General features: G+C 36.4%; 1 protein-coding gene and 1 pseudogene across 1 annotated transcript; both read right to left on the bottom strand.

Annotated features, from left to right (window-relative positions):
* Positions 1–17,709: 17,709 nt before the first annotated feature.
* LOC149188533 (endochitinase 2-like) lies at positions 17,710–18,087 on the bottom strand (annotated as a pseudogene).
* Positions 18,088–36,585: 18,498 nt separating this feature from the next.
* LOC149188532 (putative inactive chitinase-like protein LaCIC) lies at positions 36,586–38,648 on the bottom strand. Its single transcript, XM_089411671.1, has 3 exons — positions 38,097–38,648; positions 37,837–37,993; positions 36,586–37,739 (listed from the first exon to the last, which is right to left on the bottom strand). The coding sequence occupies exons 1-3, from the start codon at positions 38,602–38,604 to the stop codon at positions 37,367–37,369; spliced, it is 1,038 nt and encodes a 345-aa protein (XP_089267797.1). The 5' UTR covers positions 38,605–38,648; the 3' UTR covers positions 36,586–37,366.
* Between the last annotated feature and the right edge of the window lie 33,441 nt (positions 38,649–72,089).

Here is a 72,089-nt window from a genome sequence, read left to right as displayed (position 1 = left end):
GTACAGAGTGCCAATGAGAACTCCCCACATCAATACCAGTGCTCCCTGAACCATCTTGCAAGTATCTTTCTCGAACATTGTTTTTACACCTGCATCATCCATCTTGCTTATAGAAATCAGATTTATGGCTAATGCATGAATATGCAGAACACCTAAAAGTGTTCTAATCCTTCCACCTTGCAACTTCAGCTTGAATTTTCCATGTCCAATGATTCTAGCCTTCCTGTCATTCCCTAAAAAGACATCACCACCATCATATTTCTCATACTCGCAGAACCACTCCCTATGGGGAGTGAAGTGAAAGGATGTGCCTGAGTAAATCAACCATGCCTCATGATCTACATGTGTATTTGAAGAAGAATCAAAGTACACATACCCACCTTCTTCTGAGGTGGTTTTTGCTCTACAGAAGGAGCATCATTAGATCCCTTTCCATTCGCAAGACCTTTAGATCTACACTCCTTTTAGAAGTGCCCTTCCTTTTTGCATTTCCAACACACCTTTACAAGTTTTCTTGGAGATTTAGAACTCCCTATAGATTTATATCTCCCTATATATTTAGATCTCCCACTCGTAACTTATTTTTGTTTATGTTTTGGGATCGTCCTCGTATAGACAGGGCATATCCATTACGACCCTCCATATTTTTTCATCTCATCTCCTCTGACAGCAAGGATGAGACTATTTCATCAAAATTCAAGGTGGCTATATTAGTACCTATTGCAACAACCATACAATGCCATGAATCGCGTAGAGAACACAACAAGATGATGCACTTATCTTCATCTGAAATTTTAATATCAACAGATAACAATTAGGTTACCACAATATTAAAGGCGTTCATATGCTCTATCACCAAGTTTTCATCCTTCATCCTCAGGTTATACATATTTTTCCATAGGAATAGTTTTTTCACTAGAGACTTTGATTGGTACAAAGTCCCTAACTTGTCCCACAAAGCCTTCGTCATAGCTTCCCCTGATAAATGCAACAATACTGAATCTGAGATACACAACTAGATTGTGCTCTTTTCTTTGCTATCCAACTTCGCCCAGTATTCATTTGACATTGTTGTTGGTTTAGTACCCGGAACTACCGTGATCCACTTATCTTTATCCACTAGAGGATCCTCGATCTTGAGTTTCCACAACTCAAAACTCTGACCATTAAATTTCTCGATCTCTATCTTTCCACTTCTCACCATATTCTTTCAACGCAATAATCGATCCCATAGATCTCCCACTCAACAGGGTCTACCACAGGCCTGCAAAAAACCACTCAGTAGTAAAGGTGTCCCCTTGAAGATAAAACAACTCTGATACCAATTGTAGGTTTTAACCCTGTACAAAAATTACCTACAGACGAATTATAAAAATAGAAAATAAATAATAATGAGAATATAAAATAAATACACCTAAATTTCCCCTGGATCCCAAAACCGGGACTACCAGATTGATTTTTCATTATGTTCCTTTCAATGTTACAATACATATATACACATGTCAAAGCATTCATAAACCCCAATCCATTAACCCTGGATTAGAACATAAATTTAGTTCCCTCGACCAGATCTACAAAATACCATGGGTAGAAAACCATCATGCGCAAAACCATGTGAAAAACCCATGAAAAAAAGCATAGGTAGGTCTGCCCACCTAATATACGGTCCAAAAAAAAAAATCCCGGGGCAATGCCCCAGACCCTGTGTAGGGGGGTTACTACCCACCTGAAACCTCCCAACAAGGAGGGATGTGCTCCCTCTATGACCCCCTGTTGCACCCGACACAACAAACAGAGGGGGTTATCGACCCCTCCCCCCCCCTCCCATGCATGCAACTAGTGGGGGAAAGAATATAACACATACCCAACAACATGAAAAACATTATGAAATTTAATGTGACTCAGTAACTCTAATTGTGAGGCTCCAAGTCATTTCCAATCCAAAATTTCAACGGTCAACAAAACTGTGGTGCCAATTTTGGATAGGTTCCCATTCTTAATGTACTTTACCTTGGTTTCGCCCTCAAATAAACATGATCTCCAACTTTGAATTCTATGTATGCTATTTTTCTATCAGCGTATTTTACTTTTTTTTCCATTCCCTACAAAATGTTTGGTCCCAGTGTTAGTATATCTTCTGGTTGGCTCCAACTGAGAGGTGTATCGCATTTTCTTTCATACATGGCTTCAAAAGGACTCATTCTGATGGATGTTTGGTAACTGTTGTTATAAGAAAACTCAACTAAGTGCAAAAAATCCTCCCATTTAGCGGGTCTGTCCATGACATACATTATCAACATGTCCTCTAAAATCCGGTTGGTTCTTTCAATTTTTCCATTAGTTTGAGGATGATATGTTGTGCTGAAATTTAGTTGTGTTCCCATACCCCCAAATAATGCCAACCAGAAATTTCAGGTGAATTGGGCATCCCTGTCCGACACTGTCATCTTAGGCACTCCGTGTAATCGGAAAATCTCCTTCATGAAGATATTAGCGATATGTGTCATACCATAAGTGGATTGTACTGGTATGAAATGAGTTGCCATACTTAGTGTTTCTACCACTATCATGATGGAGTCGTGTTGTCATTTGGTTCTCAGTAATCTAGTAATAAAATATAAAGAGATTATTTCCCACTTCCATTCAAGAATAGGTAGTGGATTCAACAACCCAGCAAGGTGTTGATGTTCAACCTTTACTTGTTAACAATCTAAGAACTTTGATAAATATTCAACCAGCTCTTTCTTCATACCTATCCAAAAGAAATTTTTTCTCAATGTTGTGATCATCTTTTGGTACCCAAGATGTCATCCATATCGTTTCTTATGATAGTAATCAAGTATCATCTATTTCAAGGCATGTACATTAGGGACATACAATCCTTTCCTGTAAATCAACAACTTTACAGAATTTTCTGCATAACCAAGAATATTAATTTGTTGTAATTTTTGTTGAATTTCCAAGTATTTTGGGTCACTAGTTATGGAGTTTCTAATCTCCTGTATGAAATATGTATTAGTGCCACTAACAACCACTTCCATTAGATTATAAGCATGTCTGCTTAAAGAGTATGCTATCTTATTTTCTATCCCTTTTATGTGTTTTATGTCAAACTCAAATTCACTAAGAAATGCCATCCACCTAGCTTGTCTAGCATTAAGATTAGGTTGACTAAAAATATATTTTAGGCTGATATGATCGGTTACCAAAGTGAATTTATTTCCCAACAAATAATTCCTCCACATCTTTAAGGCATTTATGACAACAACTAGCTCTAATTCATACACAGCATAGTTTCATTCATGGATTTTGAACTTCCTAGACTCATAAGCTATTACTTAATTATCTTGCAGTAAAAATATCCATAGTCCTTCCATACAAGCATCTATGAAAACTGTAAATTATTTATTTGGATGTGCAAATTTTAATATGGGAGCCATTGTGAGTAGATGTTTTAGCTTATCAAAACTCTTCTGACATTTAGAAATCCATTCAAATTCTACTCCTTTTTTTTGTAAAGAGGTGATAGGATATGCTAATCTTGAAAATCCCTCTATAAATCTACGGTAATATCTAGAAAGTCCCATAAATGATCAAACAAAAGTCACATCCTTTGGCATGGGCCAATTAACCATGGTTTTAACCTTTTCGGGATCAACTGCTAATCCTTCCTTAGAAATGACATGGCCCAAGTATTGTATTCTGGTTTTTTAGAACTCACTTTTGCTGAATTTGGAGTACAATTGATTTTCTCTTAAAGTTTACAGCACCAATTTTAGGTGTTCCTTATGTTCTTCTTCATCTCTGGAATATACTAGAATGTTGTCAATAAATACCAACACAAATTTATCTAAATATTTGTTAAGTATATTGTTCATCAATCACATAAAGGTGGCAAGGGAATTTGTAAGACCGAATGGAAACATTACAAAATTGTAGTGACCATATTTGGTTCTAAGGATTTTCTTATAAATATCTTCACTTTTGATCCTTAATTGATGATATCCAGTCCTAAGTCAATTTTGGAAAAAAATGGTTGCCCCCCTCACTTTATGAAATAGATCATCAATGTGCGGCAATGGATATTTGCCTTTAATCGTTAATTTGTTTAATTGATAGTAGTCGATACACATTATGAATGGACTATATTTTTTCTTGACAAATAACAAGTGAGCTCCCCACGGTGACACACTCGACCTAATATATTCCTTGTGCAATAGTTCATATTCATCTCCAATAGTTCAGATGGACTCATTCAATAAGGGGCCCTAGAAACTAGGGTCGCATCGCGCACCAAATCAATGGAAAAGTCTATATCTTTCTAAGACATCCCAAAATTCCTTAATAACTACCAAGGTATATAAGTTTATCTCTTCACCTTGTTGGTTATCTACTTCTACATGAACCAATAACAATTGACACCCATTCCATGCACTCTTTTTCATTTGTAAGGTTGAAATTTGTCTAACTGATATGGGTTTTGGTATGCCCTAATTTTTTTGAGTTTATCCTTGATGATCCACACAACTCACCGTTTTTGCTAAACAATTTGTAATGGTCCCCTGACCTTCCAACCATTCCATACCTATCAGTATATCATAGGGTCATAGGGGAAGTACACTTAGGTTCACTGTTGTGGAATAACCATTTAGATTCAGATGTCATTGTGTTACTTGGCTGGTTACCCTTCTCTTGGTGCCAGTTGCTAACTATACTAGCCTGGAAGTTTTATAATTTTCAGCTTTAAGTTCACATCTTTCTACCAACTGTGGTCCAAATGTAACTTAAACTAGCCCCTGGATCAATTAAAACATAAATAGGTTGGTTGGAAATGGTACCTTCAATTTCAATCATCATTGATTGATCCTCCACTTGTCTTTCTTTCAAGGTTGCACTTATCCTGGGAATATTTTGGGCAATATAATTCACCGTAGTGGCTTCCCAAACAACTTGGATGTTTTGAACATATATGGGATTATGTGGAAAATCCCTCAGCAAATGAGGTTCACCACATCCCCAACACTTAAGTGGCTCTCCTTCTTTACCCCCACTGATCTTCTTCCCATTCAGATCCATAGGTTTTGATCAATAGGAAAATAGTTCACAAATTGTTGTACCCTCGCTTTTTCTTCTTTAATGTAAGGCATGTACCATAGAAAATTTGTAAACTTTGCCACAAATTCGTCCATGGTTAATTGTCCTAACTTTAACTCATGGTACTATTTTTCACAATCATCATAATAACGTTCACTTAAACAATGGTTCTTGAACTACTTTTGGAATTCCTCCTAGGTTACTGTCTTTCCCTCTAGCAAATCCACACTTTTGGCTTCCTCCCACAAGATGGGAACTTTACCTTGCAACTTGTAGATGGCCAATATGACCTTTTATTCATATTTAGTAACCATGCTTCTGCATCCTCCTCCTTCTCCCCATCAAAAGTAGGGGTTTATTTTTCCTAAATTCCCCTTGTAGTTCTACTTTCTTCTCTCTTCTATGTTCTCGGGTATGTCCTATCAGCCCCCCCCCCCCCCCCCCCCCCCCCCCCCCCAATCCCCCCAAACTTTCAAATTTCTCTGATTATGTGTCCATTTTATTTCACATATATATCTCAGGTTCCACTATCTTATGGATAGAATTTTTCATCAATCCCCCCATCATATTCTCATGTTCCTTGCTGGCCTTTAGCAGGCGCTCATTACTGCTTCACAGGCATGCCAAATTTTTCTAAAGATCCCTAATGACATTCATAAATTGAGTAGTTATTGGGGTAGATCTATTTCCTAATACATCATACAAGTCTTCTCCTCCAGCAATATCTAGAGGCTCCTCTGCCATCTTCTTTGTAATTTATTAACTTGCTTACCTTCAGATTTAATCGAAACAATTATTAGTTTTTTTTCTTTAAACTGTATTTTTTTTTTTAATTTACAAGGTATTGTTCATTATTTTATGTAGTGGTCCCTTTTCCCAGTGGTGAACATGGCCTCTAATACCATCTGTCACATCTCCACAGTTTACTACAAGTCAATTTTATTTTTTTAAATTAATCCTTCTACATACAACCATGCTTAAGTAATTCAAAGCACCACCATACCCTTTTCTATTAAGCGGAAGGATAAATCATATTCTAACCATACCTCCCTTATCAATTTATTGACACCAATATACATTAGTGACCTCACCAAGAAGTCATCTCCTACGTAATCCGAACTATTTCTGAATATATTTATTATGATTCATTTATCATGGTCGTCTTGTTGTGGGTTTATGGTTCCTTGTCACATTTGTTGATCCATGTTTGGACCGTTATTCGATATATATGAATATATATGGGTGCATTATTAAGGTTTGTCATGGTAAGTGTTATTTAGGCGCTAAAATTATCCCCTATATCAAAATTTCATATATCAAAATTCATGTTCATTTTATGGTTTCCAATGCTATTAATTAGCACTATTTGACTGGGCTGTGTTGGAAACCTCATGTCCCATACCCATCTTCCACATAGTTCTTCATCACATGGGCACCTATGGCCTTCCCCACAACATTTAATCACTTGGAAACACGCATTATCTACTTGAGGGTATCATCATGTACAAAACACTAATGCGGCTGTTAATTTTTTGTTTTTTCATCTCTCTGTCGCTCCTATTCTTGGTGGCTTTGCCCAAACACTCGCTCCTCAACATTGTTTCATCTCCTTTTTCCAGAATGGTGACAGTTTCCCAACTCTAGGGGTTTTCCTTGCCACATTACACATGAACACAGCCATGGCTGAAATGTTTCTCAGGATTTATATTCAACTAGAGATTCAAGACACATTGCGACCTTATCCCTTACTCGCTTCAGCGACTTCGACAAGCTATTCTCTTTGCACATTGTGGTATGATTTAATTGGGATGGTTTTAGTTTCCTTTTTTTATTTGAGCTCAAGGTTACAAAGATAGAAACTTGTTTACTATGTTGAAATTTGGATCTTTTATTCTCTTTCGCCAGCCAAGTACAAGAATACAAGGCTCCTCTACATGGCTTACCTCTTGGACTATTTTTTTTTTTCCACAGGTAAATTATCTTCTCTTATTGACAAGGGTTTTGGTTGCATTTAGTTAAATTATTTTCCAAAGTAACCCTTCACAAGCTTCTCCATTTGTGCAGGCATTCGTGATTGCACTCTGGTGCCATGAAAGAGTTATTTTCTCACTTTTTTCCATGTGCAACGAAGAAACCCTGACTAACTGACCACAAGGGTATGTTCCTGGATGAATCCCTAATTATGTATGAGACTTGTGTTACCTAATTCACCACACTTATTTTTTTAAAGTTATTTCTTCCTTTCATTTTCACCTTAACAGCGTTTAACTTCCAGCCATTATTGTTCTCTAGGGTTTACGCCAGGTTATTGATTCTAACAAGTATATGAATGCCTAAATCTTTGCCTTTCCTTTTTTTTTTTCTGGATATTGTTATAGTCGGGCTTTAGGTCGACTCTTCATTTATTTTTCAAATACAGTTTAATGTGTTACATTTATGCAACACAACTTCCCTGCCAATAATTTGATAATGAATGATCTTGCTCAACATCAACTCGCTCACACTGTAACCCTAACCTTTATGTATGTTTCGAGGTCGGTGGAACCCATTTCACTAGAATTTATGTTGTCAGTGTTATAGGAATGCATGTGGCCTATATCATTTTCTATGGAGATAGTAGTGTTGGTTGGCTAAATTGATGAATATCTCCCTCTATTTTATGCAAGCCTTCTTGTTGAAGTATCACTTAATAATATTCACTGTATCAAAGTTTTGTTAAGTCCAAGCGTCCTTCCCTGTGAATTTGGGGTATTATTTATCAAATGTACTCTAATAACTTATGTGGGATTTCAGAATCCATGCATAGGAATTGAACTTGGAACATATGGAATGTGCATTACTCTTTTTTTTTAAATATTTATATGTTTCTAATTCATAGCTATGTTCTAGCCTCTATAAGTTTTTACTTTATGGTCACATTTTCACTACCATAAGGACCCTATTTAATGCATATGAAAACATATGTTTGCTAGATATATGATTGTTATAGCAAAATTTCTCTTGTGAATGGGTTAAGTTTGTAATCATTTCCACCAGAGATGTCTTAATTGCATTTGATAGTTAGTATTCTTAACTCTTGCTATGTTTATGCCATGATTTCTTGAGTTTTCCTCACGATAATACAATTGTGAAGGACTATATAGGTCCCTATTTTGATTATCCCTATGAAGTACCTCTTTAAATGCTTTTATGAGAGGAACATGAATGCATTTTGCGACATGAATTGTTATTGTATGTTAATTCTGTTGGCATTATGATTCTGGTATGGCTCTATGTTACAGATGTTGTACTTGATGGCAACACCCTCAAGTGGCAATGCTCTGATCAGGCTCTCAAAATGTTGGAAATTAAGAGATACGCAGGTGAATGGTTCAAAAGGTGCGTACCCGCAGGTACGCCGGCCAGGAAGTGCGTTCATACCCGCAGGTTACCCGTTCATGAGGTGCGTACCCCCAGTTCACTCACTTCAAGGTAGAGAAGCGCGCTCACGTGGGGTTTCTTATGTTTGGCCCGTGGTATTTAGCCCGCCATTCTTGATTCTATGGTTTTGGCCTGTGGTATAGGATCTAATTTTGCCCCGGTTTGGATCCCTTGTATTGGTTATTGATGGTTTTGTCCCATGGTGTGAATAAGGGCTTGACTATAAATAGGGAAGGAGATCACTTGGCTAAGTCATCTTTTGCAAATTGAATATCTTAAGATCTGAAATATTGGGTTATCAGTTTAAAAGCTTGATCTATATAAAAGTGAAGTTGAAAGTGAATCTATGAAGTGTGATCTCTCGAGCGCATGATCAGATCTGGGCATCTGACTATCTGTGGCACACTGGGGGACTGCCAATTCGGCCCTAATCAGAGGTACGCAGGTGATTAACAGTGCAAGTGCGTGGGTACGCACAGCAGAAGAAGGCGCAGTGCGTGGGTACGCAGAGCAGAAGAAGGCGCAGTGCGTGGGTACGCAGCGCGACAGAGGTTCAGGTGCGTAGGCACAGTGAAAGTACGCGGCGCTACAGAAGCCGCAGGTGCGTAGATACGCAGCACGATAGCATCTGAGAGTGCGTGGCCACAGTAGTAGTACGCGGCGCGATAGAAGTAGTGGGTGCATGGGCACAGTGAAGGTACGCGGCACGTTTAAAGGAATAATGCGTGGATACGCAGTGCAGCTCAAGGCTCTCTGCGGGGATACGCAGAGGTGCAGAAGGTGAAGTGCGTAGCAACGCATGCCAGATAAAGAAAAATTGCGTATCTGTCTTAAGGCATTTATTTGACTGACTTTTCTCTGTTGATAAGGTGTTCTGAGTTTAGTTTACTGTTACTATTGATCTGGTTACGGTAGTTGACTGGGTGATTTTCTTGTACTTGATGATCATTTGATGTTCGTGGATCCAGTTTGAAAATTTATGAAAAGTGGTCCTTGAAAGAAAAGAAGTAGGGGGTTGTAGCTCCCTTCCAGGAGAGACTGGAAAACGAGAGAGAGTTGTAGCTCTCTGCGGGTTGCAGCCTGCGTACTGGTAAAGGACTGCACCAGTACAAAATCATTGTAAAAGGAGTTTCTAATTGAAAGAAGATAGAGACATATTGCAGCAGGTGGTTTTCACCCACATTGGGTTTCCACCTTACATCTGGTGTTCTTTGGTGTGACTATCTATTTTTCTTGTTCATGCTCATTGTTTTATGGTACTGACATACAAGAATAATTCAAAGTATAAATAAGGAAGATTTATTAAAAAGAACTAGATAATACTGATTCACACCCCCATCTCAGTATTATTTCCAACAAATTCTCAATTTTATTATTATTTTCTTTTCATCGCATTCTAAATTACGAACCTATTACCTCTCGTTTTGTCTTCATTTTTTCTATTCATATCATTATGTAATATAATGTCTACGAAATTCAATTTACTTTTGGTTTCCAAAATTTAAACCTATCACGCTTCGGATTCCCATTACCCTCAAGCTAATGGCTATTGTTTTCACTACAATGCATGCTTACTACCTATGATAATTAAAATTATCTGGGTTGGGAATCAATAAGGGTAAAAACATAATTACATCCTATGCCATCATAATGACCTTTCATTCTGGTTTCCGTCTCATCTAGTAAAACTTTCTAGACTTTTAACAATATCATCCCCGTGTTAATCTATGTAGGTTGGTCATGCACTCGACCCTTCTATTCTTGAATTCTTTCTTTTTGAGTTGGGATTCTATTTTGAATCTTAAGTCCATAATTCTTTCTTTATTTTTATTTTTTTTGAATAATTATAGATCTTAAGAGAATTAGTTACATAATTATTTTTTTATTAAAGGCCCAAGTGAAAATCGACTCAAGATTTCCCCCCTAAAAACTCCACCCAGCTATTCCACCAACCCCTAGGATAGGGTAAATCAATTTACTCTAACCAATATTTAGCTTCTCTAACCAACAAGTTTCCCTTCTTGATTTAACTGATTCTACCATAATTTTCCCTACTCTTTTTAATTACATCTAACTATAGTGTAGGTTACAATAGATGTTACCAAATTTTGACCCTTTTCACTACTAAATCTCGACACTGAAGACTTAAGGGAACAATGCAAGCTCTTTAAAGCTTTGAAATAATTATGAAAGCAAAATACTAATTACAATATACTTTTCTCAATTTTTGTACCATGTGAATAGAGAATTACAGAACGTATTAAGTTGTTATAGAAATATTCATTCTCTTTAATTACTCGTAATACCATAAAGTCTATGTTACATTATTCCTTGCTCAATAACAAATACTGAACTCTTTATAATCGAAGGAAGAAGAAGCGAATAGTTAGCCACCTACAATACTGCTTTTGAAAATTATATGCATCTACCCTTATGAATTCAAGTAAATAAAGAGTTTGATAACCACATGCTTCAGAATTAATAACAAGCTTCATACACATTGAAATAGTCTCATCATTCATAGGCATAAAAACTAGTGACAGAAGTCCTATGCATCGAATTAATTGCAAAATTTATCTCAGAGTTAAATATACACAAATTTCCTAACCAGAATCGGAATAGAAACTCGTACTTAATGAGAACACTTCCCACCCAACCATGAACTGTACCTCCATTTCCCCCCGAGCTAAGAACACTTTCCAAGGAAATAAACAACCTCTGTTGATCCCTTCCTACATATTTTATACCTTTTTTTGCATGATGGATGTTTCCCTTAGTAGAGTCTCGCTTTTGTGGACCTTTTTATCCACCTTCCTAGGATTTTCCATAAAATCCCACCTTTCTCTCCCATGACACTTTTATGCTTATCCAAGCTTAGCATCTTTCCCCAACTAAGCTATTTAATGGATCTCCTATCCATTAAATCTTGTCTAGAACCTTATCTAAAATATTTATGATGGAAAAATTATCATAGGCAAGAATCTCATCTTCAAATATATCATTTTCAAGTACTTAAATCCATTTATTTAGCAATAAAAATATTTATTTACATATCTGTTTCAATGTACTTCATGGCTTTTCTTCCATAATTTTAGTCTAAATAAAACAATGTTACAACAATATAGCGATATTACACTCCAGATACCAAGTCTATAGAGAAGTAAATGTCCCATTTAGGTGGTAATTTTGGAATTTAAGCAAATACATCTTTGAATTCCTTAAGTACCAGGTGGTCTTTGATGCTTGGGTCCTAATCATTGATTGTCTCTTCCATGTGGGCTACATAAATTTGGCATTCATTTTTTAATTTTTCTTTAGTTGCATGGCTAATATCCCTTTGACATAAATTGGCCTTGGAAATACTTGTACTTGTCTTTGCTACCCTTCTTCATTGAAGCAACCAATCCATACCAGTTAGGAAATCATATGATCATAATGGTATGATGTTCAAATTTTCAATTTTTCTCAACCCATTCATATTAATTTGGCATTCTTTTACGATTTTAATTACTCTTTGTTTAGATCATGTAGCTAATTGAACTAACCAAGTCATTCCATTCTTGGTTTTCCTTAAGTTAATTCTTTCAACAAGTTTAGGATAAAGATAAATATGACTAGCTTTGGAAAAAATTAAAATTACAATGGGTTAGTTATTTATCTTAACTTAAACATTAGTCAAATGTGATTGATGGTTAGCCTTCTTGTTTTCCAATGCTGCATAGATCTTGGGCATGCTTCTAACCATTCCCCCCATCACATCAACTCCTAGAATGTGATGCGTAATGTTGATTTTGTCTCCTTTGTAAGGGTATTTTTTGTACATGTGATCTCCTCCACAACCTCAACACCTAATGGGATAAAATATTGGTCTATTACATAATGAATCAACCCCCTTTGGTTTATTATTGGTTAGTTGAGTTTGATGATTTACCTAAGAACTTTTATTAAAAAGTGAAGGTTTAAACACCTTCCTTTGTTCCACCTTGGTTCTTTTCTTGCCATCCCAAGTTTCTTGGAAGGTTGGTTTGTTTTTTTCCTACCTATAGAGATACTTTTCCTTCCTCATATCTTCATCCAAATTTCTTAGTTCATTGAATTTTATTATGTCACATAAATGGTAGAAACCCACTCACAAATATTTGTATTCTTATCTTTCAATCCTTTATAAAATAAGCATACCTAAACAATTCAATGAATTTATAGGATACTCTTCCATTTTCATGTTTCCTAACTTGAGTTAGAATAGCTATTGCATTTTCCCTTCATAGTAGTTCCAAGACAAGTATTTCATTTTGAAGTAATCTTTAAATTTCCGCTATGAGATATTTTTTTCATATAAGTATTTTACTCCTCTAAGTTGGCCTGGCTAAAATTTCACTCCCCCCTCCAAGTGGTAGATTACAATTCAAGCTCCAACAAGTGCAAAAGTTGAAATGAAGATGGAAAATACCCAATAAAGTGAAAATGGGACTTTATCCTTTCCTAGTGGCTTATAATTTATCATATCCTAATAGACGTCAAGGGTTAGGGTTGGGGATTTTTCATGTTGTAACCCCAAATTAGTGTTATTTTTGTGGACCTTCTAATTTTTTTTGAAAGTACACACATGAATTTATCCACATGTATGAGTATGGGAAGATGACATGGCATCCACAGAGTCCCATGTTGGTCAACAAAATAGGTTAACTTGTCAAAGAGATAAATTAGATGCACAAACTCTATTAGAGGTGATATTCACACAATTAGAATCATAGAAAAAAATTAAGAGACTATGATATGATACCACAACTTTTTGACCCAAAAGTATAACTTAAACCCTCAATGCACCCCTAAAGGTCTTGCAACCCAAATCATCAATGTCGGTCTTGCTCATGAAATGGTCCTTACAAGCCAACAGCTCTAATTTTTCCAGCCCAAAAGTACCAAAATGAATCATTAAATATACAAATGGACTCTAATAAAATATAGTTTCAATTATGAGGAATTTCTTAGAGCATAGAATCAATAAGAATACTTTTTCACTATAAGAACAAATAGACTAGAAACCAAAAAAAGATCCATAAATAGAGTGAGGAACTAAAGCCATAAGCTAGAGCTACAATTAAAGATGGAGCTATATAGCTAGGAAACAAATCCAATGCTATGACCAAGAGCTAGAGTTAATCAAAGAGCTTTCATTGGGAAGGTGTGATCCCAAATGGAAATAAAAAATAAATGGTTGTAATACTTAGTGCCCACAATGAATTCAATAATTAAAGAGGTTTAGAAGAAGAAAAATGGCAATGCAAGCATTAAAAAAATAAAATAATAGAAAATGAAACTAATAAATGAGAAACAATGGGAGTGGTAAATGGATGGATAAGGATGTTTGGCCTTCACATTAATCTCATCTCTACTTATATATCTTCTTTGAATTGGACTTATGAAAGTTTTTTCTGCTAAGAGGTGAGGATGTATATGAAATTTGGTTGTGTAAACTTTTGAATGGCTCGTGAACCTTTACTCTGCATTACAACATGAAATTTCCTAAATAAAGTTTAAGTAACCATTTGGAGCTAGTTTTCCCATTTGTGTTTCCCAGGTAATATCTCTTTGTGGATTATGAGTTTTTTTATTAGCATGTGATGGAATTATAACTAGAATTACACTTTAATGAATTCTTATGGACAATTTAGTTGTGATTAGATAATTGTCATGATAAATTTAGATATCTCTTACTCAAAAGTCATTATCAAATTAATATGAAATTTCCTTTATTAAATTCAATCCTATCTCAATGTAAACTCAACATTAACAGAAAAATCACTCAAGAAAATTATTTAGTAGTGCAGACAAGGTCAATGAGCATGATTTTATGGTTATCACAATCCCTGATATAGTTTCTACTCTCATGATTTCATAAATAAACACCAATCTTGTTCTAGGAGGTGATTTTCCATTCAATGGGCCATACACTATGTTCAAACCATGCCAAGAAAATTGTTTTGACTCAATCTTAGCATCCAATGTGCAATCTCAGCATGCATAACCTCTTTCCATTTTAATAAATCTTTAGAAGTGATATTTGCATTATCTCATTAGCTAAAAATTCTAAGTCATGACTCTTACACCACAACCCTTTCATAAATAACTATCCATTGGAGTGTTTTCTTTATGGAGAAAAGTGTTTGAGTTTATAATATTTTACAACTAAACATTATAGTGTATATCCGAAATTCAATGTTTGCCATCAACCTAAATTGAATAAGGACAATGCTCTTTTTATCCATTTATAAGTCTATCTTTTACAAACTATGAGTTAGCTCTACTTTGATTTTAAAATACAAAAAAGATATACAAAGGCTTAGAGATTCAACGATTAAAGATTAGGAATGTATACTAATGGAGATGCTTCTTTTAGCAAATTTAGAAATGCATTGAGTGCAAATTGTTATGTATTAATAAATTAAATTTGAAAGAAACTTTTTACTTCCCATAAATATTAAGAAATTAATTCCTCTTTTGTTCCATATATTGTCAAAAATAAAATGTTGTTTCAATTATAACAAAAAAAATTGAGAAAATTGTTGCTTCAATTATAAAAAAAAAAAAAATTTGAGAAAATTGTTACTTCAATTATTTATATATATATATATATATATATAAAATTAGAAAATTGTTGCTTCAATATAAAAAAAAAAAAAAAAAAAAAAAAAAATTGAGACAAGTGGTTTCAAGTGTCCAAGCAATGTTAAGAATATTTCCATTTGTATTGCTCAATGCACAGATCCTGTTTATTTGGAAGGGAAAAACACTAAATTTTCACATTAACATCTATAGGCTAAGGACATTGACTAATTCATCATACAACTAACTTTTTATATATATATATATATATATATATGAGAGATATTTATAATGTTATCATACACATAATAACATTATTTTTATTTTAAATAATTTACATTAATAAATATTTTAAACATTTTAATAAAAAATATTATAAAAAATTTAAAAATATAATAAAATAATTTAAAATAAAAAATAAATTAAAGTGTCACCTCAATCTTAATTTTGTATCTAGAGAACAACAGACTACTCTCCAAAAGAAGCTGCTACTTTCAAAATTAGCTTAAAAACAAAAGTCTCTCCATCCTTTCTAAAATAAAGTTCAAATATGACTTTGTCATAAAATCTATATATTGGTTACACCAATAAATTGAAAATAATAATTGTCAAAATAGTTGAAGAGGTTTTTGGAACATATCTCTAGTATAATAACAAGTTTAAAATGAAGTGAATAAAATTGATAAGTTTATAATAAGTTTTAAGAAAATTTAAAGATTAAATAAAATAAAATTATATATATAAAAGATTATGGCTAAGTCAGACACCACATTGGTGTATGAGACTCCCTTGGTTGGGGGATAAGGGACCTACTTTCACGCAGTGAACTCCCTTGGTTGGGGGATAAGGGACCTACTTTCACGCAGTGATTTCTTTTATAAGTCTATCGAGGCATACATACTCAGCCCCCTCTCGTTTTGAACTTGTCACCTCTTAGTAGGAAACACATGCTCTTAATCATTAGGCCCACTCAAGATATATATATTTAATATTTTTAATTAATTAAAAAATTAAATTAAGAATAAATAAATTTGGTAAATAATTCTCTATTTATATTTAATAGTTTTTGTATAGATTTAAATATTTTTTTATTATGTTAAATTACTTAAAAACAAAGTTAATAATTAAAATTATTAATTAAAACATTTTGACTCCATTAAATTACAGAAATAAAATTTTATTAAACAAATAAAATTATTAATTATTAATTATTAAATGAGTTTAAATTCATCTTAATTTTAAATTTATGAATTAATAATTATTGTATGATTTTATAATTTGATTAATATTCAAAATTTCTTAATTTATAAAAACTATTAATATTATATTATTAAATGATCATGAAGATGGTTAACATCCTTTTAGATCAATATGATAAATTGCACCTTATAAAAGTAAGATATAAATTAGACTCTTTAAAAATTTATTTCTATGATATAAAAAAAAGGAGAGAAGCATCTCTATATCACTAGCGTTTTGTTGACTTAACAAGTCGTTGGTAGTGTGCCAAATACTTTGGAAACCCTCTTAGAATTTAAAAAGTCATAGACTCTTTTGTCCCAAGGTGTTTTCGAAATAGACCAACACCTAGTTTCACTTCTAAGCTCATGGGAATTAGTTCTTCTTAACAGTGGAGAAGACAAATATAAATTTTACTAGCAAGAATGGATTGATCACCTCCTTATAATCCATTGACTTCCTTTTTACCTCTTGCTTCTTATCTTCCACAACTTATAGTTAAATTTGGAAGTAATAGGTTTTTAATATTATCCCTATTCTCCAAGATGATATCCTATTTTATCCCCTAAGAGTGGGTAGCTTAGAGTTAGAAACAATTTTGGGGAACCTTATGGGTTCCATGTTGCAAAGCTTCACTTTTGGGGAACCTCTTGGGTTCCATGTTGTAGAGCTTCCCTTTTGGGTAACCCCTTGGTTTCCATATTGTAAAGCTTCTTATACATCAGATACCTAAACATAACGATACTTTCAATAAAGAAAAACTAACTTCAATTAAAAAGAAATAGTAAAAAGTATTTCCTTTAATCTTAAAATTGTAACTTATAAATTGATTTTAATTATAACAAATATATTACATTATCAAAAAAGGATATATATATTTTTTTTATAAATTTACTCAAATTTAAATTTTTAATTACGTAGCTTACATATTATAAAGTATAATAATCATCAATTAGACGATTATCATATATATATATTACATAATATATATGAAAAAAATACTATTACATTAAAATTTATCATTTTATTTGTGAAAACTAAATAGAAATAGAAAAGATCTTATCATTATTCTCAACTATTAAAAAATATTTTGTTGTAATTAAATATAAATTAATTATAATGGAATTACTTATGTTATCTTTGTGTAAGGCCATAAACTTGATAAGGTGATAAAATTGTCATGTATTCCATGTATTATTTAATTTATAATATAATATTCGAAAGCATATTCACATAATGAAGGTTTCACGTTATTCTTAATCATGTTTAATACCAAATCCCCATTATCCTCAGCCTGTAGAAAAGCACGCCACGCAGGTCCAATGCCACAGTTATTTAGTATGGAATTTATTATACTTTAATATGGCAAAGCACACAGATGGAGATCGACCTGGTGCTAATCCCAAATCTCAGATTTATGAGAAGTGTTCAAACAACGTTTTTGATAAGACGAGCTTCAGATTGAACCGCAGCGCCGAAAGGCCCCTGGTTGTTGCAATCCAGGTTTGATCCGTAGCTCACCCCAAGAGTGTCACTGTATCTTTTGTAGAAGCCGATGCGATCCTGCTGCCTCGAGTCACTGCCTTTCCCGCACTCCAGCCCGCCGTTGATGATGTTGGTAACTGCTCCATATCCCGCCGCTCTCCCATCGGCGCTGTCGCTGCCGGACGAACTCCATCTCCCGGTCATGACGTCGTGGCAGGAAGGTTCTGGACACTGGGCGGTCATCCAGAACCACACCGCCTGTTGGGTATTTTTGATGGGGAAAATACCAAAAACCAAATATTCAAACACACAGAGGCAATGCTCTGTTTCTTTTGCTCCAGGATCTTTTGTGCACACAGAAGACTTAAAAAAAATTTCACTGAGGAACAGAGGATTTCACCATAAAATATTTCTATTCATTAAAACAAAAAAAACATTCACTGTGTCTCCATATGAGAATTTACACTGCTGGAAAAATTCCCATTAACATTTACTGCTGTAAAACCTCCATTCACATTTACTGGTGTAAAACAATTTTACATACTGCTGTAAAAGCAAAACTTACACAGGGTTACAAAATTCGCTGCAACATTTTCTTTATGCACTTCTGTGCAAAAACCACACATGGTTTTTCTTACACCTGTGTTTTTCCAAAATGCACCTCAAAACATTACCACTCTGTTCTTCCTATATTTTCTCGCACTGCTGTGCGTTCCATACATACCACACATTGTTTTTCTTTTTGGCCTCACGAGCTCTCTCTATTACAAAAAAGTCAACTACAAAAATATATAAAAATTACCAAGTACCAATACCCCATACGAAATTTACTTAATGAGCATATGCGCCCATACCTCCGATTAAAAAAAACTTACGTGCAATATATGAAAACTTCAATATACTACCTACCACTATGACATTTCATTAATTAAACGTATGGTCAACAGAACTTAGATTTACTCCACGCCATGTATTTAATTTGATTTGATGCTAGTCGTATGCAGGTTCAATCGATCAACGGCGGAGAACACGGGAGCAAATCCAACGGTGGAGAACAATATCGGAAGGCCAACATGTGCTGAACATTAACTCCCGAGATTCTTACGTTGCGTTACGTCAGGGCTGAACCACGTGTCAGCTCCAAATTGTATCGGAGCTCCTTGCCGGACTATTCCTTCTGCCTGAAATCAACCCGAGAGCTTTCCGGCGAGGTTTATTGACCGGTTTCTGGCAGCTGCGTTGAAATTACATTTTCAACACTCCCCTTTAATTTCAACAGCTGGGCATTCGGTCATACCCAGACACTTTCTCAAAAATTCAAAGCTTTTCTGATCCAATGGCTTTGTCAAGATGTCTGCTACCTGTTCCTGAGTCCTGCAATGTTCTAGGACAATTTCTCCATTGTTCACCAATTCTCTGATGTAATGAAACTTGGTATCAATGTGTTTCGTTCTCTTATGAAACACTGAATTCTTTGACAATGCAATAGCTGAGCTATTGTCACAAAAGATCACTGTCGCTTTTGCCTGCTCTTGGCCTAAGCTTCTCAACATTCTTCTCATCCACACTGCTTGACATGCTGCTGCTGTAGCTGCCACATATTCAGCCTCTGCTGTAGACAATGCTACAATGGACTGCTTCTTAGAAGCCCATGAAATGGCTCCTGAGCCCATATTAAAAACATAACCGGAAGTGCTCTTCCGATCATCTACACTTCCAGCCCAATCGCTGTCTGTGTATCCAACCAAATCTGAATGTTCTGAGGCATGATATAAAATTCCAAACATTTTGGTGCCTTTGACATACCTCAAAATTCTCTTTGCTGCCTGCCAATGTGCCTCCTTTGGCCTCTCCATAAATCTGGAAATCAAACTAACAGCATACATCAAATCAGGCCTAGTTGCTGTTAAATACATAAGACTGCCCACAATGCTTTTATACAAACTAGGATCAAAATCCTTGCTGTTGTCCTCTCTGCTGAGCTTTAATCCCATCACTGTGGGAGTGATTGCTGCCTTGCATTCTTCCATCTTAAATTTGCTCAAAATTTGATTTACATATCTTGCTTGAGATATAAAAATTCATTTTTCATTTTGATCTACTTCTATGCCTAAGAAGTATCTCAACAAACCCATGTCAGTCATTTCAAATTCATCCTTCATGACTGATTTAAAATTCTCAATGAGCTGATCATCATTACCTGTGAAAATCACATCATCAACATATAAGACAACAATTAAAATCTTACCATCCTTTTCCTTGATGTAGAATGTGGGTTCTCCTTCACATTTGTCAAATTCATTATCCAATAGATATGAATCTATCCTGCTGTACCATGCTCTTGGCGCTTGCTTCAGCCCATAAAGAGCTTTTTTCAATTTGCACACTTTGTGCTCTTCACCTTTCTTCTCATAGCCGAGAGGCTGTTCAACATAAACCTCTTCTTTTAACACTCCATTTAGGAATGCTGATTTCACGTCCATTTGGTAGACTTTCCATTTATTTTGAGCTGCTATGGACAGCACTGCTCTCACGGTTTCCATTCTTGCAACCGGGGCGAAAGTCTCCTCATAATCTGTTCCATACTGCTGCTTGTAGCCTTTGACAACCAGCCTTGCCTTGTGCCTTTCTATCTTGCCTTCAGCATTGCTCTTGGTCTTGTAGACCCATTTCACACCAATAACTTCTTTGCCTTTTGGTAACTCAACCAAATCCCATGTTTTGTTTCTCTCTATGGCATTCATCTCCTCATCCATAGCTTCTATCCATTTCCTATCTTTAATTGCTACTTCAAAATGAATAGGATCATCAACATGACAATACAAGGCAAATAAGGAATTCATTCCTTCTTCATAAATTTCACTTAGATTTCTAAACTTCTTACCTCTTTCACTTGGTGTGCAAGTGCTTGAAGATGCACTTGAATTTCCTCCTTGTGGTGTGCTTGGAGAAGCACTCTCATTAATCCTTAATGGTGTACCTTGCTGTCCTTGTGTTGTCCTCAATGGTGTCCCTTGCTGTCCTTGTGTTGGCGCTGCTGTTTGGGGATGTATTTCAGCCACCTCCTCATCATCTTCATCATGAGACAAACAGTTTTTAACATTCACTGTTTTCTCTATGCTTCCATCCCAAGCTTCCTCTTCAATGAATTGAACATCCCTGCTGACAAAAAACTTCTTGGTAGATGGAATGTACAGCCTGTAGGCTTTGGATTCATCACTGTATCCAATGAAGATGCATTTCTCCCCTTTGCTGTCCAACTTCCTCCTTAGCTGATCCGGTATGTGTGCATAGGCCACACACCCAAAAACTCTCATGTGGGTGACTCCTTGCTTTCTCCCACTCCATGCCTCTTCTGGCACTTTGTTCATGACTGCCTTTGTAGGACACCTGTTCAAAATATAAACTGCACAATGTACAGCTTCAGCCCAATACTCATTCGGCAAATGCTTTGCCTTTAGCATGCTCCTCGCCATGTCCATGATGGTCCTGTTCTTCCTTTCAGCAACTCCATTTTGCTGTGGAGTGTACATAGTTGTAAACTGTTTATGAATTCCATTTTCTCTACAAAATCTTAGGAATTCCTTGGAGATATATTCACCTCCTCTATCAGTTCTCAATACTTTTATGTGCAGTCCGCTTTGGTTCTCCACAAGTGCTTTGAAATTTTGGAATTTCTCAAAGACTTCACTTTTGTTTTTAAGGAAATATATCCAAGTCTTTCTTGTAAAATCATCAATGAATGTCAAGAAATATAGGCTGCCTGCTAATGATGGAGCTTGCATTGGTCCACACAAATCTGAGTGAATAATCTCTAAGGGTGTCTTTGCCCTTATGCTCTTCCCTGATGGAAAACTTTCTCTATGTTGTTTTCCCAAAATGCAGCCTTCACATAGGCTGTCCGGTTTCTCTATCAATGGTAATCCTCTTACCATTCCTTTTCTGCTCAATAAGTTTAGACCTCCAAAATTTAGATGCCCAAATCTCAAGTGCCATACCCAGTTCTCATCCTTTGGCACGCTTTGGAAGGCCTCTTCGGTGACTGCTGCCATTTCCCTTTTGTTCTTCATGTCTGCCCTGATCCGGAGAGGGAACATCCTGTTCCTTGTCATCTTCACTTCAGCAATGCATCTTTTGCTGTGTGGTATATCCATGATGGTGCACACATCATTTTTAAAGTAAACATTGTAACCCTTTTGGATAAGCTGTCCAACACTCAATAGGTTACATCTCATTCCGGGGACATAGTAGACATCTGCTATGGTTTTCCTTTCTCCTTGTTTTGTAAATATTTTTATCTCCCCTTTTCCCATAACAGACACTTTACTATCAGTTCCTAGTGTGACCTCTGATTTCAAATTCTGATTTAAGGCTGAAAAGAGGGCTATATTCCCTGTCATATGGTTGCTGCAACCTGAGTCTAAAAACCATATGTCCTCACTATGTGTTTCAGCCATGTTACAAGCTAACAGGACATTTTCTTGACTGCTGTTTTCTCTTGTAACATTTGCATTTTGTCTGTTGTTCATATCATGTTGTTTCTTTCTACAATCACTAGCATAATGTCCATACTTTTTGCAATAATAGCATTGAACATTAGATTTATCATACCTTTGTCCTTGAGCATGATATTGTCCTCCTTGTTGGCTGCTGCCTTGGCCTTGGTTCTGATTTGGATTGTTGCCTCTTCCTTGTGCATTTGATGAGTTGTTCCTTCCACCTCTATTCTGGCTTCTGCCTCTTCCTCTTTTGTTTCCTCTGCCTTGACCTCTTCCTCTTCCAAAGGACATCTGGGTCTTGAAGGCTTGCTCAAGAGATGAGTTTTCATTCCTACTCAACCTCTGCTCATGTGTTATCAGTGATGCATGTAGCTCATCAACTGAATAGCTTGAGAGATCCTTTGTCTCTTCAATGGTGGTGACTATGGCATCAAACCTTGAGGGTAAGACCCTCAATATTTTCTCCACAATTCTTCTGTCTTCAATGGTTTCTCCATGAGTTCTCATTTGTGTGATTACACCAATCACATGAGTGAAGAATGAGTCAATGTTATCTGACTCCTTCATGTTCAAGTTCTCAAAATCCTTTCTCAGCAATTGTAGTTTTGCTGTCTTCACTCTCTCCATGCCTTGATAGGCTGTCTTGAGGGTTTGCCATGCTTCATTTGCTGTCTTAGCTGCTGCTAACCTTGGAAACACACTCTGGTCTACTGCTAGATACAACAACATACGGGCTTTCGAATCCTTCTTCCTATTGCTCTTCAGCTGATCTCTCTCTCCCTGAGTTAGTGCATTGAACTCAGTTTCATCTGCTGGTTCTTCAAAACCTTCTTCAACTATTTCCCATAAATCTTGAGAGGCAAACAGGGCTGTCATGGTTATTGCCCAGTAGTCATAGTTTTTCCCATTAAACTGTGGGAGCTGGGTGTTAAACAAACCCATACCAGTGCTTGTGCTGGCCATTCCTTGACTGTGTATTTAAAACAAATCACTGCTTCTTCAGCAACACAAAAAAAACTTTTTGGAATACCTGAATCCTTTGATGTCTGAGTCTTCTGTCTGCCTGAGAAGTTTTGCTGCAGCTACAAACCTTCTCCCTTCAGCTTCTTTGTCACCTTCAAAGAGCCTAAGCCTGCTCTGATACCACTGTTGGGTATTTTTGATGGGGAAAATACCAAAAACCAAATATTCAAACACACAGAGGCAATGCTCTGTTTCTTTTGCTCCAGGATCTTTTGTGCACACAGAAGACTTAAAAAAAATTTCACTGAGGAACAAAGGATTTCACCATAAAATATTTCTATTCATTAAAACAAAAAAAACATTCACTGTGTCTCCATATGAGAATTTACACTGCTGGAAAAATTCCCATTAACATTTACTGCTGTAAAACCTCCATTCACATTTACTGGTGTAAAACAATTTTACATACTGCTGTAAAAGCAAAACTTACACAGGCTTACAAAATTCGCTGCAACATTTTCTTTATGCACTTCTGTGCAAAAACCACACATGGCTTTTCTTACACCTGTGTTTTTCCAAAATGCACCTCAAAACATTACCACTCTGTTCTTCCTATATTTTCTCGCACTGCTGTGCGTTCCATACATACCACACATTGTTTTTCTTTTTGGCCTCACGAGCTCTCTCTATTACAAAAAAGTCAACTACAAAAATATAAAAAAATTACCAAGTACCAATACCCCATACGAAATTTACTTAATGAGCATATGCGCCCATACCTCCGATTAAAAAAAACTTACGTGCAATATATGAAAACTTCAATATACTACCTACCACTATGACATTTCATTAATTAAACGTATGGTCAACAAAACTTAGATTTACTCCACGCCATGAATTTAATTTGATTTGATGCTAGTCGTATGCAGGTTCAATCGATCAACGACGGAGAACACGGGAGCAAATCCAACGGTGGAGAACAATATCGGAAGGCCAACATGTGCTGAACATTAACTCCCGAGATTCTTACGTTGCGTTACGTCAGGGCTGAACCACGTGTCAGCTCCAAATTGTATCGGAGCTCCTTGCCGGATTATTCCTTCTGCCTGAAATCAACCCGAGAGCTTTCCGGCGAGGTTTATTGACCGGTTTCTGGCAGCTGCGTTGAAATTACATTTTCAACACCGCCGTCTTAAAAGAGACCGTGGCATCGCTAGCAACAATGTCCGGGTTGTTTATGCCGTCGAATCCGATTCCCTTGCCGGCCGGTCCATAGTTGTAGTTCCTCAATATTACAAATCAAATTGAGTACACTGAGCATTAGGCTTAAATTTCATGCAGATATTTCTTCTTGGGTGTGTCTTTGTGGATATTTCTTCTTGGTTGCGAAACACAAACTAAGTATGTTAATGTGGAAAGGCGTAGTCTATGTGCACGAGTATTGTTAAAAAGAAAGTGTACGGTGGTGCCGCACCTCGCCGGACACGGTTGGAAGACTATCGTAGGCCTGGGGCGTGACAGGTGGTATCAGAGCTCGGTCGGAGCTAATGAGCTGGGATGCTCATGACAGTGGACAGCAAGGCATGGCGAGTTTGGGTGAAGGGAGAAAGAAGCTCTTGCTTACCTTGGACGAGTTGAAGAAGTTGAAGGAAGAGAGGCCCTGAATCCGTGAAGAACTTAAAGCCTTGAGAAAGAATATCGAAGGACTTCTCCAACTTAGTTGGACAATGAAGCAAGCTTTGTTTGAGGCCAGCAAGGAAGAGGAAGTCCGACATGGTGATCTTGGTCTTCAAGAGCTCTTTGATAAAAGAGCCCGGTTGAGGAAGGAAAGTGACCAAGTGGAAGCCGAAATCAAGAGGAAACTTCTTAGTAAGGAGGTTGTCGTAATTGAACAAGGAGAGCTTGACTACATTGACAGGTTGGGAACTCACTACCGAGAACATCCAGAGGACTTTCGGAAGTTTAGTTCTATGAACTTGGTCAATGGGCGCTTGGTTGGTGCACTTGAGCTGAACATAGAGGAAGATGTTGCAGACATAACTACGATGGAGGATGGACTTGAGGCTAATCAAGTTGAACCAGGATCGTGCAGTTTGTCAACATGGATGAATGAGGAGGAACCTCATGATGATGAAGTAAGTATTGATACTTGTGTTTCATTTGGGCATTTGGTAGATGGACCGTGTGCAGTGAAGGGCAAAGTCAGTTTGCCAAGGCAAGGAGACATCTTACCATGGATGACTACAATGGAACCTTGTATGGAGAAGCAAGGATTGTCAACTATTGCAGGACTTATTGGGGCTACTTGTGACCTCATGGTTGAAGGTGCAGAGGCCCTTGACAAGGGTGGAACTTGATGATCATTGTGGGTGATTGAGTCATGCTTTAGCCACATGGCTAAGTGCCCGGCATGACTCATGGGCAGATTGAAGGGCACACCCTTGGGTGGACTTCTCATGGCCGAAACCAAGGAATAGTCTTGGTGGACACTTTGGTGGAGGAGCTATGATGGAAGGGACTCGTGATAATGATGATATGGTTGGGTGACCGAGTTCACTAAACCAAAGATTGCAGCTTGGATGAGGATGGCCGATGGTTGTGATGAGTCTACTTGGTTGGGCTACATGGGCAGCTAAGTCGTGGACATCAGGTTGGAGACATGAAGGCATAAAGCATGGCAGATCTATGCAGGGACATTATGTGAGAGCACTTGTAGAGGTGTCATTTATGGGCATCCAGTGAGGAGTGCCAAGGCAAGAATGTTGTGCAGGTGGGCTTGCTAATGTGACATGGAGACTTACTACTTATGAGTCGATGGAGAGGTTGTGCACTCTTGTACAACAAGACCATGGACTTGGATGGAATTATGAGCAGACTATGGAGCATTCCTACTACATGGAGAGCTGAGGCATCCTGCAGGGACCTTTTGGCCGAGACTTGTATGCTTGCTAGGATGTTGGTTGGGGATGGTTTATGGAGCTCATGATGACATGAGATTGTTGTGACTTTTGGGGACTTCATATATGGTGGACTTAGAGGATTGATGCATTGAGGAGCTGAGGTCAGGGACTTTGATGCAGGTGCATACTTTCGAGTACATGCATAGGTGTGACTTGAAAGAGTGACTCAATGTGGAGGATCGTTATGAGACACTTTGGAGCGATGGAGTTACGATGATGATGATGCCTTGGCGGCAACACTTGGGGCATGAGTTGAGCCGAGACTCAACTACCTTTTCACATGAGAGCTGATTGAGCTATGATCATGGGCAGCACATGGATAGATGAGGCAGGTGTATACTTGTTTCTATGGAGACTTGAGGGGTGACACATTGCAGATATGACGGGGGTAACTTCATAGATATGGATGTGGCATACCGAAAGTTGGAGATTGAGGAGATGGTCTGTTCACATGGAGAAGACACACATATGATGTTGGGATAGATGTGGCTAGTTTCATGTAGCACATTGACACCAAACATCATGGATGACATGTTGCAGTTGAGATGAGGATTACTTCATGGACCTGAGCATGGTTTACTTATATGGATGGATTCTTGATCAAGTTCAGGATGTGGCAGGATGCTTTGAGGAACAACTGATGGTGGCATGAGGATGTGCATTCTCATGGTTTGGGTGTGACGGTTGGATTAGCTACCCAACTAGTTCAAACATGGGGGTTAACAGTGTACAGAGATATGTTGGCATTGTGTTGGAGTATCATGGCGGCAGTTCACATGAGGACGACACATGATGATTGATCATCATGGATTGAGATGACTTTCGATTGTTGAGATGAGATGTTGGCACATGGTTGAGGTGTGTTAGCACTTGTTGACATATCATGGGCAGTTTTGCACATGGTGATGATGACATGATGGAGTTGACACATTGTTGCGGTGGACATGTAGCTTGAGTTGGAGGGATTGACCTTCCATGGTGGAGAGCAGCATGGGGAGATTGTGACAGATGGTCGATGATCATGGACATCTATGACATACATTAGTATGGTTGTCTTGGTGACAACTTGGTCACTAAGGTGTTACATGATGGAGATGGAGCTTTATATATGTTGCAGTGATGTTTGCCTTATATGGAGGAGTCTACATCATGGTTGATGATGATCTTGGTGGAGAGCTACCGGGATGGTATGTTGTCGAGGACGACAACGATTTCAGGTGGAGGAGGATGTAAGGCCCTCACGACTCGGGCAGGCGCGCGATGGATGGGCGCTCCGTGCACGACGGGCGAACGGTGGAAACAGGCGGGCGCTCCGTGCACGACACGGGCAGGCACACACGGGTGCGACGAGCGGGCGAGCTACCTCCGACACTTGGGCGACTCGGGCAGGCGTACACGACGACGGATGGGCGCGCGGTGGGCGAGCGCTCCTTGGGCGCGGCGAGCGAACACGGGTGCGACGACGGGCGAGTCTTGTGCGACGGTGAACCGGGACACTTATGCGACATAAGTGCGACAAAGAAATGAAACAATGCGACGAGCGAAGTAATACTTGGAAATAAAACTAAGTGTTAAGCTCACTATTTATATGCGTTACCGAATGGAGTAAAGCCGACATGTTAAAGTGTGTTTGTGGGCGTTTGGAGATGAGTATGGGGTCGGCCTTAAGGCTGGACACCCTCTCATAAACCCACGATATGACATGTATAAACATGGAGGCGTTGAGCTCATTCGAACAGTTCATCAACGAACAACTCAAGCTTCTTGCCTTCGCATCTCTTGTAGTTAGTGCGCAGTTCTTATGCGCATAACTCATGCGCATGGCATGGTGAATGCGCAAAGGTTTCTACTTGGATTTCGGTTGGACGAAGATGTTATGAGTTGCGGTTTGGACAGATATTTGTGTAGGATTGTACGAGCGTCTTGGTGACCCGTGTGGGTACCCGCTCTTGGGCAAAGGTGCACAAATGTGTATGTAAAAGGCAGGTTGCCTGACATTGTAAAATTGGTTAAGTGTTGGCCTTGGATTCTGCCAGGCACACTTGTACATTATATTGTAAACTGATTATTCTTAATAAACAGTTGGGCAGACTTTCCGGGAGTTGCCCCTCCCTTTATACTTGTGTGCAATTGTTATTGTTCTCGGTTTAATTGCATATTAGATAATGAATGTGTATGGGCTTCATTAAGTATAAAGGTTAATGCATTTTACTTGGTTGCAAAACACAAACTAAGTATGTTAATGTGGAAAGGCGTAGTCCATGTGCACGAGTATTGTTAAAAAGAAAGTGTATGGTGGTGCCGCACCTCGCCGGACACGGTTGGAAGACTACCGTAGGCCTGGGGCCGTGACAATCCTGCCCGCGATGGAGTCGATCCTCCGCACTGGCTCAGGCAATCCTGCCCGCAATGGGTGTCCGTGTTGCCACACCATCCCCATTTTCTGCAGCACAAAACACCGGGACAAAGAGCTTTGCCTGCTTGCCGTCCGCATTGGTCCGCAGATACAAAATACAAATTCATCGTCGCCATTGTAAGCAAGGCGATCGCCATCGCGGAGAACTTCATCGATTTCATATTTCAGATACTCGTATCTATCTCAGCACTGCATTAATTGCAACTTTCGGTTAAATTTTGGAGACCGGTGACCGTCTTTTATTGCCATATTTCCGGTCTCCTTCACGTTCACGTCTCTTGAAGCGATATGAAATATTCTCCGCTTCCGTGTTCACTCGTCTCTTCAACCTCCATGAAATATCCTCCACTTCCGTGTTCACTCATCTTGACATCGACGGCCAAATTTTCAATTCAATGAAAGCCCAAATTATATTTTATTTGTGATCATGAGACTAAGACCTTTAATGGATAGAGTTGAAATTAAAATAATTATGGCATGTCCTAATTGTTATTAATGAGACCACTGCCTAAACCAAAATGATTCGACGAACATAGAGATGCCGACAGTCCAGTCGCGCATGTGGTCCTCAATGTCCACACCCGACACATGGACGACTTTGGGACGTAGTCTCACTGTAAACGAAGCCTGGAATTTCAAATTCATCCTTTTCTTTTTTGAATCACTAACTAATCTTTACAGCTAACTGTAAGAAATAGTTGTTACAGCTAATCTTTGTTTAAATCACTTATTAGAACTTAAATCATTTGTTGGAATTTAAATTACTTATTAATGACAGGGAACTTGAATAAATAAAAGTTAAATTTAAGGTTTTAGTTATTATTATTAATTTTTTTCTATGTGTGATTTTTAAAGTTTCCAAATTTTTCTTCAACCTAAATAAGTGTTTCGTCTGTTGTTTATTTTTGAAAAAAAATGGGGATATTTTTGGTTAAATTTGTCTACAATTGGGAGACACGGCGGGGATTCCCATCAGAATACAAGTAATCTGAAACAAGCAGGAGACACCAACAAAATGTCAAGACCTATCATCGGGGCAAGATGGTAGGCAGGTAGCAGAGGTAAATGTTTACCATGTGCGACGAAGAAACCAAGATTCATCATTCCGATGAACAAACTGGAGCGATACAGAAGTTACATGAAAGACCACGTGCTAATATGTAAGTTCATCGGAGTATGGTCGACAGAAAATGACCTCACCAAATGGATTCAATAAAAATGGCAGTCCCAAGGTCACATCGCGCTAGAGGCTTCTTCACAGTAATATTCTCGACCGTGCAAGACAAAGCAAACGTATTTGAAAATGGTCCTTACTTTCATTATAATGCTTGTTTGTTTATGAGATATTCAGAAGAATGCTATGACCCAGACAAGTGAAAATTTCTGGCAGCCCCGGTTTGGGTTAGGTTATTCGGTCTCCCAATAGATTTTTGGGACACAAAAATATTGGAGGGCATTGGAAATACGATACGCAGATTTGTCAAAATAGCAGAAACAACAAAAAAGGAAGATATACTTCATATGCGAGAATATGTGTATACATAAACATAGTTGAACCTATCCCATACTCAGTGGAACTAGAATACCATGAAGAGGTATGGCAGCAAACTTTAGACTACGAACACATCCCATTCAGATGTAGAAGATGTCATGAGTATGGTCACCTATTTAAGGAGTGCCCAATGAACCTAGAAGAGGGAGAAAACATGAACAAACAATAGAGGAAACATCAAGAAGATAAGGAAGGGTTTCAAGAAGTGAGAAGCAAGAGAAGACAAGCAAAAGACAACCCCAACGAGGGAAAAAAAGAATATCAAGCTTAGCTGAGCATAAAAAGTAGCTTTGAAGCAATGCAGGGAAAGGAGGAAGAAGACAATGAGGCCTAAACTATGGACTATCAGGAAAAAGGAAAGGAGAGAAGTTCGAGTCAAGGCAAGCCAAACCCCAAGAGGAAAGCCCAAAGAGAGCTGACAGAGAAGGAGGAGAAGGAAGACAGAGAGAAGATGGAAAACACCACAATGGAAATTGACCCAAGTAAGGGAGAAGAATTAAGCATGGAAGAAGAGGTGTTGAGGAAACTGTTAAATGAATGGAGACACCTAGATGAAAGATTTATTCCAGAAGACCAAAAAAGACTATACAAAGAAACATTCCAACAGTATCAAGCTAAACAGGGGCAGGGATAGGTGGAGATGGCAGAACAATTGGGGATGCATCAGGACAACTCCCAAGAATACTTAAATAAAATGAAAGGAGGAAAGAAAAGAGGTCAAAAAAACCTACAGGAATATATATAGATTGTGGGAGAAATGTTGGTGAATATAGGGAGGGTATACCAACAAATAAACAAAGTAACCCAATGATAATTACATCTTGGAATATAATAGGCCTCAATAATAGAGGCAAGCAGAGACATTTAACTGAGAGACTAAGAAAAGAAAAACCTCAACTCATGATGCTACAAGAAACAAAAATTACAGGAGGGAAAATGGGAGATATATTAAGTAAAATAAAACCAAGGTATGAATGCATGACCATAGATGCGAGAGGTAGCGCAGCTGGAATAGCAATACTGTGGAACCCAACAGAGATCACAGTGGACTACTGGAAAGGTATGAAGAGATTCCTCACCGAGAAATTTCGTCTGATAGGAAATAGAGAATGGTTCCTAGTCTTTGCAGTATATGGCCCTCACATTCCAGTGGAAAAGGAAAATTTCCTCTAGCAAATAATGAAGCTTAGCCAGCTACACAAAGAAAAACTTTGGTTGGTAGCAGGGGACTTCAATTTGATAACATCAATAGAGGAGAAAAAAGGGGGATTGCGAAGAGAAGAGCTGGAAATGGAGAAATTCAGAGATTTACATGAAGAACTAAAATTGGTGGACATCCCTACTATAAACGGAAAATATACGTGGAATAACAGAAGGGGAGGGAGCAGACAAATAGCCTCTCGATTGGATAGATTCTTGGCAACAGAACACTTCATTAGCAAAGATATATTCTATGAAGCATCAATTCTTCTGTGTCTAGGGTCGGACCACTGGCCTATTAAACTCGAAGTAGAAATGAATCAAGGAAACCAAAACAAACCCTTTAGGTTTGAGGCATTTTGGTTAAGAGAACCAACCCTAATAGATAAAATGAAGGAATGGTGGAATGAGAGTGAGATAGTAGGGAGAAACCTGATGCACACCTTTCAACTCAGACTAAAATATCTAAAAGGCAAAATAAAGAAATGGAATAAGGAATAATTCGGCAACATACAGAAGGAACAAGAGTTAATCCAAACAAAGATGAAGAAAGTACAACAACAAATAATCAATGAAGGTAGAAGTGAAGGGCTAGCAGAGGAGGAAGGGAAGTTGATTAATAAAATGGAGGAAAGAAGACAACAAGAAGAAATTCCATGGAAACAGAAATCAAGAATCCAATGGTTAAAGGAAGGAGAAAGAAACACAAGGTTTTTCCACAAAGCAATGATCTATCATAGGCAATAGAACAGGATCTTGTCCTTAATAGATTAGCAAGGCAATCGTCTTACCCAAAAGGAAGATATGGAGAATCTGTTAGTACAACACTTCAAAGGGCTGCTGACAGAACCAAACATAAGAAGGGAGGAGAATATAAACAAAATCACACAGCACATCCCTAACCTGGTGAGCAGAGACCAGAACATGGCCCTATTAAGAGAAATATCCAAAACAGAGGTAGAAGAAGTCATTAGGAATATGGCGAGAAACAAAGCACTAGGGCCAGATGGATTCACAGCCGAATTCTTCCAGGCGACATGGCCATTCCTAGGCGAAGACATAGTGAAATTAGTGGAGGAGTCCAGGCGCACCAAAAGAATGCACCCGGCCCTGAACTCCACATTTCTGGCCCTGATCCTGAAGACAGAGCATTTGGAAGAACTGTAAGGGTTCCAACCAATAGCACTCTGTAATGTCATATACAAAATTATGGCTACAATTATGGTAAATCGTTTAAAACCTATACCACCTGGGTTGATATCTCAGGAACAAACAGGATTTGTTAAGGAAGACAAATAACAGATGGAATAGAGGTGGCACAAGAGGTAATTCATTCATTAAAAAAACAAAAACCAAAGGAATGCTGGTAAAATTAGACTTGGAAAAAGCCTATGATCGACTGAATTGGGATTATTTACAAGGAATATTGAAGGCATTTGACTTTGATGCAAGATGGATAAGCTAGATAATGTCGATGGTAACAACCCCAGTTTTGTCAATTCTGCTCAACGGATCTCCCACTGAGGCATTTAACACAACCCAGGGGTTGAGGAAAAGTGACCTGCTTTCCCCTTTCTTGTTTATCCTGGCAGCGGAAGGCCTTGGAAGGTACATAAAGGAGAAAGTTCGAAGTGAACAGTATACTGGCCTCAGACTATGGGGGAACGATCTACCATTAACTCACCAACAATTTGTAGACGACATAATGATGTATGGACAGGCATCACTCAAGGAAGCTAGGAAAATTATGGAAATTCTCTCAGACTTCACTAGTGCTTCAGGGACGGAGATAAACAAAGATAAGTCTGATATATTTTTCTTCAACACAGAAGTGCCCTCACAAGCCTTCTTAGCAAGAGTAATGGGATTTAGAATAGGAAATTCCCCCACGAAATACTTAGGAGTCCAGCTAAATGATTAGCGAAACAGAGTGGCAAACTCGAAACCCATGTTGGGAAAAATCCAAAGAAAGATGAATAACTAGACATTCAGGACATTGAATATGCCAAGTTGCATAATATTATTAAGATCAGTGTTACAATCTATCCTAATATACCAGCTCACCAGTCAGACGACTCCAAAAACAGTATGCCAAAAGATGATAGACATTTTCAAAAACTTTTTATGGCAAGGGCCTAGAATGGAAAAAAAAATGGGCGCTTCTATCATGGAACTGGCTAAACAAACCCCTAAAAGAAGGATGTCTAGGACTCCGAGATCCCTATATATTGAATCAAGTCGTGGGGGAAAAGTTATGGTGGAGATGGATCTAGGGAGGGGTAGACCTATGGAAACAACTATGGGAAAGGAAGTATGACATGCCTAGGTCTCTAGAAGGAAATCTGAGACTCCAAGACGACAAGGAAGGTTTAACAATATGGAACCTAGCTGTAGATAACAAAAATCTGATCAGCAACCACAGCTTCTATGAAATCAAAGGAGGTGACAAAACCAATTTCTGGGAAGAAGCATGGCAATAGAGAGAAAAACTAAACATCAAGCCCTAGCTAGAATAAGTCCACCAATATATCAACATCCATGGGGAAAAAATAGTTAAAAAATTCTGGTGCATAGATCCTAGAGAATATTTGAGAAATTGGAAACAAAAACAGGACTGGCCAGATACACCAGAAACACCCCAATAGAAGCTATACGAAAATGAAATGGCAACCAGGAAAATAGCAAGAAAGAAAGGGCTGGACATACTAATATGGGGTTACATGATGAAAGGGATGTTCACAATTAAAGAGGGTTACCAACTACAAGCAAAAAATTTCAGGCATTAAGAGATAAATACAAAGACATGGCCGAAGGTTGCTTTATTCATGTGGATCCTACGCCGCAGGCGTGCACTTTCATGGGATCAACTGCAAAAAGAAGGGCTGCAAATACCCTTGATATGCTAATTATGCCAAGAACAAGTAGAAACAATGGATCAAATGACCAATACATGTAGATACAGTGATACCCTGTGGAAACAACATAATCAACTCTTCGGAGTTAGTGATAGGAATCCAAACAACATGAAGACAACAATAAATAATTGGCGGAAAAAGCCTTACCAAAATACAATCCTGAAATGAGCTTGGAGAATTTCGCTAGGGTTTGTCCTGTGGGCAATATGGAAGGAATGAAATAACTTGATTTTCAAAGAAAAAAGAAGAACGGAAGCAGAAAAATTGAACCAGATAATCTAGAATATAAGAGAGACAATACTGGTAGAGAAATGGTATGAGGAAGATTGGAAAAGTAACCCATAGGAAGAAAGGATAATGAAAAGCATGAACTTTTAACCTAGTATGTTGAGTGCATCCTCGTGGAAGCACCATACCCTCAATGGAGAGGAGGAAAATCACTATAAATGGCCTTAGAAAGAATTTATCAAACTTAATTTCGATGGGGCTACAAAAGGGAACCCTGGAGTGGCGAGGATAGGAGGATTATTCAGAGATGACAAGGGGAAGACACTCAGAGTCTATGCCATGGACTGTGGCAATGCGACCAACAATGAAGCAGAGCTTCATTCTCTAAAAAGGGGATTGGAAATTGTGATAAAAGAACAATTCTGAAGACTGTAGGTAGAAGGAGACTTGAAAATGGCGATCGAAATGGTGAAGAAGCTAAAACAAGGAATACGATGGGAAAAAATCAGCCAAAGCTGGAGAACTGCTTGGCTGGTCCAAGAGATCAACAAGTTAATTTGACAGATAGGATACATCATCTCAACACATGCCTGAAGGATGGGCAACATGGCAATAAACAATCTGACAAACTGGGGATGCGACCAGGTAGGCAGAAACCTAGATATAAAAGCAGAAGAGCTATCACAAATGGAGGAAATGAAGAAACTAGTGGAGGTACTAGAAAAAGACAAGGAGCATGAGGAGAACCCTTGATCATGGTGGAGTAACATAGAGGAGGTGGGCCAACAGAGATAGGAAGTGGAGATGTCAAACATCGTCCACACGAGCACAAGGACAGGGATAAATATGGGAAGCGGAGGGAGAGGAAAGTGGGAAGGGTAGGTGGAAGGACAGGTCTGGGAAGGAGCAAGCCCCGAGAGAAGGCAGGTGGAGCTAAGAAGGGAAGACAATGAGGAAGGTAGGGGAGCCAGCGGGAGAGCAGGCAGAATGATGCTAGCAAATGTCAGGACAATGAAGGAGGACTCGCGGGAAGAGCAGCCGGAGGCATGCGTGAGTTAATGAGAGCCAGAGCGGGAAGGGATGGAGGGCCATCATCTTGAGGGGATGGCATAGGGAAAATGGTGGTGAGTAAATGTGAAGGATATGTGGTAGATACACGGAAGGACAGAAGGGAAAGGGGGATAAAACAAATGGGCAAAGAGCTAGTTGGTAGTTACATGCAGAAGGCGAGAACGAGAGCAGAAGCAGAGAAAGGTGGTAGAAGGATGACAACGTAGCCCGAGGAATGCAACGGCGCCATCTTCGGTAGACAGTATGTTCTTCTCCTATCCCTACACCTCAGAAGTATAGTGATACCAAATTCTATAGTCTTAGGGAAGGAGACTAGGAAAGGTATGGACTCGATAAGAGTCGAAACCAAGATCTCTTGGAACACCGGCCGGGTTGAGAATGTAGATAAAAAAATGAGAGAAGAAAGAATCAAAACCCTAGCTCTGAAGAAGGTGCACAGAGAGAAAGGAGAAAGTCAGGGAGAGAAGAGTGAACTTGGTAAGGAAGCTGGTCTGAGGAATCTCACTCCCGCTAGGTGGCGTCTAAGGCTCGGAGGAGACGTAAGTACCTGGAATAGAGAGGAAGACACCATGGAGACCTCAGAAGATGAGACGCAAGATATTGCATCCCCTTAGAAACCTACCTGGAATATCTTGACTCTTCTAGCCAAGACACAACAGGTCATATATATACTTAATGAGATTTGAACCTTTATCTTGTGGGTTAGACCCAACAAAACTTACGATTAAACCCCATATCACGGTATTATTTAGTCATTTTTATTATTTAGTCTATCTCAAAAATACAAAAGACCCTTTATATTTATATTAGTAAAAAAGTCCGTTGAAAGGCAACTGTAGGGAGAGAATTAATCTCCGTGACCTTGAACAACCTCCCGCATGCAAATCCCACCACAAACGTCATAGATGGACAGATATACATAAAGACACGGGGGCTCATATGAATGGACTGTATTATTCCTCATTTTTATTATTTAGTCTATCTCAGGAATACAAAAGACCTTTATATTTATATTAGTGAAAAGTCCGTTGAAAGGCCACTGTATGGAGAGAATTAATCTCCGTGACCTTGAACAACCTCCGGCATGCAAATCCCACCACAAACGTCATAGATGGACAGATATACATAAAGACACGGGGTGCTTATATGAATGGACAGTATTATTCCTCATTCTTATTATTTAGTTTTTTTCTTTTTTTTTTTAATCTATGATAATTCATAACTGATAAAAGTTATCCTGAATAGATTCAAAATCAAATCCAATTAACTATATTAAGTGCAACAGCCTGCAAGTCGCACAATAACGATTAACTTATACCTCAACAATATTTGTAAGTTTCATCCAACAAAACTTATCGTTAAACCCCACATCACAGTATTATTTAATCATTTTTATTATTTGTTCTACCTCAGGCGTACAAAAGACCCGTGAAAAAGTCCGTTGAAAGGCACCTGTATGGAGAGAATTATTCTCCGTGACCTTGAACAACCTCCGGCATGCAAATCCCACCACAAACGTCATAGATGGACAGATATACATAAAGACACGGGGCGCTTATATGAATGGACTGTATTATTCCCCATTTTTATTATTTAGTCATTTTTATTATTTAGTCTATCTCAGGAATACAAAAGACCCTTTCTGCTCACATCCATGGACCGTATTTTTCCTTAGTTTCATACGACAGTGACTGAGTTTTGATGACGTAAAGTTGAGATTAGGATCCGAAAGGCGTTTGATTGTTGCAGTCCAGGTTCGATCCATAACCGACGCCAAGAATGTCACAATAACGCTTGTAGAAGCCGATGCGGTCCTCCTGCTTCGAGTCGCTGCCTTTCCCGCACTCCAGCCCCCCGTTAATGATGTTGGTCACCGCTCCATATCCGGGTGCCCTACCGGCGGCACTGTCGCTGCTGGACGGAGTCCATTTCCCGGTCATGACGTCGTGGCAGGAAGGTTTTGGAGACTGGGCGGTCATCCAGAACCAGATTGCGGTCTTGAAAGAGACGGTGGCATCGCTAGCAACAATGTCGGGGTTCTTTATGCCATCGAATCCGATTGCGTTCCCGGCAGGTCCATAGTTGTAGTTCCTGAAAAACGCAAAGCAAATCAATACGAACATTAGAGAGTTGAAAGTAAATTAAAAGAGTTGATGAGAAGATGTATATCTATGCATCAATGACTGACCATGATATTTGAATGGGTCCACGTCCGTAGTAGCTCTTTCCAGATGCGCAGGGCCATTGGGCGGTTGCATTGCAATACACCGGGGGAGGATTCGCTACCTCCTCTTTCAAGCAGTAACCCCACGCGTACGGGCCATCTGGGGCTGCCGGCCACCCGCCTGTTTAAACCCAATTTAATTTTATATAATTCCTTCGTTAACTAAAGTCCAGTAAACATCAGATCAGATAATTAATGAATGATTAAAGTCAAGTAAATATTACCAGTGGTTTCGTGGGAAGTTTGGCCAAAGAAAGCAGCGAGCTCTCTTTTGTTACTTGTAACATCACCGGCGGTGCCGAAGCCGGGGTAAGCATTGGCGGCGTTAATGAAGGCGGCGTATGAGTAGAATCCATTGGCTTTGCATCTGCTATCATCTTTGTACTTCAACAGTTGATTAAAAAGATCTTCGGTAATGATAGATGCAACTCCCTGCCCGCTGGTGGTGGGTGTGGGCGTGGTGGGACTAGGTGTTGGTGGAGTGGGTGTGGGAGTCGAACCGCCTCCGCCGCATTGGCTTTGGCAATCCTGCCCACAATGGGCCTGCGTATTGCCGCAATATCCAAATTTGCTGCAACACAACCCTCCGGGACAAAGCGCTCCACCTGCATTTTTTCCGCAGTCCTCTGCGGACACAGAAGGCAAACCCGTGATCACGATCGCCATTGCAGTGAAGATTGCTAAAGTCGTAGCAAGGAGAATGGAGCTCATTCTGCCGATAGTCCCCTCCATCTTTAGCCTGCAAATGTTTGCAAACTCTTGTAATAACCCAAACACCAGACCCTTCCTTTTATAGCGAAATTTCCCACGAGGGAACCAATTACTGCCGTCTCGTTCACGTCTATGATTCAACTGATGTTATCAAAAGAAATACAAACTCTTCTGGATTCAAACCTACAACGGTGCATATTGAATTTGGTACGAACTAATAATGTAAAGGCGATGTCGTGTTGAGCAATATGACTTATGTTTACTTTTCGGACCGATCTGAGAAAGACCAAATTATAAAAGCCTGTGTTCACCGAAAGAGGGAAGTTCTAATGGGAAACAGAGTTATCAACAGTTTAACGCTTTTTCCATTTATTCGTTGACTGGTGCGTCACCCACTTCAGGATCATTGAATAAGTGGACATTGATTGTTCACTCTGTGTAAAAGGTGGGCGGCCGTGGCTTGTTCACGCAGCAGACTTATTTGTCTGGACTTCCTAAAATTACGCGGTTACGAAAATCAAAATCCGAGATGGATTGAAAGTCTAAGAAAATGACAACAATCTAAGTCTTGTTGGAGGGTCAGTCAAAACGGTTTTTGGCTTAGGGCTATTGATACTTATTTTCAATGTTGAGGATAGGCATTGATATATCTATAATTACTGATTGCTATGTAGAATCTCATATTTAACTATGAATATTGTATTTATTACCAAAAATGTTTTACTGATTGTTAAGTAGAATTTCATATTTAACTATGAATATTATATTCATTACCAAAAATGATTTCAAATGGTTGCTTTTCTCTATACAACTTCATGTCAAAATGTTGAAAATGAGTGAAATAAATATGAATGATTTCTTTGGAGAGGTTTTCTTTATAAGAACCTTTTGAAAATATAATTTTATAACAACCTTTTGAAAATAATAATTTTATAAATTTATATTTGGTAAATTTTGAATTAAATTTTAAAAATGGTGGGTATTTAATTTAGGTTATTAATTAATTAATCATAATTATATTAGTTTTTTTAGGTTTTTATTTTATAAGTTTTTTAAAAGGTAAATCAAATTTTTATATCAAATAAATAAATATAATCATATTAAAAAAATGAAAAAATTAATAAAACTAAGAACATAGAAAATTGTGATGAAGAATAGAAGATTGGTAGTTATGGTTAATATATAAATATGAAGAATCATTTACAAAAATACTTATTTATAAGATCAAATTAATATGAATGAAGTCATTAATAAATTGGTGTTTCAAAATCTCAAAATCCTTTATGCTAACATGAGCGAACTCTCTATTTATTGAGATGAACAAACTTTACTTATTCACTTGTTCATTAAGATAAAGTAGGTTTTCTCTATTTCTCAATCTATATCATTCATTGTGTTCATAAGTGATTGATAATGGATGTAGGCCATAAGCCTAATTAAGAAGTGGGGTGGCTGTGAAACCATTCCCCTTTCCCATCTCAATAGTGACTGGGCTTCCTTCCTTTGGTATTTTGAATATTGTCATAAATTTTTTAATAGCCATAAATTTTAATAAATAATTTACTAATACTTCGAGATCAAAAATTTATTAATTTTTCCTTTCATAATTTGAAGTACTTGAAAATTAGAGCATATTTAATACATATAGTAAAATACATGAAATGAATCATTATTTGAAATTCAATACTTATAGGTTCATGCTACTGTTATATATATATATATATATATATATAAAATTTACTATATATAATTTACTTATATATTTTTCTTTAAATATAAAATATACTTTTGAAACATTAGGATCTCTTTAAAAAATTCATAAAACTAGTCTTTGAGATATATTTTGTAATTGTTTCTATTAATCTTTTTGCTAGGTTAAATATCAAAATTTAAGATTGTTTTCAATATGGGGATAATAATTAGTATTAAGTTATTTATGAATTTTGTTATTGTAAAATGGATTTTTTCTTCTTCATCAAAATGAAAAGCATTGTTTATTTTAACTTGTTAGGATACAAGGCTAAATCAACAACAAATCTTGCAAATTTAAATATGATTCTACTTTTTTATTTTTTGTTATGAAAAGGATAATAAAAAATAATAGAAAAATAACCAAACACTATAAAAAATACACATGAAACAAAATTTAGGCGGTTTTCCCAATATGAACTATATCCACTAAAAATGATCAAGCTTTTATGTCCATTAAGAATGGCCAAGACTTTTATTATGTCATCACCAAAATCTTTAGCATTTATACAATCCCCATATCTTCTTTAACCATGCCCTCACTATAGCCCAAATGCATATTATAATGAATTCATCATGTCTTTAAATATGATATATAACATGAAAATACCATGACCAAAATGATGGTTTACTGAAACCTAAGCCTATAACCAATAGTAAAACTATTAATAACATTCATCATGTCTTTAAAGAAGCTATATACAATGAAAATACCATGAATAAAATGATGGGCTACTGAAACCTCAAGCATGTAGCTAATGGTAAAATTGATAATAACAGTATCAAATTGAGTCCATGACTAAGTCAATTTTATTTTACATTAATACCACTCCCCCCCTTCACCCCCCTTCCCTGCCCCATAAAATTGAATTGGGGAGATTAACTTAATCCTAATGTCTTTGTTGAGGTTCATACAAAAAATTTACTATACATGGGTGGCTAGTTCTTTTATCCATTAGTTTTCTAGGACACATCTACCATCTCACATCCTCAGATCTCACATTCTCTCCTCAACCTATCATATGCGTACACCTGCCACCCTCATACCTATTCAAGTGGTTAATTCCATAGATTTTATCATACATGACTCCATGCCCCAACACACTACAACATGTATGCGTAAATAACAAGTCTTACAAGAAAATATCCTTGAGCTAGCATACAAGTACACCTACTATCCTTGTACATATTCAAGTAGTTCATTTCAAAACTTGATCCTCCATTTTCTATATATGTGAGAGGGATAATCACATGTGATATCATGCCACAAAATGTATGCCTAAATAATAGGTCATATCCTTTGCGAATGCATCTTTCCTATATCTAGGATTTACAACTTAAACCAAACACTATAGGGTGCTCATGCATTATTGCAGCTCTCTATAACATGTTGTCTCCTTAAATAGACCTCAACACAATTATCTCCATATGTATTCTCATATCCATGCAGTTATGTAACCTTTCACTCAATATATTCCCAAGTCTTTTAAGTGTCTTTCTATTTGCCTCCACTACACTCTTCTCACCTTGATCCAATGTTCAAAGATCACTTTCACTCATTAAATCTAGGAACTCTCTTATTAGCGCACATGCATTAATCACAATTCCAAGCCAAAAAACATAACATGCCCAAATGATTTATTCACTTAGGGTTGTGCCTCCTCCATGTATATTAAATATCGTGCTAGTAAATCTTCCTATGTATTCTAATGTATGCATTTATTTGTACATATGTGTATCCAAATAATAGATCTACATATTCCACTTAGAGTAACTCATTTTCCGTCATTCCAAAAGTTCCTAAGCCACTCTATACCAATCTTATAAAAAGGATAAATAAAAATATAATAAACACATAACCATAAACCATAACAAGTACACATGAAACAAAATTTGCATAGTTTTCCTAATATGAGCTACATCCATTAAGAATGGCCAAACCTTTTTGTATGTCATCATCAAACTATTCTCATACTATTTCTTTACCATGCCCTCATAATGGCCCAAAGGAAATTTGCAATGGATTAATCATGCAAATAGTAAAACCATTAATGAGCATACCAAATTAACTATATGATCGAATCAAGTTTATCCTAATTACCCTAACAATTTTGTTCACATGATCATTACAAGTAAAAATTAAGATAAAAATGTCTAGATAACTAAATCTTGTGTAATGGTTTCTAAAAAGTGGCATGTTAAGTGGCAAGCATACTATTTTGTAATTAAAAATATATATTTCATCCTAATTTGAAAAAAAAATGAATATCTACATTTCTATAGTTAAATATTTATTTAAAAGAAATATCTTATTACGCAAATAAAAAATGTAAAATCTCAATTTGATGATCATTAAGATTATAACTTAAAAAATAAATCATTTCCTATTTAACAAAGTTATAGCTTGAAAATCAAATTACTATTATTATTATAATCCATAAACTTCATATATTTTAGAAAGTACTCCTTTCTTTAAAAAAAAATAATAATATTTAATATATAACTTCATACATTTATACATTTCAAAAGGTGTTATATCCCCTTAATGGTAATTTCTTAGGTAAGAGGTAGTGCCCTTCCACAGAACGATGTTTTTGGCAACTTTTGTCATTGGTTAACACGTTAAATTGAAATCAAAATCGTTATTAGAATTACATGGATTTTACTAACAACTACCTTAGGTAATGTGTGTTGCATATAAAATCATTTTGACTTAAATGTGTATGATATTTGTTCAGGGGAGAAAAAAAAACATCATATTTTTAATTAAAAGTGAAAAATTGTGACAAAAATTTGCACTGATAAAATAAAGACGGTTGAGCTCCATATCAGCAGACTGGAAAAGAGCCATACAAAACCATGGATATGTATGGCTGATTAATGGAATAAAAATAAAGCATAAAAAGAGATGAGAAACGATCAGTTTCCGCTCATATCAAGAGTGTGACCCGATTTTCTCTTTCTTCAGAACATGAATAATAAAAGGCCATAACCAATTATAAATAGTCCATCATATGGGCACACAAAATCAGAAAATAGGAAATGTGCTCGAGATATGGAGCTCATCAAAGATCAGGATCTTGAAGTGCATTTGTATTGGTGTGGAGCTAAAGATCCTATTTTGACAAATTGTCAGCCACAAAGTTTCGTAATATGTAAATGTGTAAAAAAAAAAATGTTTTTTAATTTTATAATTCACCTCATCTAATTGCATTGAAGTGGGGGGAGAAAAACCGGATCGCTCATTAATCCATTCGATTGAAACCTTGGGGTCTCCAAATACAAACATAGTGTTTAGTGCAATCTTGTTGGCATAATGAAGAAGCCCCCACATGGCAACTATTTTGGCCCATGTATTCATGGCAGGTCCGTAGGACCAAAATAGATGTATGTTGATATTCCCTTGAAGAAACCACAACTCGATTGGTTTGTAGTGCCATCGAAGAAACCTGCAGGGAAAATGTTTGTGTCGACGACGGATTTAAGGGCCGCGCTTCATGAAGCAATACAAGAAGGGCCAAAATCTCCAAAATATGTGGATATATTATGGTATGTATATGAGATATCCAGGGGAGTTTTGTTGAAAATGATGGCGTTCCTCGAACGCCAGATCCCCGAAAAGATGAAAAAAGGAACAATCTTAAAATCAGGGTGATGAGTTATCAACCCACAAATGCAGCATGCAATAGAAGAGTATGCATGAGGAGTTGGGATGGATAAGAGGTGAGATACGTGAGGTTGTGACCAAATGGAAACTGAGACCAGGCAAGATATGAATAGGTGAAAAATACCTTCAGAAGAGCTTCTATAGAGAGAACACCATTCTGAACCATAGAAATCTTGCTTGTATAGATTATTCCAAATAAGGATTTTATTGTTTAGCATTAATCATCCAAATATCTTAACCTTTAAGGGAATATTCCATTTTCATAAAGATTTATACCAACAAGGAGAAATGGTGGAACGTGGGTCAAAGGAAATGAATTGGTAGATTTCCTTAACCAAGATCTTTCTAAAAATAAATCAATCACCCCACCTAAGGGAATGGAAAATCTTGCCCTGTATAGTTTATGATGATGGAAAGGAAGAGGATGTCAAACACAAAATAACACAAATAATTCACACAGAAAATGACATGAGCTATAGCTCTTCAATTGATCACACACACTTGATGATCACAATGAACCTGGTGAGGGCTATTTAAACTTTTTCGAGTGGCGACTTACCCAAAATAACTCAACATGAAAACACACACTAAATTCGACTTTACCTAAAATATGACTTAACTCAACTTGAATCAACTTGACTTAGTTAAATGACTCTCTAATTTTAGCCAACTCTTCATGCAAGAGTAATTTGTTATCTTTAACACTCCCCCTTAATTACGATCATTAAGCTAAGACATCACTCATGAAAAATCAAACATTTATGTTGGTATAAGTCTCAACTAAGATTAAAACACCCAAGTTTCCACTATGAAACTCAAATACATCTTTTGCTAATGGCTTAGTGAATATATCAGCCAATTGATCACTCGATTTACAAGGCTTCTAGTAGACTTCTCCATTGCTCACTAGTTCTCTAATGAAATGATCTATAGTATCAATATACTTGTTCTTTTGATGAAACCTGCTATTATTGGATAATGCAATGGATGAGGCGTTGTAACAATATATTACTGTTGATCCTTGTTGTTTCTTCTTGAGTCCATCCAATAGTCTTCTTAACCACACTGCTTGACATGTTGTTGATGTTGCTGCTACATATTATGCTTATGTTGATGATAGTGTCACAATAGTTTGCTTCTTATATGCGCATGAAATAACACCTAAACGAAGATGGAACACATAACCAAAAGTTCTCTTCCTGTCATCCAAACTTCCTACAAAATCATTATTTGTATATCCAATCAAATACTTCTTCTCTTTGCTTGCATACATCATGCCACAATATATTTTTCTTGTTATGTATCTCATGATTCTTTTCCCTGCTCTCCAATGTGATTCTTTTGGAGTCTCCATAAATCTAGTAATCGAACTCACTCGCATAATATATAGTCTTTTAGTTGTGAGATACATGAGGTTTCCAACTAATCGTTTTAATAGAGTTGGATTGAAATATGATCCTTCATCATCCTTAGTTAACTTGGTACATATTGCAACTGGTGTAGGGATAGGTTTGCCATTTTCCATCGTGAATCTTTTCAGCAAATCTCTAACATATTTATTTTGGAAAATAAAAATTCCTTTTTCTAATTGCTCAACTTCTATGCCAAAGAAATATTTCATAAGACCAAGATCTGTCATTTCAAATTCTTTCTTCATGGCTGCTTTAAATTCATCTATCTCAAGATCACCAATATAGATGATGTCATCAACATATAAACAAATAATCAAAATTTGTCCCTGCTCATTTACCTTTGCGTACAAGGTAGGTTTAATGTTGCTTCTGTAAAATCCATTCTTGACCTTGTAATTGTCAATTATGTTATATGAACTTCTAGGTGCTTGCTTGAGTCCATAGAGCGCTTTCTTCAACCTATAAACTTTATCTTCTTGTCCTTCAACTTCATATCCTGGAGGTTGCTCCACATAGTTCTCTTCTTCTAGAATTCCATTCAAGAAGGTTGATTTCACATCCATCTGAAATAATTTCCACTTGTTCTTAACTATTGTGCCTAGAATTGCTCTTACAGTATCCAATCTGGCTATCGGAACAAACATTTCTCCAAAATATATTCCCACTTGATGCAATAATCCTTTTGCTACAAGTCTTACTTTAAATTTGTCAATTTCTCCTTTCTCATTCAACTTTGTATTATACACCCATTTCACACCAATGAGGTTTTTATCCTTTGGAAAACCAACTGAATCCCATGTATCATTCTTTCCAATTTTCCAAATTCTTCATCCATGGCTTACACCCAATTTTCATCTTTGATAGCTTCTTCAAACAAAGAAGGTTTGAAGTACAACAATGCAAAGTTTGAAATAACATCCAAATCATCATAACTATCTTTCATACTTTCATTTTTCTCTTACCATTGCTTGATTCATCACTTGATTGATTGCTGGGAGAATTTTGATCTTCTAATTTGCTTGAAGATCCATGTTGTTCAGAATATCTTGGAGTACTTGTTGGTGTGACTCTGCTAGGTGTCTTCTCTTGTGATTCTTGCTGCTCCTTTTCTTCTACATTATCTTTTCCAACACTGGCACTCTTGCGTACTCTTTCTTGTATATAATCCCATTCCATGACTTGTTCTTTGAGCACAACATCTCTGCTAATTATGGCCTTCTTGGTGACATGGTTATACAATTTGTAAGCTTTCAAATTCTCACTATAACTAGTAAATATGCTTTTTTCACTTTTATAATTTAACTTACCTCTTAGCTCCTTAGGCACATGTGCATAAATTACACATCCAAACACTATGAGATGAGATACACTGCAAGACATACTTGACCATGCTTCTTCTAGTACTTTGTTCATCACACTCTTTGTAGGAGATTTGTTTATCACATAAATAGCGTGTGCAACTGCTTCTGTACAATAATCATTTAATAAGTTACTTCATTTCAACATGCTTCTTGCCATATTCATAATTGTTTTATTCTTCATCCCTACTACACCCTTCTACTATGGTGTGTACCTAGTTGTAAACATCCTTGTGATTCCCTATTGTTTGCAGTGATCATGGAATGCCTTCGAATCACATTCTCTACCACAATCTGACCTCAATACCTTGATCCGTTGATCACTTTGGTTCTTTGCTAAGGCTTTGAATTCTTTGAACCTTGAAAAAGTTTTAGACTTATTCTTCAAGAAGTAAAACCGATTATTTCTACTAAAAGCATCAATGAAAGTGAGGAAGTAACAACTTCCACCAATTGACCGTGTTCTCATATGTTCACACAAGTCTGTATGAACCAACTCTAGTGGTTTCTTTGCTCTGTATGCCACTCCCTTTGGAAAAAATTAATGGTGTTTCTTTCCCATGATGAAACACTCAGAAGTAATAGAAGGTTCCTTAAAGGGAGGTAATCCTCTAAATATTTATTTCTGCTACAACAATCTTAAACCAGAGACGTGCAAGTGTCCAAACCAAAAGTTCCATAACCAATAATAATTAGAACATGCAACTAAAAAAGAATTGACTCAATCACTATAATTCGTGATTAGAGGAAAGAGTTTGTTCCTTGTCATCTGCACCTTTTCTATCAACTTCTTGGATGGGGGCTTATCATATCTAACACGCTCATGTCCTTGAAAAATAACCTTGTATCCCTTATGCATCAATTGACTAACACTTATCAAATTATGTTTGAGACCAGTGACATAATATACCTTTGAGATCGTCTTTAGCTCCCCCTGCTTGTTCACAATGTTGACAACTCCTTTGTTATCTACATCCACAGTCTTGTCAGTGTAAAACTTTACCTATGTCTTCATAGGTTGATCTAGGTATGCAACCAAATTCTTTTTTTTTTTTTTTCTGTCATGTGGTTACTGCAACCACTATCTAATGTCCACATGTTATGAGAAGGTTCATGCATGGTATGAAAAGCTAGGAACACGGATTCAACTTTTTATGTAGTGACATTAGTTCTATGCTTTCCTTGATCAACTATCTTCTTCCTACGATCACACGCATAGTGACCAAATTTATTGCAATAATAACACCTTACCTTGGATGTATCAACTCTTTGTTATTGTTGATTCTTATGATGTTGCTTTCACTTTCTTGTTCCTTCTCTTCTCTGTTATCTCTCTAACCACCATGTCTTTTTCCTTGTCCTTTGTCTCTCAGTTTACCTCTGCCTCGACCTCTGTCTCTTGAGATAGAAACCTGACCTTTAAAAGTGGTTTTTAAAGTGGAATCCTTATTTTTGTCTATCCTTGCCTCATGGGATAGAAGTGATCCCATAAACTCATCAACTGTTAGCGTTTCCAAATCCTTGGCTTCTTCTATGGCTACTACTACATTGTCAAATTTGGTAGACAAATATCTGAGGACCTTCTCAACCACCTTTTGATATTTTATATCATCATCATAAAATTTTAATTGATTTACAATAGACAAGACCCAATTCATGAATTAATCGATGTCCTTTGTTTCCTTCATCTGCGCAATTTCAAAGTCTCTTTTAGTCCTCTACAACTTAACAATATTGACTTTGGTCATACCTTTATAGCTTGTCGCAAAAGTATCCCATTTTCTCTTTGTTAAAGATGCGATCATAATTTTCTGCAACACTGCTCAGTCCACTCCTTGCTGGATAAGTTGCAATTCTTGTGAATTCTTATTTTTGTCTTTCTTCCATTTTTCCCTCCCTACATTACTGAGGGATCATTCCTCTTCTTCATTTTTAGGTTTGGGAAATCCATTCACGATATAGTCCCAAATATCATGAGCCTTTAATGTGGTCTCCATCTTAATGGCCTATACATCATAATATTTCCCTGTAAACAATCGAAATTGTGGCCGGAAATTTGATAAAGTGATCTATCTTAAAAAGAAAATCTCCTTTTAAAAAATAATTTTTTCTATAATAAAATCCTCTTTTGCCAAAGAACTTTATAAACCCTATTAAATAATTTTCAAAAAAAAAACTTTATCAATAATCTCTTTAAAAAAAAAACTTTAACAAAGCTCTTTCAAAAAACTTTTAATACTTTTCCACCCACATAACCTTTTAATGCCTTGTAAAAAACAATTTAATAAACAAAAACTCAAACCCATATGATTATTTAAAACCTTTGACTTTGAAACTAAAATCGTTCAAGAATATGGATCCATACGCAAGTTTTTAATGTTTTAATATTTCACTGGATTCATTTTTTAATACCTTATGGGGTCAGTGCAAGTTTCAATAGGGATAAGTTACACTAATCCACTCAAAAATCTAAAATCATAAGTTTCCCCTAATTCAACGCACATTTCGAGAGATGGAACATCCATTGGTTAACCTAAACTATGCAATAATTCTACAACACAAATTTTAAAAAAAAATCCGCCTTTTTCACTTGGCTCGATTCTTTACTAGCTCCGTTGGCTCCACAAATCTTATATTCCTTCCTTAGTTCTCATACCAATTGATGGAAAGGAAGAGGTAAGGCACAAAACAACACAAATAATTCACACAGACAATGACATGAGCTGCAAATTTTTAATTTATCACACAAACTTGATGATTACAATGAACTCGGTGAAGGGTATTTAAAGTTTTTTGACTAGCGAGTCACCAAAAATAACTCAACATGCAAACACACACTAAATTCGACTTTACCCATGAAATAATTGACACAAACAATATAAGTTGTTTCTCTTCTTCTGTTGATCACACAAACTTGAATATCAAATACAACTATCTATAGATATACGAAGCTTGTCTTTCACAAACTCTTGATTCCACTTGACTTGACTTAGTTAATTGACTCTCCAAACTTATCCAACTATTGCATGCGAGAGTAATTACAATTTACAACATTTCCCCTTCATTACGACCTATGACTCAACAAAACTCAAACATTACTTAATTATGGTTGCTAGGCTTACAATAAAATTCAACTCAATCATCACTCAAACCTGCCTACTAGTCTATGTCTCACCTAGTCTTACAATGACTCAAAAATTTTACAATTTTTCATTTTCTTTTTGTTTCTTCCAGATTCTATATCCTTCAAATTTTTTCATTCTTTGTTGCACGTTCTTGATGTAGGCTCCATATTTATTTACTTGTTGTTGGGGAAATGTTTCTTTGACTTGTCTTGAATTTGATCTAAGTTGGTGTTCTACAACTTCCTCTTCAAGGATTCTTTCACTCATGGACTACTGCCATAACTATTCATCTTCAAATTGTGTTATTTGCTTTGCTTCTTGTGCTTCATATTCTTGAATTTCTTTTTGCCATATTTCTTGATAGTAGAATCTTATCTCTTCTTGATTCCATTTCTAAAAAATTATTTCAATCCTTTCATTTTTGCATTCAAAAACTTCCATGTCCTTCTCTCCAATTTCATCATCAGGTATTACCTCTTTTTTCATGTACTCTGCACAATCAAGATCAATGTTAAAAAAATCTTCATTATGCACTTTAGTGAGAACTTTCAAATATTCCTCTTCCTTCTCTACCTTCTCTTTCACTTCTTTGCAAACCTCTACCGCTGCAAACATGTTGTCTTCCATTTGATCTCCAAACACAAATGTGTTTCTATCACCAAATAACAAGATATCAATGAATTTTTTCTGTTGCATCCTGTGAAACCACTCATCATCAGTTAATGGTTATTCATCAAATTTAACACCAACGTAATTTTCATCCACTCTATTGTTGGATATTCAAGCATGCATGTGCTCATTAACATTTTCGACTTCACTAAATTCATCAGCTGCTACTAAATTCACCAATTCACATCTCACTTTGTAGTCATCATCCACATGTGTTTCGCCACAATGGGATTCACTATCATCTTCACCATCCACATTACAATGGAGTTCTTGAGAATTTATTACTCTTGTTTTTCTTCACACTCAGAGGTTTTAACATCTCTCTCTACAATCTTTGTTGCATCTTCTTCATCCATATGAAAGTCTACATAATGGGTTTCACTTTTATAGTCTTCACGGCCATCATCCATTTTTCAGTAGGATTCTCCAAGCGGTGTTGTCTTCTCAAAGTCTTTCTCATATACTCCCAAATGTGGTTGACTTCTTTGCCTATGACATAACCTGTTGTTGAATGTCACTCCCCCTTTCACCAATTTCTTCTTCTAGGATCTTCCATGCTTCCTTGGAAGTTGTAGCTTCTGCTATTTGGCATAAAGACTTCTCATCCAATGCCTATTTTATAAAATTCAATGCTAAAGCATCGCATAGTTCATCATATGGGTTATTATAATGGTTCTCAATTAACTCTTTAGCTCAAAGAAAAGTTAGCAATTTGATAACCCAAAATTCAAAATATTCACTAGTAAAAATAGGAGGTGGTAGCAGATCAAACCTACACTAATCAACCTTGATTTATTCTTTGTTTTCTGCTAGACTTCTTAGTTCCTCCACTGTGATCTGAACCTCTCTAAACATGGTAATGACCTCTAACTCTTCCTTTCAATTCCTTTTCTTAATCTTATTTAGTCACGCTTTAGTCACGCTTTGCGACCCATGACTGATGTATTTCCCCTGCCTTATAGTTGTTTACTTGATTGCATGAGGCTATCTTCCATATCGCTCCAATTTTTTTTTATGATATTTAACATGCACTTTTGTAAGGCAAAATGTTCACCCAAAACAATGTCATGCTTGATAAAACAAAAACATTTGTTGGCAAACAAACTTTTGCAAAGCCCAAAAATCTCTTCAAATAAAATGCTTTTCCTTTTTAATTTAATTCTCTTTTGAAAAATCACTTCAAAATTTAATTTTAGAACACCTTATTTCGATCCACTAATTTAAAAAAGTTATATTTATATAGTCATCCAAAAAATCCCCTTGTGAATTTAAATAAACAAACTCCTTAGTAACCCCTTTATTATTATTTTTTTTTAACTTTATAAGAAACCCTTTCATAAAACCTTTTATAATAAGCCCTTTAAGAAAAACCTTTTAAAAAAACTTTATATTAAATTTTGAATACCTCATTCAAACCTTTAATAAATAATCCTTTCAATAAAAAGGCTCGTCACAAATTAACAAAATTTCAATGAGAACAATTAACCCACATGACCTTTGAATTTGAATTCTTCAATGATCCACTTTTTAAAATTAATGCTCGGTTTTTATACCTTTAAAAAGACTTGCACACGAGCTTTTTAACTTTATCTCGTGGTTTACGCACCCCCGACACATGAAAAACTGCACACACAACCCGATTTTTGCACTAAACATATTCCTCCTAAATGTCGAACCTTCTCATAACATGTGGATATTAGATATTGCTTGCAGTAACCACATGACATAAAACAAGAATTTGGTTGCATACCTAGATCAAACTATGAAGGCTGGACAAAAGAACAGTACATTCAAAGTGTAGGTGAATGAGTGGACAAGATCAAGTAGAGATCTTAAAGGTGAGATGATATGTTTTTATTTTAATTTGATTTGAAGATTGGAGAGTTGTGGTCTTTATATTGATGCACATGTAACAACATAAGAAGGTGAGAAGATTGCAGAAACCTAGAGAAAAGAGTGCTTAAGAGAAGCTGAGAACAACTTCCAAATTGCGATTGGGTAGAAGTTGTTGAGGCAGCTCCATAGTTGCGATTGTGGGTAGAGTTGTCTTAGAGATAACAATTCCAACAAAAGAAGTGTTGGGTAGAATTGTTAGTCAGAAAGAGGTTCAAGGAAAGAACCAGAGAAATTCTAACAGACTGAGCTCAGAGGAGAGAAGCTTAGTGAGGCATATGTGGCAAGGAGGAGACTTGTTACTGCAGAGTTATTGTTGCAAATTACAAAGGCAATTCCACAGAGGATGTGGGTAGAATTGCTAGGGAATGAACAAAGCTGGTAAAAGTTTCTAAGTGAAAGAAGAGGTGTTCAGAACCAAGTATTTCATGGTGATTGAAATACAAGAGGATAGTTGTGTTCTAAAGAGATGCAAATGAGTTGAAGCCTAGAAGGAGTAGAGAGAAGTGCTCAAAGGAGGTTCCAGAGATAGAGAACCAAGGGCTTGCCAAAATACCAAGTACAAAGGAGAGCTTGGTGAGGTAAGTGGCAACAGGGAGGACTTGCTGTTGCAGAGGCTTGCACAACTCATAGTGAAGTGAAAGGAACTCATAGAGATGGAAAGGATGATGACTAGTGACAGTCAAAACAGAGGTTTTGAAAGAGATCACAACAGAGGACAAAAGAAGAAAGATGCCAAGGAAAATGGCATGAGAATGAGTGACGAAGAATATGATAGAGAAATGGTTGAGATAGTAGTTCAACTTGAAGTATTAATGGAAATGTTGTAGAGAAATGAGACGGACTAGAAATATGGTTATGTCATGAGGAAGAAAGTGAAGTGGCAGAGGCTACAAGAGAAGAGGAATCGGCAAGAAAATATGAAGTTAATAAAGGAGCTAATTGAACTTGAACGGATTATAGATGTCAAATTGGAGACAAAGAAGCTCGGAAGAGTTGAACTACAACAAAAGGGAAATGTTGGAGAAGGTGTTGAAATTTTGGTATGTGAACCAGAACATGGACCATTACTTTTTGAAAGTAGTGAAGAGACAAGGGAGTTGAATCATATGAATGATTCAGAGTATCCAGAAGACTTGATGACTGAAGCATCAAATGAGAGCATAAGGTCTTGTGGTTTTAAAATTGATAATTTGTGTATGGTTTTAGGTTTGGAAGAAGATAGGCAGTCTTTTAAAGTTGTCAAAAACATGGAAGAATACCTTCCAGAAGATGAAAGTTTTGAAACAGTGTATGACAAGGAGACTGGAAAAGAAACAGTTAACTACAGTGAACAAGTGTAGAGAGGCATCATTAAAATAGATAGTGTGGAAAAGAGACTCGCTGACAGTCTCAAGAATTCTTTGAGTTTGAATCAACATACTGATGTGCTAATAGAGGAGTTAAAGGAAAGATCAGAGCAATGTACTGAAAGGTTGCTAGAGGAAGAAGAGGTACAAAGGCCTTATATTTTTTATTTTGATAATTGTCTTCTGATTGCAGATTTTGTTGCAGAAACCGGAAGATATTTGGCACATGTGGACAACCAAATGAAAGAAGAAGAGGAAGAACATCTACTGAAAGATGTTAAGGAAGATTTAGCAGAGGAAGAAGGACCATCTGATAATGGGTCAATATAAAATGAAGAAATGGGATATTGTGTAAAATTTCCAAAATTTACTCCAAGTAAAATGATTGAGTTATATAGAGAATTAGACCTTCAAAGAAGAAAGTTAGAAAAGCAGAGGATAAATGTTCAGGATAAATTGTTGATGAAGGATGACAAAGAAATTGTCATAAATGATAGTCAAGAAGAAGTTGACAGGTACAGACAACAGAAAGAGAAAATTGTCCTGAAAGACTATGGTGATAGCTGAAAAAGTGCAAGACAATAGTGAACAAGAGAGTAACGATGCAAGGGTGGTAGTAGTAATGAAACTTCAGCAATTAAGATTTGAAGACAATCAGCAGACAAAGAAATTGATTTGATAAGAAGGTTAAGGATGGAAGTGTCTTATAAGAAGACAACAACAAGAGGAAGACAACAGCAGACTATGAAAGCATGTCAAGTGGAGCATTATAGCATAAGGTACGTAGACCTGGAGAATAGCAGCAGACAACAACATCGATAGAATAGTTGACAAGCAAAGACATATTACAAAATAAAGTATGGGATCCAGGAGGAATCAATTATCCAGCCTTATGACCAGGAGGTCATAAATTTTCTTACCTGGGGAGTCTAATGCAGGAGCATTCAGCTCAAGAAAAATCCTTGTATTTTAGTAGACATAGGGGGTTTTGTGTTTCAAGAAAGTTGGTTTCCTAAGTGTGAATTAATGAATTATTTAGGCTTTTGAGTGATTTTAATGAGAATAGGGATTTAATTAAATATTGTGAGACATATTTGTAAATGTTCTCTAATATAGGAGAATATGAGAGATTTAGGATAGTTGAGAGATTGAGGGGTTTGAGAATTAATTGTAAATCTTAGATTAGGAGTTAGTTCATGATTTTGTGGATTAGAGAGGATCCTTAGAGATGAATAAGAGATTTTAGGATTTTGTTGAGGAATTTATGGATCTAAACCAGGAATTGGTTGTAGAATCCTTTTGTATAAATGAAAGCCTAAAAGGCATAGACAGGGGTTAGATGGTTAGATAATTAGCTAGTTAGTTAATCTAGTTAGAGTGTGACTGTAAGCCTACGGGCAGATTGTAAAATAGAGGCCATTGACATTGAAGATCAGGCCAAAGAGAGAGAGACTCTTATGTAAATACTTGTTTATTAATACAAACAACTCAATTCTGAGTTTGCGTGTGTGTGCAGAGTAATTCAATTATAATCTGTGTATGATCTTGAGTATTCTGCGTAATAGAGGTCGCAGGTCGATACGAGCAAAATACAGAGAAGAATAATGATACAGAGGATCATAATGGATCACTTGAATCCATTCGAAGGATCAAAGTAATGTTCTGGAGTGATAGTGATTAAAGAATCAAGTGGAGTTAAGCTTAGGAGGGAGTTGCGCAACAGAACAACGGAAGAACGAGAACCTGAAAAAACCCGAAAACCATAGAAAACACTGAAGGAATGGCGTAAAAACCCAGGTAAAGAGACGGATGAAGGAGTAAAGTATCGATGCACATGAGTCATTGGATCTAGATGATCAACGGACAAGATTTGTTCATGAAAAGCGGCCAGGATTAAGTCACAGAGAATGTAGCAAATAGTATCGCATCGCAACATAACTCAGGAGTGAATGAATCCGGCCTTAAGCAACTGCGATTTGCAATGTGCGAGATCATTGTTGACTATTGGATCAAGTGTTTTGATCAACGGTAGAGGATCATTAATCAACCCCACATCACAATATTTCTTTGGTGAGTGAATGAACCTTGGGAATCAAGCAATTTTGATTGTGATTTGTGATATCGTTGTGGACTGTCGGATTACAGGCAAGATCGATAGTGGAGATGAAGCGGTAAGGTTTGGACCAGAGCGGACCCGAGAAGGTTTAGGTGTGGTTTTATTTCATTTGGAGTCTGGTTGTGTTATCGCATATCGCTTGTGAGAGGAGGAGTCTTAGGATGCGATGGAGTCACATGTTGGTGTGATGCGATATTACGATGGCTGTTGATCTGGTGGATGAAATCAACTGTTGGTAATGGATATGATAAAGGTGGAGCGTCGGAAAATATATAAAAGTCGTGGAATGGAGGAAGAGTAATCGCTTCTCACAGATCGAGAATTCTAAACGCAGGTTCTTAAGAGTCCTTTGAACTCACGATTATGAAAAAGGTAAACCTCGAGAAATGTGCAAAGGAAAGGAAATGTGAAAAGCTAAGATTGGGTGTGTTTGTGTAGTATTTCTATTATAAAAGAATTATAATAGAAATAAAGAAATAAAGTGCCGATAGAAGGTTTTGTGGGTAAGACTGTATATAACCAAAGTAAAGTGTGGGGGTTTGTTTTATATCCATAGTGCGCAAAGTTTAATGAAGGTTTATGAAGGTGGAGTATAAATCCTGATGGAATGGATTAACTAAGGGATAAACTAGATTAGTATGAAATCGTTTCTGCATGAGATTTATTAAGGGGGCCTTAAACCTTAAGTTATAAAGATTTAACTAGGCAGGGTCATTGAAATTCCTGGGGCAATTAGGTTTATGCATAAGATATGCATACTATGGGTATTCGCATGTATTTCCTATGTCATTTTAGCCAACTCTTCATGTGGGAGTAATTAGCTATCTTTAAAATTCCCCCTTAATTATGGCCATTAAACAAAGACAAGACTAATGACAACTCAAACATGCCTGTTGGTCTAAGTCTCAACTAGGCTTACAACACCCAAGTTTCCTCTATGAAACTCAAATAGAAATTTGGATAATGGCTTAGTGATTATGTCATCCAATTGATCACTCGATTTACAAGGCTTCAAGTAGACTTCCCCATTTATCACTAGTTATCTAATGAAATGGTATCTAGTATGATTATGCTTGCTCTTTTGATGAAACACACTATTCTTGGATAATGCAATGACTGAGGTGTTGTCACAATAAGTTACTGTATATCCTTGTTGTTTCTTCTTGAGTCCATCCAATACTCTTCTTAACCACATTGATTTCCATGCTACTGATGTTTCTGTTACACATTCTAATTATGCTGATGATAGTTCGAGAATAGACTGCTTCTTAGATTCCCATGGAATCACACCTGAACCAATATAGAACACATAATGAGAAGTGCTCTTCCTATCATCCAAATTGCCTACAAAATCACTATCTATATATCCAATCAAATCCTTCTTGTTTGTGTTTGCATGCATTATGCTACATGTCAAGCCACTATATTTTTGTACTTAATACATATTTTTATCCATATGATGCCCTACTTATTCCCTTGTTTTACCAATTTATGAACTCTTTCTACATTTTATTAATACGATAGCGAATATTTGCGCTTGGAATGTATTTTATATAAGAATACCTTTGTTATATGCTTTTCTAGGATTAATGCTCATTAAAATTTTGTTAATGTAGATTGTCTTGTTCTTGCATCACATAGGGATCCTGCACCAAGTATATGTGGACCACTTCATCATTCAAGCTTGCCACGAAGGAAAATTCTGGTAGCACAAACATGCGTTTTGAATTATCTTTGATCATTTTTGACAGTCAAAGGTGCACTTATCTTTCATGGACATGTTCTTGCACTAAAGAGCAACATTCCTGCACTAGAGAGCAACCAATTTGAGGCTTTCATACATTGACACATTTTTGGGAAAATATGGGAAAAGGTTTTGTTCAAAATGTTGTTTGAACACCTCCAAATCAATCAAAATGCACCCAGATGAAGTCGAATATGAAAATGATGGAACATGGATTTTTCTCCCAATATAGCAAGTTGACTATGCCACAAATGGTTTTCTAAGATTCATCACATTTTGGGTGATTCGAAGGGGTCTTTGAGGCGGATTTGTAAAAAAATAAGGTAAAACCCAAAATTGCAAAAGTTTCCAAATAATCAACTTTGTGCACGATTTCCAAGGAAATGAAATACATATTTTTTTGTTGAAAACATGACAGATTAGGTTCTCTACAAACATTTTTTCAAAATTCGCCATAGTTAGGAAGATATGCAAATATCTTTGAGGCCAATTTGTTAAAAATATATAATTTTTTAGAATTAACAAAATGGTTGTTAGAGCCAAAATTCGCCTTGTAAATTTTATAAAAGGCTTAGCCATGACCTATGTGAAGGGGGTTATGTTAATGTAGCTTCATATTCCTAGTTTGGACAATGAGCATGTGCCTATTGATGTAAAAGACTCGTTTCATTAATATACAAACTATGCCAGCTTTTATTCCGTCAATTTGTGCACTTTGTGATTAATTTTTCCACTGTAATTTATATTTCTTATATAGGGGGTGAGCTATTTGGTTTGAGCCCAAACAACCCAAATCATCATCCCTCTTAATATTGGAGTTTATAGTAGATTGATTAGTTTGCTAAAGTAGTATGAGATCTTTTATCTTGGTGTGTTTACTATTGGAATTTATCTATACATCCATTTAATCTGCATGCATTATTGATGCTCTCTTATTTTTAAAATATTACACAACACCTTGCTTGAATTTGGATCTTCAAGCTTAACATATATTTTTGTGTGAACATTGATTGGAGGTTATAACAACCACTTCTTACATGCTTCAAAGACATTCATTTCTTCTATGCTTTATTAAGATCTGAATGTGAAGCATGAGGTTGTGGAGAAAAGAGAACTTGGGAGTATGACTCAAACAACGAAGTAAGGGAAGTTGATTGACTTCATTGTAAGAGCGAGGAAGAAGGAAGGAAGTGAGAGGACAATCTCACGAATCTTGAAGCACTTGACAGAGACATCTTCTACTGATGATCTTCACAATGGAGTTGCAAAGGAAGGGAGTCTGAGTACTACTTCAAAAGTAGTGGTTGGGGAAGATTATGCAGGTAGAGATCTGGCTGGTATAGTGGACTTTTGTAGGTATGCTATGGGTATATATGACTTTCAGTTGACAAAGGACAAGCTTGGTGAGCTTGGGTGCACATGTGAGGAGGTTGAGGCTGTGCATAGATACTTGAGGACACAGTATCAATCCGATACATGGGTGGATGAGAGTCAGGGAGGAAACTTCTTGGCCCTCCTTTCTCTATAGAAAACCTTGGAGATGGGTTGGTGCAGGGACCTTGATGGGAAGGGGCTGTGCCACCTTAACAAGGGGCCTTGGAGGAGGCTTCTTTATGACAGATTTGGAGACTTGGATACGGATGATCAGATATTGGGATGGAGTCTACATGGGTTGGACATCATGGACAACTAGAGTCATGGAAATTAGGTTGGAGACATGGAACATGGGTTATGCAGGGACATGATGCAGGAGCATGTATAGAGGTGTCATTTATGGACATTCTATGGAGTGCCGAGGCAGAGATGTTGTGCAGATACTGATGTGACATGGAGATTTTTGTATGATCTGATGGAGAGGTTGTACACTCCTTGTACAACAAGACCATGGGCTGAACATGCAATAGATGGTATGGAGATTCCATGGACCTGAGCATGGGATTTGAGCAGACTTGATGAGTCCGAGATGTAGTAGAAGTCAGGGGAAGACTGATGATGGCATAAGGATGTGCATTCTTGTGGTTTGGGCGTATGGTTGGATTAGCTACCCAACTAGTTCGAGTCATGAGGGGTACCAGTGTGCAGATGTGTGTCAGAATTGGGACGATGACCAGCAGCCTATGGAGGGATGACACATGATGGAGATGGTGGTTCTACATATGTTGCAGGGATGTTTGCAGTATGTGGAGGAGTTGATATCATGGATAAGACTGTTCAGATATATAAATCTTGGTGATAGGATGGTTACCTAGATGGTAGATATTGTCGAGGATGACAATGACTTCAGGTGGAGGAGGATGTAAGGACCTGCAGTCCAGAACATCACCACCGGTGCGAAGTGTGACTTGGTTGGAGCACATGAGTTGAAGAACAGACCTTGTGAAGCACTTGGGCATGTATGCGAAGTGTTAGCGTGGTTATATATTTATATGGACGAGCTGGGTGTTCATTCAAACAAACCGACAATTGAGGATTATTAATTCAGGCATTGGTTGGATGGGCCGACCGAATGAATTGACAAAATGACGAGTCGGCTGAGCAACAAAATGTAGGTCGGCCAAGGGTGGCATGACCGCCCATCGAGCTTATATATAGGTATGCGTGGACGGGGAGAAAGGCATCGAATTGAAGCATTCGAACACAAGTCTTCAATCATCAAGAGGAAGTGCAAAGAAGGGTAAAGGTGCAGTAAGAAGGTGCAGCACATATACCCCCACTCTTGCGCAGCCTTACACGGTGAGCACGGTTTGGTGTATTGGGTGAAGGTGTGGGTAGGTGCCAGTGTTCGGTGAAGGCATGTGTGACTCGGGATAAGTTGCCCGCCCGTCGTGCAAGAGGAAACGTGGTGGTGAAACAGGTGACTTGGGTGAGGTCACCCGCCCATCGTGCAAAGGTGAATGAAGTTTGGTTGAGGAGTGCGGTTGGCGGTCCGATGTGAGGGCATGCTTGCCCAACTTGGGCAAGGAACTTGGTTGGCACACGAAGGTGTGACATGTTGTAAAATTGGCTAAGTATGAAACTTGGTGTTTCCCAAGTATACTTGTAAATATTTGAAAGTTGAATAATATATTGAATTCGGGCAGACTCATTGTTCAGGGAGTTGCCCCTCCCTTTATACTGTTGCAATTGTCTTGTTATTTATAATTGTTGTGGATAATGAATGTGTATGGGTGTTCATTGGTATAAAGGAATAATAATAATACTTAGTTGAGAAACACAAACTAAGTAGGACAAGTGGTTAGGCGTAGTCCATGAACATAAGTATTGGTGAAAAGAAAGTGTTCGGTGGTGCCGCACCTCACTATAAGCAGTTGAAAGACTACCGCAGGTGTAGGGGTGTGACATAGGGTGTTATCCAACTTCCAAAGTTTCAAAATGTATTACTATTTTTTCACCTGTTCTTGTGGATTATATACTATGCTTGTATTAAAGTTTCTTTATCCTTGTACTCTTTTTGAACTTTATGGATGTCTCCTTAGTTTTAACAAAGGACGATGACATGGTAAAGAGTTTTACACACACACATTATCTAGCCACAGAGAAGAGAGCCCTTACTATGGCATACAATATGAGAGGTTTATCATCACTATTTTATGTATTGGATTTTCCTCATTAATACCATTCCATTTTTTTTTTCTTCTAGGAAAAAAATAAGCAGCCATGGTAACCTAGAACATTTAAGCTAGAGTTCTCTCCGATGATTTTTTTTTCATCTGTTATTTGTTGAGTGTGAAGTGCAACACATTACATTACTGCTTGCGGTGCACTGGTTAAATATTGAAATTTATTTTCAAACACATTTCACAACTTTATAGTTTTAATTAAATGATCTAGACAACCACACAATTTGAAGTATGAGTATAGATCGATTTTAACCAGTGATCTACCAAGAGATGAGAGAGATCAAATCTCATTATATGTAAATCTCTTTTTAAAATACAAAACTTGAAAAAATATTTATATGTCAAATCCCTTTTATTGCTTAATAAATCCATGATTTAGATGGATTATAAAGGTTACACCATGTGGAATTTTGTCAATATTTGAATTGTATTTTTAATAATTTATTATTAATAATATTTTATATTAAAAATTGAATGAAGTAAGAAGTAACTAAATTATTTTACCTTTAATTACTTTTTCCTAGTTTTTTAAAATCTGTAATCACTTATCTTTATAAAATTATATAAATTTATATTATTTAATATTGATATAGAAATATTTTTTTCATAACTCTAAAAAGTGAAAGTGAAATATTTTTACCACATATTTTTTCTTTCTCAATTATCATATTAACAACAAATCAAGTGAGCCTACTAAAAATAATATTATTGATATCTGAGACTCAATTACTTGTTCATTACATGATGTAATCATTTTAATGTCATTACTGAAATGATGAAGCATAAAATATTGACTTTCTAATTTTACCACATAAAATTATTAGAACTCAACCAAACTTTAAATAAATAATATTGAGAAAATATTTCCCAAATAACAACTTTAAAAACAAATTGAAATTTATTAATATAAAACTAAATCAAACCAAACCAAATTTTAATATATATGAACATTATCCAATTTTAAAAATAAATATAAACATTACACAATTTTTTGAGACAAACAATTTGGACACCTATGTAACAATTATATTTGAACAAGTTTGTTGTAAACAAACAATTTGGATGCCCATGTATGGCAATTATATTTATATTTGAATAAGTAATTATGCATACCGAAGTTTGGATTTGAAAACAAACTTATAATTATTTTCGAGACCTTTTTGCATAAAAGGGAAGTACTTTTTGCTGATGATGATGATGATGATGATGATGGTTAACGTCCACTCAGACCAAATTGGTCTATCAGACCTACAATTTTCTTAATTTTTACTTATCTGGCTCCTCATCTTTCTTGGCGAGATTGGTGTTGTAGATTTCTTTTTTCTCTACGGTCTTCCAACTTCCTTTATCTTGCATCTCCTTCATCTCTTCTGGTTCTTGGGACATTAGTGTCTTAGCTTCGCAATCTATTGTGTTCGTTCTTTTGAAGATAGTCAGAGAAGAAGTTTGGTCTAGGAGATTTGCTTTGCTGTTAAATGAAGATTTATTTTGTGCAGTATTCGAATCCTCATAATTGTTGGTTTGTTGGGGCGGGATTTCTCCTTGCTTGTCTAGAGAGCTGCCTCTTTCTTCCCTGATTTCTTGTGACTCAGAGTTTTCTCTAGAATATTCTTTTTTGATGACAGTGTAGTGTTCTTTTTGTGCTCCTTCCCACCATGTAGATCTGTGGTGGTTTTTTCTAGCAAAATTTTTCTCATAGGCTTTTGGGCAATTTTTCGCTAGATGCCCTGTCTCAAAGCAGGATCGACATCTGTTGTAGCTCTGATACCACTTGTTATAAATCTGATCCAAAAATATATGATAATGGAAATAAACTCAGAAACAATAAGAGAGAAATAGATAGAAATGCTTCGTTATTGATATCAAACCCTTAAGGTAGGGAAACACCATACATTCACTCCTTAAGGAAGGAGAACACTCCACAAGCCATATGCATGTTCATACAATAATCCTTGACTCTCTTCCTTGACTTGGAGTCTCTAGCCTCTATATAGGCCTCATACATACAATACCATGGGTCATTACCATGGTTCCCTCATACCATCAACTAATACCATGGGCCCATTACATTATTACTAACTACTTGTGGTCCCTTACATGATATGGGTTAACCACCTTATTTATTACTATGGCCCATCCCATTATTACATTATTACCTTGGGTACCTCCCTTGGTACCCCATATTATCCCCCTAGGTATATAACATTCCACCCCCCTTAGCATGTTTCGTCCCTGAAACATGGGAAGAACACAAATAATAAGATCTACTCAAAAGAGTAGTCCACTGGTACCATGAACGTGCATCTAGCCATCCAAGAGAAAGGTGAACCTTCGATCTCGCTGGTGCCTCGCTCGCTTGAGATGGAAGTTGACCGTGGCAGCTCTCCTGTGTTGATGTGTAGTAGGTGGATCGTCGCTCCTCGCTATCTGTCATACGGGGGTTGTTGTCCTTATGACTAATTGGTTGCCATCTTGTTGGTTGTTTTCTTGCGGGGTGATGTGGGTGATGATATGTTGAAGTTTTAACCCACGGTGCCTTTTTCTTTAATTCACCCTGCTGTGGTGCCTGTTGTGGTGTCTTCGTTTCCAATATGACTTCAACCACTGAATCCTCATCAGATGTGTCAACACCTGTTACCTTTTCAGCTTCAGCCTCTGTTTGTGTTTGATTGTCGACCATCATATGCTCATCATTTGATATGTCAATCCCTGGAACATCTTCTGCGTCAACCTTCGTGGACTCTACCTGTTTATTGATGGAAATATCCTGTAATGTAATTTTCTTCTTTTTATACCAGAGCTTCAGGAATTTCTTTTGCACATTAATATTGACCGTACCCACAGATTCCATCCCAAAACAACATCCATGTTATTCATATCTGAAGTATAAAAGTCACAATGCAACACATACTTATCCATAGAAAGCTTCAAACCTTTATAAACTTGAACGTCCTCATTATCAACTTGTATGTTTTCAATGTGTTTTGTTGGAACTTGCAATTTTTTTGCCAAATTAACATTGATAAAATTATTCTTACAACTAGGATTTACAGACACAACGATATTCTCCTTTTGAATGAATCCATGAACCGGCAATAAGGAGATACCAGTAGAAAATAACCCTTTAGGTTCCTTGGTTTCCTTCTTTCCTGTAAAAACTAAAATCTTTGCTAGGTTGTGTGTCTGTCTGTGTGAGCTTATCCACAAGATTAGCTTTACGGTCAAAGTGGTCCATAAGAGCTTTTATGAATTTGTCCCAAGTCAAGGGCCTTCGACAGCAACGTTGTTGCCCTTGCCACCATTGCAATCTTTCAATGTCCAAGTACATTGTTCCCATACTCAGCTGAGTCTCATCATCCATGATGTAATTCAATCTAAAACATTTCTCCATTTGTGATATCCATTTGGCTGGATGAGAGCCATCAAATGGATACAAGTCCCTCAAGTTCAGATCTAGGCGCGCCATCACAAAAAAAGGCGAAAATTTGAAATGGTCACAATTCCGTCAATATTCCTCAGAATCCCGATTATAACCTGTTTCCAGAAATGGAACAATCATTCTGCATCTTCCCCTGTGATAGAAATCTTGATCCATACACTAGAATTTCAGATCTGTGCTGCAACTCTCTCGCCGTCACCAAAATTTCTGCAAAAAAGAGTTGATTTTAAATCAGTGATATCTACCTCATCCGGACTCTAATTCGACTGATTTGTTTTTTGAATTTGGGTATTTTTTCACAAAGAATCCAGATATAGAATTAGATTTTGTAGATATCTCACCAGGACGTCCAGATCTACGCCGCAAACTCGCTGCCCTGAAAAATTGTTTGCAAACCCACTGATTTTTAGATCAGTGATATCTCCTTCATCCGGGCTCCGATTCAACCGATTTTTTTTTGAAATCGACTATTTTTTTCACAAAGAATACATATCTGCAATTATATTTTGCAGATTTTTCACCAAAACATACAGATCTGATCTGCAAACTCACCGCCCCCGAAATCCTGCAAAAACTTAAAAAAGAAAATTCTCCACTTTTGTGCCCAAGAAAGTGCTCTGATACCACTTGTTATAGCTCTGATACCACTTGCTGTAGCTCTGATACCACTTGTTATAGATCTGATCCAAAAATATATTATAATTGAAATAAATCTAGAAACAATATGAGAGAAATAGATAGAAATGCTTCGTTATTGATATCAAACCCTTAACGTAGGGAAACACCATACATTCACTCCTTAAGGAAGGAGAACACTCCACAAGCCATATGCCTGTTCATACAATAATCCTTGACTCTCTTCCTTGACTTGGAGTCTCTCGCCTCTATATAGGCCTCATACATACAATATCATGGGTCATTACCATGGTTCCCTCATACCATCAACTAATACCATTGGCCCATTACATTATTACTAACTACTTGTGGTCCCTTACATGATATGGGTTAACCACCTTATTTATTACTATGGCCCATCCCATTATTACATTATTACCTTGGGTACCTCCCTTGGTACCCCATATTATCCCCCATAAATATATAACAACATCTGAAGAGGACACTTTCATAATCAAGTTTCTGGTTCCACACATAGTCTTTACTTGTTAGGTTTATTTCAGCTGGGAATCTGACGCTGAAGTCCATTTCCACACAGATGCGTGCATAGGTGGTTCTGGCATATTCCTCTGTTTCTGGGCACCTGCAGTGAAATTTCCCAATTGCATTTCCGATGGCTTTTAGCGAGGAGAGATTCTAGAGATGTAAGGGTAGGCTTGGCAATCTCACCCAAACTGGTGCTGAGGTTATCAGTGCTTTAGAGGGATCGAATGATGGGTTCCATGGCTTCATGAATAGGCCTGATTTTTCCTAAAACCAAGGGCCAGAATCTAGAATACATTGTCTGCTTTCAGGATTTTCAAAATCTATAAAGAAACCCCTAGCACAGGGGTAGATATTAATTTCATCAGAAATGATAGGCTTCCATACCTCCAAGATCCAATTGTGGAGTGTTGTCAGCCGCGACGAAAAACCATTGAACCGACAGATTAGGGCACTTTCGGAAAACTTCAAAGCTTCATCGAGTGAGGCCTGGACCACTTGGATAGTGGGAGCTGGGGCTTCACTGATGATATGGGCAGGAGATTGCCCTCCAGAGGCGGATGAGCCACTAGTTATTTTTGCGAAGCTGGGAGCCATATTTTACTTGCCCGTAGAACCCAGCCGCAGAAAAATAATATGCTATAAATTATTTATGCATATAATTTATTTATATTAGTTGGAGCTCGCTCTTATTGCATTGTGAAAAAGTTCGTTGAAAGGCCACTGGATGGAGAGAATTGATCTCCGTGACCTTGAACAACTTTCGTCATGCAAATCCCACCATAAACGTCATATTATTGATGGACAGATATACATAAAGACACTCGGTGCTTATATGAATGGGCTGTATTAATCCTCATTTTTATTATTTAGTCTCTCGGGAGTACAAAAGACCCTTTCTGCTCACATCCAAGGAGAGTATTATTCCTTAGTTTCATACGACACTGAATGAGTTTTGATGATGTGAGGTTGAGAGTAGGATCCGAAAGGCATTTGATTGTTGCGGTCCAGGTTGGCTCCATAGCTGACGCCAAGAATATCACAATATCATAAATGACTGATAAATCTATAGAAATATTATTAAATATAATGAACTGCATAGTTTAATGAGGCGGAGGAGTTTCCCGGAATGTTATGGAAATTTCGGTCATATTTAGAGAAAATCCGGCAAGGATTTTTGTAAATCCAAGTTATAGTTGTTAAATTTCAAAATTTAAGGTGTCCTATAGGTTTTTGATGGTGCTGAATCCATTTCCACCATCAAAAACACGATTCAAACACTGCCTCTACAAGATTTTTTGAAATTGTTTTACCCAGATTCTGGCCACTTTTGGCCATCCGGGCAATTCCCCGCCTCGTTAGACAACTCTATAAGGAATTAATATTATAAACAAAAGTGAAATAAAAAATAAAATAAATATTAAATCTTAAGATAAACAACAAAAGTGAAATAAACAATAAAATAAATTTTAAATCTTAAGCTAAACATTAAACTATAGGCGTAAGATTAAAATCTAGGAATATAAATCTTATGATTAATATTAGAAACACTAGGATCAATATTATAAAATCAAGGGATTAATAAACCTATTAGATTAATATTAAAAACCTAATGGATTATAAACCCAAGGGAATAACATTAGACCCTACGATTAATATTAAATCCTAGGAATATAAATCCTAAGGTTAATATTATAAATTTTAGGATTAATATTATAAACACAAGAGATTAATACCTAAGGGATTTTAAACCCATGCGAAAAACATTAAACTTCAGGATTAATATTAAACTTTAGGAACATAAACCCTAAGATTAATAAACCCAAATGATTAATACTATAAAGCCAAAGGATTATAAGCTTAAGGGATTAATATTATAAACCATAGGTTGAATATTAAACCCTAAGATTAATATCATAAACCCAAGGGATCAATAAACTCATTGGATTAATATTAAAAACCAGAGGGATTATAAACCTAAGGGAATAACATTAGACCCTAGGAATATAAACTGTATGATTAATACATAAATCTTAGGATTAATATTATAAACCCAATGGAATAACATTAGACCCTAGGAATATAAAACATATGACTAATATTATAAACCTTCTATAAATTGTATGATTAATATTATAAAACCAAGGGGTTAATACTAAAAACCCAAGGGAATAATATTAAACCTAAGAGATTAATATTATAAGGCCAATGGATATAGACCCTAAGATAAATATTATAAACCTTAAAATAAACATTAACCCTGAAGATTCATATCATGAACCTTATAATTAATGTTATAAACTCAATATATTAAGAAACCCAAGGGTTTAATACTAAAAACCAAGGGATTATAAACCCAAGAGAATAACATCAAATCCTAGGAGGAATATTAAACCATAACAATATAAACTCTAAAATTAATAAACTCAAGGGTTTAATAGTGTAAACCACAAGGTTAATATTATACCCTATGAATATAAACCCTATGACTTATTTTATAAACCCAAGGAATTTATATTATAAACCCAATGGAATATAAACCAAAGAGATTCATATTACATATTAATATTATAAATGTTGTCAATAATATTATACCCTAGGAATATGAACCCTTAGATTAATAAATCCAAGGGATTGATATTATAAACCCAAGGCACTAATAAAACAAGGTATTAATACTAAAAACTCAAAAACCCAAAGAATTAATATTGTAAACCCAAGGTATATAAACCCTAAGATAAATATTATAAACTCTAAAACAAACATTGTTCACCATGGTTGATTTTCATATTGAGACAATGTTTGTCACAATGTGATGTTGGACCATGGTTGACCATGATTGATTTTCATATTGAGAGAATCTTTGTCACAATGTGACGTTGGACCATGGTTGAGCATGGTTGACCATGATTGACCTTGGTGGACCATGGTTGATTTTGATATTGACAATCTTTGTCACAATGCGATGTTGGACCATGGTTGACCATGATTGACCTTGGTGGACCATGGTTGATTTTGATATTGACAATCTTTGTCACAATGCGATGTTGGACCATGGTTGTGACAATGTGGTGTTGGACCATGAGACAATCTGTGTCATAATGTGACCATGGCTATTGATGATTATTGACCATGGTTGACCATGATTTATTTTCATATTGAGACAATCTTTGTCACCATGTGACATTGGACCATGGTTAGTAATGATTGACCATCATTGACAATGGTTGATTTTCATATTGAGACAAACTTGTCACAATGTGATGTTGGACCATGATTGACCATGATTTATTTTTATATTGACCATGATTGGTTTTCATTTTGATATAATATTTTTCATAATGTGACATTTAACCATGGTTGACCATGATTGAAAATGGTTGAGCATGGTCGATTTTCATATTGAGACAATCTTTGTTACAATGTGATGTTGGACCATGGTTGACCATGAATGACCATGGTTGAAAATGGTTGACAATGGTTGAAGATGGTTGATTTTCATATTGAGACAATCTGTGTCACAATGTGACATTGGACCCTCGTTGATCATGGTTGACCATGATTATAAACCGAAAGGATTTATATTAAATCTTAGGATTAATATTATAAACCCTATGAATAATATTACACCATAGGAATATGAACCCTTAGATTAATAAACCCAAGAGATTGATATTATAAACCAAAGGGACTAATAAGCACAATGGATTAACACTAAAAACCAAGGGATCATAAACCCAAAAAGAAAAATATTAAATGCAAGGATCTAATATTATAAACGCAATGTATATAAACCCTAAGATAAATATTATACGCCCTAAAATAAACACAGTCGACCATCATTGACCATTTTTTATTTTCATATTGGCAGAATAAAATAAACCTAATGGATTATAAATCCAAGAGATTTAAATTAAACCCTAAGATTTTTCTTTCTATGTTCAGACTAAACTAAGCACCCACGGGGAATTGAACCGATGACCTATCGCAAGGAGTGCCTTAACAGCGCACCCATTCACTGTCAATCCAAAGCCCCGTGGGCAAATTAAACCCTAAGATTAATATTATAAACCTTGTGAATAATATTATACCCTAGGAATATGAACCCTTAAATTAATAAACCTAAGGGATTGATATCATAAACGCAAGGGACTGATAAACCTAATGGATTATAAACCCATAGGAATAATATTAAACACAGGGAATTAATGTTATAAACAAAAGCGATATAAACCATAAAATAAACATTAAACCCTAAGATAAACATTAAACCATAGGTGTAATATTAAAACCTAGGAATATAAACCCTATGATTAATATTAGAAACTCTAGGATCAATATTATAAAACAAAGGGATTAATAAACCCATTAGATTAATATTAAAAACACGATGGATTATAAACCCAAGGGAATAACATTAGACCCTAGGATTAATATTAAACCCTAGGAATATAAACCCTAAGATTAATATTATAAACCTTAGGATTAATATTATAAACCCAAGAGATTAATACTATAAATCCAAGGAATTAATAAACCTAAGGGGTTAATATTATAAACTCAATAGATTACAAACCAAGGGGGATAATTTTAAACCCAAGGGATTAATATTAATAATAATAATATCCATTTTTAAGGTCACGGCCAAGCGAGACACAAAATTGGTGTATGAGACCCCCTTGTTTGTGGGACAAGGGACCCACCTCTACACAGCGATTTGACTGCTAAGTCTTCGAATGCATACATACTCTACATCTAATGGATTGATAAACCGAAAGGATTAATATTCGAAACCCAAGAGATTAACAGTAAACCCTAAGATTAATATTATAAACCCTAATACTACAAATTATAAACCCAATATTAAACTTTAATATTATAAACCAAATATTAAAATGCCCTAATATTATAAACCTTATATTAAATCCAAGTTTTTCAATGTAACAATGCGACATTGAATAAGTTATAATGTAACGTAACATTGCGACAATGATTGTTAGAGTTATTTCCATATTGAGACAATGTTTGTCACCGAGGATTAATATTATAAAACTTGTGGATAATATTATACCCTAGGAATATGAACCCTTAAATTAATAAGCCTAAGGGATTGATATCATAAACAAAAGGGACTGATAAACCTAATGGATTATAAACCCATAGGAATAATATTAAACACAGGGAATTAATGTTATAAACAAAAGTGATATAAACCATAAAATAAACATTAAACCTAAGATAAACAATAAACTATAGACGTAATATTAAAACCTAGGAATATAAACCCTATGATTAATATTAGAAACTCTAGGATCAATATTATAAAACCAAGGGATTAATAAACCCATTAGATTAATATTAAAAACCCGATGGATTATAAACCCAAGGGAATAACATTAGACCCTAGGATTAATATTAAACCCTAGGAATATAAATCCTAAGATTAAGATTATAAACCTTAGGACTAATATTATAAATCGAAGAGATTAATTCTATAAATCCAAGGAATTAATAAACCTAAGAGATTAATATTATAAACTCAATAGATTACAAGTTTTTTTTTTTTGGGGGGGGGGGGGGGGGGGAATTTTAAACCCAATGGATTAATATTATAAAGCTAAGGGATTGATAAAATGAAAGGATTAATATTCGAAACCCAAGGGATTAATAATAAACCCTAAGATTAATATTATAAACCCTAATACTACAAATTATAAACCCAATATTAAACTTTAATATTATAAATCAAATATTAAAAGACCCTAATATTATAAACCTTATATTAAATCCATTTTTTTCAATGTAACAATGTGACATTGAATAAGTTATAATGTAATGTAACATTGCGACAATGATTGTTAGAGTTATTTGCATATTGAGACAATGTTTGTCACAATGTGATGTTGGATAAGTTTTTGTACCATTCCAATGTTACAGTATTAAACCCTCGATATTATAAGCCCAAGGGACTAATAAAACCAAGGTATTAATACTAAAAACCTAAGGGATTATGAACCCAAGTGAATAATATTAAACCCAAGGGATTAATATTATAAACCAAAGCGATATAGACACTATGATAAATTTTATAAACCCTAAAATAAACATTAAACCCGAAGATTCATATCATGAACCTTATGATTAATATTATAAACCCAATGGATTAATAAACCCAAGGGATTAATATTAAAAACCCAAAGGATTATA

This window comes from Pinus tabuliformis, chromosome 3_1 (assembly GCF_031772625.1).
Source record: "Pinus tabuliformis cultivar Carrire ecotype Pingquan chromosome 3_1, CPIR1, whole genome shotgun sequence".
Lineage (NCBI taxonomy): Eukaryota > Viridiplantae > Streptophyta > Pinopsida > Pinales > Pinaceae > Pinus > Pinus tabuliformis.
This window is presented reverse-complemented; position numbering and strand designations above follow the sequence as displayed.

Bases quoted from the DNA above. Each gene is read 5' to 3' on its own strand.
- LOC149188532 (XM_089411671.1), bottom strand. From the start codon at position 38,604: ATGGAGGGGACTATCGGCAGAATGAGCTCCATTCTCCTTGCTACGACT. The intron at 37,994-38,096 runs GTAATATTTACT...GGGTTTAAACAG, and splicing joins AACTTCCCACGAAACCACTG to GCGGGTGGCCGGCAGCCCCA. The intron at 37,740-37,836 runs GTCAGTCATTGA...TGCGTTTTTCAG, and splicing joins GGACCCATTCAAATATCATG to GAACTACAACTATGGACCTG.